Raw genomic sequence first — 72,089 nt, 5'->3', positions numbered from 1 at the left:
ACTGAGTTCGTAAGACCTCGGCCGGGGCAGTATGCACAGTGGAGAAAGAGTTTTTCACTATCGAACTCGAGTCGAATAAATCTTGACATATGACAGACGATGGGGTTTGACGAGTTGTCCATGACCTCCGTCCTGTAGGGATCCACGATAGTAGGACTGTATCACATGTTAACTGCACCTAGAGGTTCATCATTCCATTCTGCTGGGTAGCTACTACATGCTGCTAGGTGTCACTGGTGGATGGTGGGACTCATAGGGATTATCTTGATGATCGATAAACCCTAATGAGTTGAGTTGGAATCGTTCCAACCCATTGAAAGGAGTTTTCAATGATATAGTGATAGAGATCACAATATATCTCACTACCAGTCAGAATAGAACCTATGGGGTCACACACACTAGAAGTATTGACCGATCCGATGGTTGAAATCGTGATTAGGAATCACAAGAAATCAATTTGATTGATAAGAAGTTGAAGAAGGAAAAAGGAATTAATTAATTGGACTTGAAACAAGAATCCTACTTCGGGTAGGATACCTAGAGTTCTAATTGGATTAGGACTGGGATTCCTACTTGGAATAGGATTCCTCAATCCTAATGAGATTAGGAGTTTTGAATTAAAAATTGGATTCCTACTTGGAGTAGGATTCCTAGAAATCCTAATTGGATTAGGACTTCGGATTCAAGTAGAGTCCTAATTGGATTAGGACTAAAATTAAACAAATCCTAATTGGATTAGGATTCCTTAAGTCTAAATTAATTATTAATCTAATGAATCAACATGACTCCTAATTGGATTAGGATTGAAGAGTTCAATTGAGTCATGGTTCATTCAAGTCCTAATTGGATTAGGACTAGTATAGATTGAACCCAAATTTGGCCAATCCTAATTAGATTAGGATTAAACCATGAGAGAGGCACCTAATCCTCTTTGGAAGAGGATTAGGTTAACCAAGTAAGAGGGGCATCAGCCCCTCTCATCTTGGATGGTGCGGATTGAAGGAGAGAGAGGGGCCGGCGCACCCCCCTTTCTTTCTTTGGAAAACCATCTAGGGCTCCTACTTTGGAGGAGCCCTTGATGGCTATAAGAAGCACCATGAGGCCGGCGCCCTAGGTATTGGAGCCCTCTTCCCTTGTGCCGTGGCCACCCTCTTCCTCCCTCTTAGTTGCAGCCGCAAGCAAGAAAGAAGGAACCTCCAAGTGTTGGCGGCCTCCTCCTCTTCCTTTTCTTCATCCTGCGCAAGCAACAGAAAGAAGGCTGTGCAGGGGTTCATCTACTTCCTCTTCTTCATCCTTCTTCTTCCTCTTCTCAAGCACTTTCAAGAGTTGAAAGAAAGAGAAGAGATCAGCCATCAAAGGAGTCTTTGCAAGGGAGCTAGCACCCCGGGAAGACAAGAAAGCTTTGATCGGTTCTCTACTTCGTGTGGATACCCGTAGAGGCCGGACGTTTGAACGGCTTCAAGCGAACCCTCTCCCTAAAACCACGAATTCAGATTCGCGGTGATCATCTACCCGCGCAAGGTGAAGATTTGATCTTCCTATTGTTTTTAAAAGTTTTAATTCTTACCTAATTACGAAAGGTCTCGAAACAACGTTCATGCGATGAACGTCGAACTCGTGCATGCCGATTCCGCTGCCATCTGAAAAATTTTTGAAATATCAGCGGCATGGGCGGGTTCCCAACAGTGGTATCAGAGCCTAGGCTTCGTAGATTAAGGTAAGAATTAAATATCTAAAGGCATATTAGATCTGAAAATTAAATGATCATGCATGCTGAAAAATTCTACATGCAGATTTTTTCAGGGGTGCTGATTTTTTACATGCTGATTTTTATGTGATAAAAAGATGATTCTAATTGCATTGTTAATGGGATTACAAAGTTTAGAATCATGATTAGCATGATCAGCGACCTATGTCATGATAAAATCAGTTAGTTTTCAGATCTGAAATTATAATTGTAGCATACGGTGATGATCATAGGATTCAACCCCTTTTTGGTATCAAATGTAATGACCTGCAATGTGATCTGCGATGTCATGTAATTTTTCAGATGCTTGCATGCATCTTATTTGATGTTTTGAGAGGCCTGCGTGCCTCCTAAAAGGAGATGTAAATTATTTTTATTTTTATTTTACATCTGGTTGTATTTCTGTGATGTGATGTACATCAACGATCAAGTTGAAGCAAAGGCATGAGATGAAAGGTGATCTAAGCGGTTGATGGCGATGGGATCAAGAGTTGATCAAGGATCGAATCAAGAAAGCTTGGAATCAATTCAAGAGTTGAAGACCACTTGATCGATTGATGTGCATGTGCTTGTAATATGACCTAATTAGAATCCATGATCATCACCTAGTTAAAGTTTAGCTTTAATTATTGCCGCGATTATAACTGCCTGCAATACGCCGTTTGCATGTGATGTGAATGAGAGTCGGGTAGATAGGTCTACATGTGATGTAGCAAACCCAATTGAGACCTAAATCAAAACCTCCTCAATCAAGTCGAGAGTGAACCGACATGAGCAAGTCATATCAGATTAATTGATCTAATTGGTGTCTAGGAAAGCATGAAAGGTGGTTACTTAATTAGGACCTTACTCTCTGAGTAAGGGGAGCCTCCCACCTGCTTACCTGGCCAATTGTTCGATTACCTCTTATGAAGGGCTCAAGTTGCAAACACTAAGACCTGATTAACCAATATTAAGTCAATAGGTCTTCCACTGTAGTAGAGCTGCTAAGGCCTTTCTGATGTTGACTTGTCTCGGCTGGATACAGTGGTCAAGTTGCATTGGGGGGTTGGACCTCTCTATAGACATGAGATGTTGTAGGGTAAAGGTGGGGTTGGGCACCAATAACTGTTAGGTGAGGACCCAATGACGACTTTATTCCTACGGTTATACAGTGGGTCTGACTTAACTAAGAAATGGGACCAATAACTGTTAGGTGAGGTCTTCATGGCTTAGAGACCAAGTTACACTGCACCATGCTTGAGAAGCATTGTACAAGAGTTGTACACTCATCCATCTATGTGTCACCAATAACTGTTAGGTGAGGTGGCATGTAAATCGGTGGGACCGCAGTACCCACTAGAAACCCTAGTCGTGTGGGATTTCCGTTTTCCTACCAGGGGAGTGTGAGGAATTCGAGAAAATAGTGGGAGTCACATTTGTTCTAAAAGACCTTAGGACAGATTAGGATCAAGTACAAAAGTCTAACTAGAATCTTTACTCTCTGCAGATACAATGTCGGCTTCAAACCCTTTGACCCGTATTCTTGAGACCAACCGACTGACCGGAACCAATTACAAGGACTGGCTTAGAAATCTCAAAATAGTTTTGGACTGTGAGAAGATAGGCTATATACTTGATTCAGATATCCCCACATTACCAGCACGTCCCACTGATGTTCAGCGTGAGATGCATAAAAAGTGGTTGGACGATGACATTAGAGTAAAATGCTATATGATGGCATCTATGTCTAATGAACTCCAATGCCAGCATGAAAATATAAAGACTGCTAGGGACATACTGGCACACCTACAAGAGTTGTATGGTGAGCAAAGTCGCACAGCTCGTTTTGAAGTGTCCAAGAGGCTTTTCAAAGCGAAGATGCGCGAGGGGCAGTCTGTCCATGATCACGGTCTGACCATGATCAAGGACCTAGAGGAGCTTGAGAAGCTCGGTATGGACATGCACAAGGAATTGCAAGTGGATTTGATCCTACAGTCACTTCCTGATTCATTTGGTCAGTTTATAGTAAACTACCACATGAATAAGATTGAATGCACTAAGACTGAACTAATCAACATGTTGGTAACTGCTGAGGGAGCCTTGAAAGGTTCAAGGGGCAATGTCCTCGCTGCTGAGTTGACTTCTGGTTCCAAGAGAAAGTCTACTTGGAAGAAAAGGAAGCCTACAAAGAAGCAGAAGAAAGACAAGAAGCCAAAGAAGGAAGTTCAAAAGAAAAAGGCTAACGACAAAGGAAAATGTTTCCACTGCAATGTCGAAGGCCACTGGAAGAGAAACTGTCCTTCATACCTCGAGAGCCTAAAGAACAAGAAAGGTGACACACCTTCAGAAGGTATAGACTTGCTCATTATTGAAACTAATCTAACGGTTTCTTCTACTTCTAGTTGGGTTATAGATTCTGGTTCTAGTGCTCATTTGTGCACTACCATGCAGGGTCTAAAGAAAAGTAGAAGGCTGGCGGAAGGTGCGGTAACCCTTCGGGTTGGCAACGGGGCAAAAGTTGCTGCTGTGGCTGTGGGCACCTACCATCTGCGACTACCGTCTGGATTTAGTTTAATACTTAGAGACTGCTATTATGTACCTGTTGCTAGCAGAAATTTGATTTCTGTTTCATGTCTAGCACAGGAAGGTCATGTTTTTACATTTGACAAAGACTGCTGTTCTATTTATTTGAGAAATAAAATAGTAGCACGTGGTTTTATGATTGACAGTCTCTATCATTTACATATGGATGTATCTGTAAATGTTACCGAGCAAGATGTGAGTGCCAAAGGATCCAAAAGATCCAGGGATGAGATAAACCAAAGATATTTGTGGCACCTCAGACTTGGCCATATTGGAGAAGATAGAATGAACAAAATGGATAAAGATGGGTTCTTAGGCTCATTGACTTCCGAGTCATATCCAGTTTGCGAGTCCTGTCTTCAAGGAAAAATGGCTAGACTGCCCTTTGTAGGACATGGGGAGAGGACCACTGAAATACTTACCCTAGTACATACAGATGTATGTGGCCCATTCGATGTGCTAGCCAGGGGACGTTATTCTTACTTCATTACCTTTACCGATGATTATTCACGGTATGGGTATGTGTATCTTATGAGACACAAGTCTGAATCCTTTGAAAAGTTCAAAGAGTTCAAAAATGAAGTAGAAAAACAAACTGGAAAACCTCTTAAGGCTCTTCGATCAGATCGAGGAGGAGAATACCTTAGTGGAGAATTCCGGGACTATCTCAAAGAAAATGGCATAGTCTCACAATGGACACCTCCGGGTACACCTCAACTCAACGGGGTGTCAGAGAGGAGAAATCGGACCCTATTGGATATGGTCAGGTCCATGATGAGCTTCACTGATTTACCTATGTTCCTTTGGGGAGATGCCTTACTCACAGCGATTTATTTATTGAATAGAGTTCCCTCTAAATCCGTTCCTACCACACCGTATGAGATATGGCATGGTAAGAAACCAAGTCTGGGTCATCTCAAGATTTGGGGATGTCCGGCCCACGTCAAACGACTACAGGCGAACAAGTTAGAGGCTAGGACCATAAGTGCTCGTTTTATAGGATATCCTAAAGAGTCATTAGGATACAATTTTTACGTCTCAGAGGATCACAATGTGTTTGTGAGCCGTCATGCCATCTTCTTGGAAAATCAGTTTATCCTTGATAGAGGCAGTGGGAGGAAAATTGAGCTTGAAGAGAAAGTCTCTGAAAAGCAACGAGTCATGGATCCTATAGAACCTATTCATAAGGAGCCAGTACACGATGTCCCTCAACCACCTCGTAGATCTAGTAGAGTCTCCCATCCTCCCGATAGATACTTAGGTATACTTGAAGAGGATACTGAGGAAATGTTCCTAGTGGGAGATAGGGATCACATACAGGATCCCAAAACATACAACGAGGCGATATCTGATATCGATTCCGAGAAATGGCTGGAAGCTATGAAGTCAGAGATAGACTCCATGCATTCCAACCAAGTCTGGACCTTAGTAGATCCACCAGAAGGTATTGTACCTATTGGATGCAAATGGATCTACAAAAGGAAGATAGGTTCGGATGGAAAGGTAGAGACCTATAAGGCAAGGCTTGTGGCGAAAGGGTATAGTCAGCGCGAAGGCATTGACTATCAGGAGACCTTTTCACCTGTAGCCATGCTAAAATCCATCCGAACATTGCTTGCCATTGCAGCATTTCATGATTATGAAATCTGGCAGATGGATGTGAAAACTGCTTTCCTGAATGGATATCTTGATGAAGATATCTATATGGAACAGCCTTTGGGTTTCACTTCCAGTGATGGAGATCACAAGGTCTGCAAGCTGCAAAGATCCATCTATGGACTAAAGCAAGCCTCTCGGAGTTGGAACACTCGTTTCGATGATGCAATCAAAACGTTTGATTTCATCAAAAACGAGGAGGAACCATGTGTTTATAAAAAGGTTAGTGGGAGTGCTGTCGTTTTTCTCGTACTGTACGTAGATGACATTCTCCTGATTGGGAATGATATTCCCATGCTAACCTCGGTCAAGGTCTGGTTGTCAAAAGAATTCTCCATGAAAGACCTTGGGGAAGCATCCTATATTTTGGGAATAAAGGTCTATAGAGATAGATCTAAAAGGATGCTTGGCCTGTCACAGAAAATGTACATAGAGGAGGTGCTGAAGAGGTTCAGCATGGAAAACTCCAAGAGGGGTCTCTTACCCCTAAGGCATGGAATTCATCTCTCCAAGAAGATGTGCCCCAACACATCTGAGGAGATTCAACGCATGAGCAAGATTCCTTATGCATCGGCAATAGGAAGCCTCATGTATGCCATGCTATGTACACGACCTGATATAGCTCTTGCTGTGAGTGTCACAAGCAGATATCAGTCGAATCCAGGTGAAGAACACTGGACAGCTGTGAAGAATATTCTTAAGTACTTGAGAAGAACTAAAGATTTATTCTTGGTTTTTGGAGGATCATCAGAGTTAAAGGTAGAAGGGTACACAGATTCAGACTTCATGACTGATGTCGATGACAGGAAGTCAACATCTGGATACGTGTTCTTGTGCAATGGTGGTACGGTGAATTGGAAGAGTTCTAAACAACCGATCATTGCTGATTCTACTATGGAAGCCGAATACATCGCCGCCTCTGAAGCTGCTAAGGAAGGCTTCTGGTTCAAGAAATTCATTGCAGAGCTGGATGTGATGACATCAGATGCCATAACACTCTACTGCGATAACAATGGCGCCATAGCCCTTGCTAAGGAGCCAAGGTCTCATCAGAAGTCTAAGCATATAGAGCGGCGCTTTCACCTCATACGCGACTATGTGGAGAAGAAATATGTAGAGGTGCAGAGAGTAGACTCCGCGGATAACGTGGCAGACCCTTTCACTAAGCAGCTGAGTCAGCAAAAGACTGAAGCCCACCTTGAGAAGATGGGCCTAAGATATATGACCAATTGGCTTTAGTGCAAGTGGGAGATTGTTAGATGTATGCCCTAGAAGCCAATTTGGCTGACACATTGTTGATTCTAGGGACATAATTTTGTACTTGACTATTTATTATTGAATAAATAAAAGGCATCTTTTTCATTCATATTGTTTATGTGTCTATGAATCGTCCAAGAAATTAATAAGATGATGATACATATTCTCAAGAGTTGAGAATTTGAGCCATGTATCATTGGTGATTAATTTCTAAATGCTCCTGATCAAAGGATCATCACGAGGACGGTGATCGATCCGATCAGTGCACAGATCACTCTCCTTCTGGATGGACGAGACTTGAGTCCACAGTGTAGGGACACTGAAGTGATAGTGCAGGTGCTTGTTAGAGAACAAGGGTACTGAGCGTGACCAATACAAGAAGTCACTTGGATGTCTATCCACTCGTCAGTGACTTGCTTGATGTTGCAGTAGTGTGACTGGTCCTTTGACCTGCGGTGCTTCGGCTACTCACAGTGAGGTTATTGTAGTTTGACTGCACACATACATGGTCTCTAGCCATATGGGTCCATGCAGTGTAGATTGGCTGCAGTAAGTTCACTGTAGGAGTAGGGTATGCACCTATATGGAATCTATCGACCTTGATAGATAAGGAGAGATCCTATGTGATTTATAAGACTGAGTTCGTAAGACCTCGGCCGGGGCAGTATGCACAGTGGAGAAAGAGTTTTTCACTATCGAACTCGAGTCGAATAAATCTTGACATATGACAGACGATGGGGTTTGACGAGTTGTCCATGACCTCCGTCCTGTAGGGATCCACGATAGTAGGACTGTATCACATGTTAACTGCACCTAGAGGTTCATCATTCCATTCTGCTGGGTAGCTACTACATGCTGCTAGGTGTCACTGGTGGATGGTGGGACTCATAGGGATTATCTTGATGATCGATAAACCCTAATGAGTTGAGTTGGAATCGTTCCAACCCATTGAAAGGAGTTTTCAATGATATAGTGATAGAGATCACAATATATCTCACTACCAGTCAGAATAGAACCTATGGGGTCACACACACTAGAAGTATTGACCGATCCGATGGTTGAAATCGTGATTAGGAATCACAAGAAATCAATTTGATTGATAAGAAGTTGAAGAAGGAAAAAGGAATTAATTAATTGGACTTGAAACAAGAATCCTACTTCGGGTAGGATACCTAGAGTTCTAATTGGATTAGGACTGGGATTCCTACTTGGAATAGGATTCCTCAATCCTAATGAGATTAGGAGTTTTGAATTAAAAATTGGATTCCTACTTGGAGTAGGATTCCTAGAAATCCTAATTGGATTAGGACTTCGGATTCAAGTAGAGTCCTAATTGGATTAGGACTAAAATTAAACAAATCCTAATTGGATTAGGATTCCTTAAGTCTAAATTAATTATTAATCTAATGAATCAACATGACTCCTAATTGGATTAGGATTGAAGAGTTCAATTGAGTCATGGTTCATTCAAGTCCTAATTGGATTAGGACTAGTATAGATTGAACCCAAATTTGGCCAATCCTAATTAGATTAGGATTAAACTATGAGAGAGGCACCTAATCCTCTTTGGAAGAGGATTAGGTTAACCAAGTAAGAGGGGCATCAGCCCCTCTCATCTTGGATGGTGCGGATTGAAGGAGAGAGAGGGGCCGGCGCACCCCCCTTTCTTTCTTTGGAAAACCATCTAGGGCTCCTACTTTGGAGGAGCCCTTGATGGCTATAAGAAGCACCATGAGGCCGGCGCCCTAGGTATTGGAGCCCTCTTCCCTTGTGCCGTGGCCACCCTCTTCCTCCCTCTTAGTTGCAGCCGCAAGCAAGAAAGAAGGAACCTCCAAGTGTTGGCGGCCTCCTCCTCTTCCTTTTCTTCATCCTGCGCAAGCAACAGAAAGAAGGCTGTGCAGGGGTTCATCTACTTCCTCTTCTTCATCCTTCTTCTTCCTCTTCTCAAGCACTTTCAAGAGTTGAAAGAAAGAGAAGAGATCAGCCATCAAAGGAGTCTTTGCAAGGGAGCTAGCACCCCGGAAAGACAAGAAAGCTTTGATCGGTTCTCTACTTCGTGTGGATACCCGTAGAGGCCGGACGTTTGAACGGCTTCAAGCGAACCCTCTCCCTAAAACCACGAATTCAGATTCGCGGTGATCATCTACCCGCGCAAGGTGAAGATTTGATCTTCCTATTGTTTTTAAAAGTTTTAATTCTTACCTAATTACGAAAGGTCTCGAAACAACGTTCATGCGATGAACGTCGAACTCGTGCATGCCGATTCCGCTGCCATCTGAAAAATTTTTGAAATATCAGCGGCATGGGCGGGTTCCCAACACTTCTTAGATCTATCTCTATAGATCTTCATCCTTAAGATGTAGGATGCTTCTCCCAAATCCTTCATGGAGAATTGTGATGACAGCCAAAGTTTCACATTTTGTAATGCAGGAATGTCATTCCCAATTAAGAGAATGTCATCCACATACAACACAAGAAATGTGATCACTGAACCGTTAACCCACTTGTAGACACAAGGTTCTTCTTCGTTCTTAACGAAGCCATATGTTTTGATAGTTTTATCGAAACGTATGTTCCAACTTCGAGAAGCTTGCTTAAGTCCATAAATGGACTTTTGTAGCTTGCATACTTTGGACTCGTCTATGGATGTGAAACCCTCAGGTTGTATCATATACACCTCTTCTTCCAGCTCTCCAATTAGAAAAGCTGTTTTCACATCCATTTGCCAGATTTCATAATCCATATATGCTGCTATAGCTAGCATGATCCGAATAGATTTTAGCATTGCCACAGGGGAAAAAGTCTCGTCATAATCGATACCATAACGTTGACGATACCCCTTGGCAACCAGACGGGCTTTATAGGTTTCCACCTTTCCGTCTGCGCCTCTCTTTCTTTTGAAGATCCATTTGCACCCTATGGGTTTTATCCCTTCGGGTGGATCAACTAGTGTCCATACACTATTGATTTCCATGGATTCCATTTCGGATCTCATGGCGTTAAGCCATAACTCAGAGTCGGACCTTTGCATAGCATCCATATAGGTAATCGGATCCTCATTGTTCTCATCAAGCTCAATAGGATCTGCATCTTGGACCAAGAAACCGTAGTATCTGTCCACTTGACGCGGTACTCTACCTGATCGTCTTAATGGTGCTTCTACATTGGGCTCCGGGTTTGATCTAATCGAATCCGGTTCTGTGGGTTCAGTAGTTTGTGTTAAATCTTCCATCTGCTGAGCTTCATTAAGTTCAACCTTAGAGGCAACAATTCCTTCACTAAGGAATTCTTTTTCCAAAAAGGTTGCCTTAAGTCCTACGAACACCTTTTGTTCATTAGGAAGGTAGAAGTAATAACCCCTAGTTTCCTTGGGGTACCCTACAAAATAACACTTATCGGACCTAGGACCAAGTTTGTCAATTTGAGAACGTTTAACATAAGCCGGACATCCCCAAACCCTAAGGTATGAAAGTGTCGGCTTACGCCCAGTCCATATCTCATATGGAGTCTTCTCAACAGACTTACTTGGAACCTTATTTAGTATTATACACGCAGACTCTAAAGCATAACCCCAAAAAGATACAGGCAGACTAGTAAACCCCATCATGGATCGAACCATGTCTAACAGAGTTCGATTCCTCCTTTCGGATACACCATTGTGCTGAGGTGTTCCTGGAGGGGTCCATTGTGAGAGAATCCCATTCTCCTCTAGATAAGTCAAGAAATCACCAGAAAGGTATTCTCCTCCTCGGTCTGACCGAAGGATCTTAATACTCTTTCCAGTCTGTTTTTCTACTTCATTACGAAATTGTTTGAACATTTCAAATGATTCCGACTTGTGCTTCATCAGATAGACATACCCATACCTGGATAGGTCATCTGTGAAGGTTATGAAGTAGGCATAACCACCTTTGGCACTTACGTTCATAGGTCCACATACATCAGTATGTATGAGGCCAAGAACATCGCTGGCTCGTTCACCCTTTCCAGAAAAAGGTGACTTGGTCATCTTACCCAGAAGACAGGATTCACAAGTTGGCAATGATTCACAATCATTGATTTCTAAAATGCCCTGTTGGGCTAACCTGTTTATCCTGTTTTTATTTATGTGACCTAACCGGCAATGCCACAAATAGGCTTCATTGACATTATCTAACTTAGGGCGTTTATTAGAGGTGTACATTACATTCACAGGCAGTGATAGAGTATAAATGCCATATTTCAATTGTCCACGAAAAATTTTAATACCATTCAAAATGATATCACAAAAATTTTCTTTTATTGATAAACAATAACCATTTTTGGCCAAAAGGCCTACAGAGATGACATTCATTAAAAATGTTGGACAATAATGACAATCATCTAATATGACTACTCTAGATTCAAAAACAAGCTGAATGACTCCTAAAGCTAGGACTGGAACTGATCTTCCATCTCCAACGTTCAGGAATCTCTCGTCATTCTTGAATCTTCTACTAACTTGAAGTCCCTGCAACGAATTGCAAATATTAATTGGACTTCCGGTATCCAATACCCAAGTGGTAGAATCATAAATTGAAAAATTACAAGGTATTAACATATAATTACCTTGTGCAGCAACTGTTTGCTGCTTTTTCTTCTTAGGCCTGTTTGGATCAAGGGACGCTATGTAAGCCGGACAGTTCCGCTTCCAATGACCCATCTTCTTACAGAAGAAGCACTCTGCCTTGCTCTTATCGGCTTTATGCTTCTTAGTCTGGCTGGGCTTAGAGACCCCAGCACGAGCTTTCTGCACCTTCTTCTTCTTTCCTTTCTTAAAGAAAGAAAGTCCTGCAGAAGTCCCACCTACCACATTCACCGACTCCTTTTTGAGTTGGTGATCCTTCTCATAGGTCTGCAGTAAACCTAGCAAACCATGATAGGATACTTCAGGTTTAGTCATTCTATAATGACTAAGGAAGGTCAGGTAGGACTTGGGAAGTGAGTTTAAAATGGCGTCCTTGCCCAATTGCTCGTGCAAAGGAAAGCCAAGTTTACTTAGGCGATCGATTTGTTCGACCATGTACAATACATGATCGGTGACCGATGCTCCTTCCCTCATGCGGGCATTGAATATAGCGCAGGAGGTATTATGTCGTTCAACATCATCAGGTGTGCCGAAAGACTCCTTCAACATTTGAAGGATTTCCACTGGCTGCGCTTCCTCGAATTTACGACTAAACTCATCATTCATCGAGGCCCTCATGATGCAACGCACTGTAGTGCGATCGTTGAGCCACTTCTGATAAGCGTCTCTGATTGCACGTGGTGCATTGGCTGCAGGTTCCTCAGGTGCAGGATCCGATATCACATACAGGATCCGCTCATGCTCTAATACTATTTTCATCTTTCGATACCAGCTATCGAAGTTAGGTCCATTAAGCTTATCATTGTCTAATAGTGTTCGGAGGGACAATGAGTTAGCCATATCTGAAAAATAAAGGAAAAACCCAACTAATCAGTATATGATTTATTTAATCCTAAAGACTTGGACTTTAGTCTAAAGTTTTCTCCCACTATTTTAATCGAATTAATAGCCTCTACCTTTAATTCGAGGAATTACTTTAATTTCCTATGGGTACTAGAATCCGCATAGACTGCATACGGGCCCGAGGAAGGCTCGGCCAACCCATGTGCATCTAAGGGTAGGTACATTACCAATTATTTCTCTAAACAATTTCTAGCAATCAATTTTGCCCCAAGTGGTAATCAGTAGGTGGAGGCCTCCACTGAAAATCCTGGTTAGGTCCAACCATTAATGAACTAACTCGATGATACTACCTAATGTATGATCAGGCCCGAGGAAGGCTCGGCCAACCTAATCACAATTAGATAGCTCAAAAAGCTATCATATAATGAAGGATAATTTCAGTATTTAGAGGAACACCAGACGGAAGCGTCCTGCATGTTCAACTGTAATATTGGACCTATTATCATTCACCTTAATGGGAGGCTATGATCTAGTTATCTATATAACTTTATCATTTTAAGGACCTAATAATTTAGAGGATTTTAAATGATATGTAACACTGACCGATAATTCTAAATCCTCCCACTGACTTCACCAAATCATATAGAGGACTAGCTCTTATTGGTCTATTAGACACCTAAATCAGTCACACTGATTTTTCTTAATGGCATGGGTGAGTGCCAAGTATCAAGGTACCTTAATCAAAACTTGATCGACCAAATTGGCCAGGTAAGAGAGATCATGGGAGGGTTACGCCATTAACCTCTTTCCTAGACACCAACTATGTTGGCCAGGTAAGAGGTAGCCCCAATTAAAAACCATGATCAAATGCCGACTTACCTTAGACACCAATTGGTTTATCAAGTTGATTTAGGTTATCCTTGGGAACTCGGGCTCGACCACTAAGCCACAATCAGATCCAATTGAAATGTTTGGATATGATAAACTACAACTATTGAGTTTGATCATTTTATAAACCTTGATTTAGTCTAGTTCAACTATTGATTAGATTAAATCATGTTTCTTAAGTTAGTCCATTTCAATTTGATTTCATGATTAGGTCTAACCTAGTCAACTAATCTGATTGTGCTAACCCATCCCCAAATCCCATGTTCAAATTTAAATTTTAATTCGAATTTCAAATTTTGAATTTTAAATCTTTATTTGAAATTCAAATTTTAAATTTTAAATTCAACATTTAATTCTTTATTAAATGCATTATGATCATGGATTCAAGGTGTCAATTTATTCCAAATATAAACAATTTATATTTAAATTTTGTGGTCATAATAAATTTAAAACTGAAATTTCATAAACATCAATTATGCATAATTTCACAAAAATAAACTATTTATTTTATGATACAAATTAATCTCAATTTTGTGCTAGGACAACCTTTTCACTATAAGGGGTTAACCTTATAGCAGGACAACCTTATAATTCAGCACAAGATTGATATTTTATCAATAAATCTAGATCTAATCTAAATTTAAAAATTAAATCATGCATAATTCTAGATATTATAGGCCAATTCCATCGGCCAACCTGGCTCTGATACTAGTTGAAGGGAAAATTTCCCGAGTTGTCCGATAAAATCGAACGCCAGGCATGAAAAATTAGTTTTAAAATTTTTTTTATTTTATTTATAATAATTATAAATATTAAATTTAAATTTTATATAAAATTACCTCAAGCCTGTAGCGGAAGTTGGTCGAGGTAATTTGAATCTGGATCTGGATTTGGATCCCTGAAGGTAGCTCTGCAAGGCCTGGATCTGCAAGCCCTCTACTTCGCACGCACGTCAAGCTTCGCAAGAAGGTTGGATGATGTCTTTACTCGTGCAAAACAATCTTTTGCAAAAGGGACCCTTGGAAGAAAAGAAATCCAGAAAAAGGACCTTCCTTTTCTCTTTCTTTCTTTCTTCGGTTTCTTTTCTCCCGTTTCTTCACAGCACGCCTAAGCCACAGACGCCCGTCTCTTGATCCTGATCACAGAGGGAATAGAAGGGAGGAGAGGACATCGGATCTGGGCCGAGCTCCAAACCACCAGAGAGAAAGGACTCCTTCCTCTCTCTTCTTCTTCTTCTCCACAGAATCAAAAACTCCTTCTGTCTGACTATTTTCTTCTCAAGAAAATTCTCATCCTCTCGTCTTCAAGATGATACGGTGGCCTCAAATAGGCCAACGCTAAGAGGAGTTAAGAGGCGCTATTGACCAAGCATTAAAGAATTCATTTATGGATGAATTTCATAACGCTTGTTTCAAAACAAACGGTGGGAAAAAACTAATGAATCGATGAAAACGTGCCAGATTTCAAAGATCTAAATGAACCGGAATGTAGCCGGTTCAAAACCGAACATTCCGGTCCAGACGGCAAGCCGAACGGAGTCCGGATGGTGGCACGTCGTGGCGTTGAACCAAGGACGGAGAAGACTCTGTTTTTGCTCCCAGGCTTCCTTTCCATCGCGGCTCACAAGCATCTCTTAAGGGTCCATGAGTAAGGGTCCATGGGTCCACAGGAGGTATTTAAATGGGATTTAAAAACCAAGTCAGCCGTTAACCATTGAAATGGTTTTAGCCAAATAGGAAATGGGTTAGCCCATTTTGTAATAAAGCAAGCCTAGGTTCTAATCCAAATTGACAGCCGATTTAAATGATTTTGACTCGGAAAAAATTCCACATGAGTCCGACTCATGGGGAATTCAATTGGGTCCAGTTTCGGCTCGATCCAAGTCCGACTTAGATCAGAACAAATACGAAATTAAATCCCACTTAAATCATGATCGAGCCCAATTACACTAATTTAGACCCAATCAAATCCAATCTCAACAATTGAGTCCTGATCAAGTTCCATTACATTAATTGAAACTTGATTGACCCGAAATACAGACTTAATTAGTTGTTCATCCATGAAATTTAGCATGTACCTCATGTTCAGTGCTAGCTGAACATAGACAGAACCAAATTCCAAATGACCCACAATTTAATTCTTAATTAAATTGGGTCAAGACCTTCTTACTTAGTTTGACTAATGTGCGTGACTCCGATAGGTTCGAACACTAAGCCGGTAGTACATGGACTACTCCATGCACTAATCGAGGTGACCATCTAGCAATGATACCCGACGTCCGGATAGGTCGAATATGCAAAGCAACATTCAAGAACCTAGACGTATGGTTGTTGCATAATTCATCCCTATGACCATCGATGCTCAAGATGACCTCAGAGTGGACTGTCGAACTCTGGGTCCGGTCATCCATAGTGTATTTCAATTAATCAAATCAAGTGACCATCACTTGGTTTACCCTGGCCAAGGTTTTACTGAATTGAAATACAGCGAGACATCAACTCCTATAATCTAGAGCGGTTAATCCCATCTTGACTCGTACACAGACTTCGCGAGTACTTGACTGCACCCAGCATCCTTCCGATCCCTGAATTAGAAATTCAGGTCATCCAGTGCCTAAGTACAGTGAGTTGCTTGCAAGTCACCGTGACAGTCTCAGGTCTAAGGGGTACTTATGCCCATACGCTTTGCGAGCTAACTCCCGACAGTAGAGTGCTACGCAGGTGAGTCACTGTTCAGTGATGATGTACTCCTACATCTCACCTGTATGCCATACAGTGTCTCCACACTTCTTGGTTTAAGAGGACAACCAACTAAATGACACACAACGACCTATACTTGACATAGCTATTGTCCAATTGACAGCTCATCATTTGGTCGCGAACTGGTTTAAGGACTAAATGATAAAACCTCTTTTATCCACTAAATTAGTCCTAAGGACTTCATCACAATACACATGAGTTCAATTTGAAGATGTAACACTTGTGATGAATAGAAAATTGCCAGAATAAATTTTTATTCATTTTAATAAAATATATACATAATCCAATTTCTTACAATTAAAAATTGGCTTTGGGACACAATTCCCAACAATGAATGGGTTCGATAGGATCCGTGACTCGTTGCTTTTTAGAGACTTTCTCTTCAAGCTCAATTTTCCTCCCACTGCCCCTATCAAGGATAAACTGGTTTTCCCAGAAGATGGCATGACGGCTCACAAACACATTGTGATCCTCTGAGACGTAAAAATTGTATCCTAATGACTCTTTAGGATATCCTATAAAATGAGCACTTATGGTCCTAGCCTCTAGCTTGTCCGCCTGTAGTCTTTTGACGTGGGCCGGACATCCCCAAATCTTGAGATGACCAAGACTTGGTTTCTTACCATGCCATATCTCATACGGTGTGGTAGGAACGGATTTAGAGGGAACTCTATTTAGTAAATATACTGCGGTAAGTAAGGCATCCCCCAAAGAAACATAGGTAAATCAGTGAAGCTCATCATGGACCGGACCATATCCAATAGAGTCCGATTTCTTCTCTCTGACACCCCGTTGAGTTGAGGTGTACCCGAAGGAGTCCATTGTGAGACTATGCCATTGTCCTTGAGATAGTCCCGGAATTCTCCACTAAGGTATTCTCCTCCTCGATCTGATCGAAGAGCCTTAAGAGGTTTTCTAGTTTGTTTTTCTACTTCATTTCTGAACTCTTTAAACTTTTCAAAAGATTCAGACTTGTGTCTCATAAGATACACATACCCATATCGTGAATAATCATCGGTAAAGGTAATGAAGTATGAATAACATCCCCTGGCTAGCACATCAAATGGGCTACATACATCTGTATGTACTAGGGTAAGTATTTCAGTGGTCCTCTCCCCATGTCCTACAAAGGGCAATCTAGCTATTTTTTCTTGAAGACAGGACTCGCAAACTGGATATGACTCGGAAGTCAATGAGCCGAGAAGCCCATCTTTATCCATTTTGTTCATTCTGTCCTCTCCAATATGGCCAAGCCTGAGGTGCCACAAATATTTTTGGTTTATCTCATCCCTGGATCTTTTGGATCCTTTGGCACTCACTTCTTGCTCAGACACATTTACAGATACATCCATATGTAAATGATGAGACTGTCAATCATAAAACCACGTGCGACTATTTTATTTCTGAAATAAATAGAACAGCAGTCTTTGTCAAAAGTAAAAACATGACCTTTCTATGCTAGACATGAAACAGAAATCAAATTTCTGCTAGCAGCAGGTACATAATAGCAGTCTCTAAGTAATAAACTAAAACCAGATGGTAGTCGCAGATAGTAGGTGCCCACAGCCACAGCAGCAACTTTTGCCCCGTTGCCAACCCGAAGGATTACCGCACCTTCCGCCAGCCTTCTACTTTCCTTTAGACCCTGCATGGTAGTGCACAAATGAGCACTAGAACCAGAATCTATAACCCAACTAGAAGTAAAAGAAACCGTTAGATTAGTTTCAATTATGAGCAAGTCTATACCTTCTGAAGGTGTGTCACCTTTCTTGTTCTTCAGGCTCTCGAGGTATGAAGGACAGTTTCTCTTACAGTGGCCGTCGACATTGCAGTGGAAACATTTTCCTTTGTCATTAGCCTTTTTCTTTTGAACTTTCTTCTTTGGCTTCTTGTCTTTCTTCTGCTTCTTAGCAGGCTTCTTTTTCTTCCAAGTAGACTTTCTCTTGTAACCAGAAGTCAACTCAGCAGCAAGGACATTGCCCCTTGAACCTTTCAAGGCTCCCTCAGCAGTTACCAACATATTTATCAGTTCAGTCTTAGTGCATTCAATCTTATTCATGTGGTAGTTTACTATAAACTGACCAAATGAATCAGAAAGGGATTGAAGGATCAGATCTACTTGCAATTCCTTGTGCATGTTCATACCGAGCTTCTCAAGCTCCTCTAGGTCCTTGATCATAGTCAGACCGTGATCATGGATAAACTGCCCCTCGCGCATCTTTGCTTTTGAAGAGCCTCTTGGATACTTCAAAACGAGCTGTGCGACTCTGCTCACCATACAACTCTTGCAGGTGTGCCAGTATGTCCCTAGCAGTCTTTATATTCTCATGCTGGCATTGGGGTTCATAGAACATGGATGCCATCATATAGCACTTAACTCTAATGTCATCATCCATCCACTTTTGATGCATCTCACGCTGAACATCAGTAGCACGTGTTGGTAGTGTGGGAATATCTGAATCGAGTATGTAGCCTATTTTCTCACAGTTCAAAACAATTTTGAGGTTTCTAAGCCAGTCCTTGTAATTGGTTCCGGTCAGTCGGTTGGTCTCAAGAATACGGGTCAAAGGGTTTGAGGCTGACATTATGATCTGCAGAGAGTAAAGATTCTAGTTAGACTTTTGTACTTGATCCTTAATCTGTTTTAAGGTCTTTTAGAACAAATGTACCTCCCACTATTTTCTCGAATCCCTTACACTCCTCTGGTAAGAAAACGGAAATCCTACGCGACTAGGATTTCTAGTAGGTACTGCGGTCTCACCAATCTACATGGCACCTCACCTAACAGTTATTGGTGACACATAGATGGATGAGTGTGCAACTCTTGTACAATGCTTCTCAAGCATGTTGCAGTGCAACTTGGTCTCTAAGCCATGAAGACCTCACCTAACAGTTATTGGTCCCATTTCTTAGTTAAGTCAGACCCACCATATAACCGTAGAAATAAAGTCGTCATTGGGTCCTCACCTAACAATTATTGGTGCCCAACCCCACCTTTACCCTACAACATCTCATGTCTATAGAGAGGTCCAGCCCCCCGATGCAACTTGCCCACTGTATCCAGCCGAGACAAATCAACATCAGAAAGACCTTAGCAGCTCTACTACAGTGGAAGACCTATTGACTTAATATTGGTTAATCAGGTCTTAGTGTTTGCAACTTGAGCTCTTCATAAGAGGTAATCGAACAATTGGCCAGGTAAGTAGGTGGGAGGCTTTCCTTACTCAGAGAGTAAGGTCCTAATTAAGTAACCACCTTTCATGCTTTCCTAGACACCAATTAGATCAATTAATCTAATATGACTTGCTCATGTTGGTTTACTCTCGACTTGATTGAGGAGGTTTTAATTTAGGTCTCAATTGGGTTTGTTACATCACATGTAAACCTATCTACCCCACTCTCATTCACATCACATTCAAACGGCACATCACAGGCAGTTATAATCGCAGCATCAAGTAAAACCAAATTTTAAATAGGTGATGATTATGGATTCTAATTAGATCGTATTACAAGCACATGCACGTCAATCGATCAATTGGTCTTCAACTCTTGAATTGGTTCCAAGCCTCCTTGATTCGATCCTTGATCAACTCTTGATCCCATCACCATCAACCGCTTAGATCGCCGTTCATCTCATGCCTTGTCTTCAACTTGATCGTTGACGTACATCACATCACAGAAATACAACCAGATGTAAAATAAAAATAATAATAAATTACATCCCCTTTTAGGAGGCATGCAGGCCTCTCAAAACATCAAATAAGATGCATGCAAGCATCTGAAAAATTACATGACATTACAGATCACATCGCAGGTCATTACATTTGATACCAAAAGGATTTGAATCCTATGATCATCACCACATGCAGCAATTATAATTTTCAGATCTGAAATCTAATTGATTATCTCATGACATAGGTTGCTGATCATGCTAATCATAATTCTAAACTTTGTAATCCCATTAACAATGCGATTAGAATCATCTTTTTATTACATAAAAATCAGCATGCAAAAATCAGCACCCTAGAAAAAATCTGCATGCAGAAAATTTTCAGCATGCATAACCATTTAAATTTTAGATCTAATAAGCCTATTAATAATTAATCTTTACCTTAATCTACGATGCCCAGGCTCTGATACCACTATTAGAAACCCGTCCATGCCGCAGAAAAATTTCAAAAATTTCAGATGCAGCGGAAGAGGCATGCGCGGGATCAACCGTTCATCGCATGAACGTTGTTTAAAACCGTTCGTAGATTGATAAGAATTAAAAACTTTTAAATTATTAGGAAGATCAGATCTTCACCTTGTGCGGGTAGATGATCACCGCAAACTGATGATCGTGGTTTAGGATGAAGGTTCGCTTGAAGCCGTTCACGTGTCCAGCCTCTATGGGTATCCACACGAAGCAAAAACCGATCCAAGCTTCTTTGTCTCCCCGGGGTGCTAGCTCCCTTGCAGAGACTTTTTTTAATGGCTGATGTCCTCCCTTTGAATCAACCTTTGATTGTGCTTGGGAGGATGAAGAGAGGAAGAGGAACAAAGCCCTTGCAGCCTTCTTTCTTTTCCCTGCGTTGGAAGAAGGAAGGGAAGAGGATGAGGCCGCCAACACCTTGGACTCTTTTTCCCTTACTTGCAGCTGAAGACCAAGAGGAGGAAGGGGCCACGGCACAAGGAGGAGGAAAGGAGGAATTAGCTCTAGGGTTTGGCCTTTTGGTCCTTATAAGGTCATATGAAGTTCCTACCTTTTACGAGCTTCATTATATTCCTTTTAAGAACTAAGAGGAGGGGCGCACGCCCCTCTTCTTTTCTCTTGGATTTCGGCCAAGCCCTCTTCCTAACCCCTCATCACGCACGCCCCCACTTGATCTAATCAAGTGGGGCATGGGTCCTAACTCTAGGTGATTCAATCCTCTTCCAAAGAGGATTGGGTGCATTTGTTTCCCTTCAAATCCTAATCCAATTAGGATTCGTTTGAATCATGACTTAATTGAACCATTCAATCCCAATCAAATAAGGAGTCATCATAATTCATTAGATTAATAATTAATTAGGACTTAAGAAATCCTAATCCAATTAGGACTTATTTAATTTTAGTCCTAATCCAATTAGGACTCTAATTTGAATTCGAAGTCCTAATCCGATTAGGACTCTAGGAATTCTATTCTAAGTAGAAATCCAAATTTAATTCAAAACTCCTAATCCAATTAGGATTGTAGGAATCCTACTCCAAGTAGGAATCCTAGTCCTACTCCAAATAGGATTCCCAGTCCAAGTAGGAATCCCAGTTCAAGTAGGATTCTTAGTCCTAATCTAATTAGGACTCTAGAAATCCTACTCCAAGTAGGACTCTTATGTTAAGTCCAATTAATTAATTCCCTTTGTTCCTTCTTCAACTTATTATCAATCGAATTGATTACTTGTGATTCCTAATCACGATTCAACCATCGGATCGGTCAATGCCTCTAGTGTGTGTGACCCCATAGGTTCTATTCTGACTGGTAGATAGATATATTGTGATCTCTATCACAATATCATTGAAAACTCCTTTCAATGGTTCGGAACGATTTCAACTCTACTCATTAGGATTTATCGATCATCGAGATAATCCCTGTGAGTCCCACCATCCACCATTGACACCTAGCAGTATGTAGTAACTACCTAGCAGAATAGAATGATGAACCTTTAGGTGCAGTTATCATGTGATACAGTCCTTCTATCGTGGATCCCTATAAGACGGAGGTCATGGATAACTCGTCAAACCCCTTCGTCTGTCATATGTCAAGATTTATTCAACTTAAGTTCGAGAGCGGAGAACTCTTTCTCCACTATGCAATCTGCCCCGGCCGAGGTCTTACAAACTCAGTCTTATAAATCACATAGGATCTCTCCTTATCTATCAAGGTCGATAGATTCCTTATAGGTGCATACCCTACTCCTACAGTGAACCTACTGCAGCCAATCTACACTGCATGGATCCATATGGCTAGAGACCATGTATATGTGCAGTCAAACTACAATAACCTCACTGTGAGTAGCCGAAGCATCGCAGGTCGAAGGACCAGTCACACTACTGCAATATCAAGCAAGTCACTGACGAGTGGATAGACATCCAAGTGACTTCTTGTCTTGGTCACGCTCAGTACCCTTGTTCTTAACAAGTACCTGCACTATTACTTCAGTGTCGCCACACTGTGGACTCGAGTCTCGTCCATCCATTTGGAAAGCAATGTGTGCACTGATCGGATCGATCACCGTCCTTGTGATGATCCATTGATCAGAAGCATTCAGAAATTAATCACCAATGATGCATGGCTCAAATTCTTAACTCTTAAGAATACGCATCATCATCTTATTAATTCTTGGACGATTCATAGACACATAAACAATATGAATAAAAAGATGTCTTTTATTTATTCAATAATAAATATTCAAGTACAAAATTATGTCCCTAGAATTAAAAATGTGTCAGCCAGATTGGCTTCTAGGGCATACATCTAACACCTCAGTGTAAAGGAGTTTGACCATCATTACTTGAAGATGGGTATACGATACTGTACTGATTGGCTTTAGGTCAAGTGGAAGTTGTTGGGAATTATGTCCTAAATCCAATCAATTGTTGATTGTAATTGTATTTGAATCAAAAAATATGGTATTTATTCATCACCAGAACATCTTCACAAACTCCGATGTGATGAAGTCCTTAGGACTACTTTGTGTAATGAAATATGATTTTGTCACATAGGTCCTTAAATGTTCATAACCGTATGATATATTATTAATAGAACGATAGTATTATCGGGCGTAGGTCATTGTGTATCATATTTGTTGGTTGTCTTCCAAACCAAAGAGTATAGAAATACTAGTATGGTATACAGGTGAATGGTGTACATTCACTGAACGTGACCAATTGACGGACTCTCTCATGTCAAGAGTTGTTCCGAGTAGATATGGGTATATGTATCCTTTAAACTTGAGATTGCAACCGGTGGCTTACAAGCAACTCACTGTACTTTGGTGCCGGACTACCTGGATTTCTAATCCAGCGACGAAAGGTTTCTGAGTCCAGTCAAGTACTTGTGGTAGTCAGTTGCAGATCAATATGGGATTGACCTCCCTTAGAAATAAGGATGAATGCCTTGTGTTTTCAATTAAGTAGTACCCTGGCCAGAGAAAGTCAAATCTCTATCACTTGACTTATTGAATTGAAACATATTTTCGGATGGATCGTTTTAGGGTAGACAGACTCTGAACCCACCCTGGGCATTTTGTGGTCAAGAGGATGAATTATGCGGTAACCATAGTCCATAGGTTCTAGAATGTTGCTTTGCATCTATTCGGCCTATCCGGTCGTCGGGTCTCATTGTTAGATGGTTACTTCGATTAATGTAGAAAGTGTTCTTGTACTACCGGCTTAGGTTCGAACCTGTGAGGTCACACGCTTAGAAGTTTCTGAATTGATCAAATGGCTGATTGACGATTGAGAATCGTCTAGAGGTAAAATAGTCGATGTGATTGACTGATTGTCCTAAGCAATTGTTGCTTGAAGAAGTTAATTGGTGATTGGATCATTGATTAAACTCAATATGATTGAGTAATAGAGATTGGGCTTGACCAAATTCAAATATGATTTGAAATAGGTAAAACCGTAATTGACACCAAAATTGGTTTGATCAAAATATCTAATTTGCCCCCAACTAAATCAGATTTTGTTTGAGTCAAATTGGATTAAAATTAATTATGATCCTAATATGACTAGGACTTCCTTCCCTATGTGGGACCCACATACTGTATGTGGGACCCACGTCCTGCCTAGGTGGGACCCACATACTGTATGTGGGACCCACGTCCTGCTTAGGTGGGACCCACATCCCGATTGCCCTCCAGGCCACCTCACCCCTTTGCATGTGTGACACGTGGCGGAGCAGGACACCTCTTTTGCTTGCATGCGTGATACGTGGTGGAGCAGGATACCTCTTTTGCTTGCATGCGTGACATGTGGCGGGCCTGGACACCTCACACTCCTCCTGATATCATCCATGACCTCATCTGCCTCATGAGATCATCCATGACATCATCCTCCAGGCTACCTCACCCCTTTGCATGCGTGACACGTGGCGGAGCAGATCACCTTTTTTTCTTGCATGTGTGACATGTGTCCTGGCAGGACACCTCATAGGGACACCTCACCTTCTTCTTGGCCTATAAATAGGCTACCCCTCTTTCTTCTTCTTGACATCAAGAGCACCAGAGAAAGAGAGTGAGAGGAGAGAGTAGCTCTGAAGGTGAAAGCCCAAGAAGAAGTTCTTGAGCTGTGAAGGTCCATCTTCTTCCTTCTTCTCCCTTTCAGCCAACCTTCTGCCTCCCTGCAAGCTAGCACTCCCCGGAAAGCTGATCATTCCGGAACTTAGCGTGGACGAGTCATCGACGCCGGATGCTTGTGCGGCTGCAAAGCATCCTTGAAGGAACCTCCTTCTAAAGGTAAGAGATCTGATCTCTTTTATGGTTGAGATATGACCTCAATCTTCAACTTCTTGTGATTTATGCATATTTATTTGAATCACACAATCCTCGGGATTTGAGGGCTTTGTGATATTTGGTGTCAAAGCAAAGGATTAGTGGAGACTATTCGATTTCCAGGAACTCTCACGCGTGATCGTGTGACGAAGCGTGGCTCTCCACCCGGGGGCTCATATGATGAGTGCTTTGATAGGCACGCGCGGGTGTCACCCTATGTATTGGGACTGAGCCTGCTCCTCATGTGATGTGCAGTTGAAGACTGTCTTCGACTGGTACCAGAGTCAAAATATCTAAAAATATCGAGCATGTTTTGGGTTAAAATGTTTAACCCGTTCTTTCCGCATAAATTTTTTGAAATTCATGCTTAGCCCTCTACACGCACACCATCAGTAATCACATATCTAAGTGGATTATTCCATATAGTCGGCCACGTAATCACCGGTTAATGCCAACAGAGATTTTTGATGAGAAAGTAGCTGAAATCAACGAGGAAGGATGATATTAAAATAGTGGTGAAATAATATGGATCAAATTTGAGATTGTTTATTAGAAACCTGATCTAAACTTGGAGTACTAAAAGCATAATTTATCCAAAAAATAATTGACATGCTTGAATCGAAAATATTCTAGGCATTTCCACAAAAGCAAGATTGCCCTCTTGTGAAGTTGATTGGCCAAGATGCTCCCAGGATACAATAGATCCTAGCATTGTTGAAATAGCCTTCGAGTACAACATGAGCACATGAAGGTAGAAGCTTGATGAAGGGCTTGACCATCTTCATATAAAAAAAGATACAATAAAGGGCTATCTATGGTGGAGAAGGGAGTCGAAGAAATGATTTTAATTCTACACAGAGAAGTGAAAGAGAGGGTCGAAAGAGATTAAAAAATTTCTTAAAGGAGTTAGAGATATTAGTTCTCAGTGAGACCTATTAACCTGTTACCCGCTTTAGGAATAAAAAAATACTTTCATAATTTTAATTAATTTTTAATTTAAATAAATATAATTTTGGCTAATTATGTTAGCTAGATCGCTATATCAAAAATATTCATACAAAAATAGTGTTTTGTGAGGGCATGCATGTAAATATCAATTTGGAGGGCATTCGTACAAATTTCAATATTTAGAAGGATATTTGTGCAAAAATCTGAAGATTTTTTTACGTGTATACTCTCCTAAATATATGAAATTGCATGAATATCTTTCAAAATTGCTATTTACATATATACCCTTATAAATATTTCTTTTTGCATGTTTACCCATTAATGGTATTTTCGTCATTTCAATTTACTGCTAACTTTTTAACGGCGTTAGATGGCATGGGTACGTACACAAAAAAAAACAGAAGAATATACATATAAAATAAGTATTTGATGAGGCTATACATGCAAATATTAATTTTTGGAGGATATTCACGCAAATTCCAATATTTAGGTGGGTATGTGTTCAAAAAAGCCTACTCAAATATTAATGATGGGAGATTTACATATAGGGTCGGTTTATGGAGAGTTTTCTACATGATGGAAGTTTTTCTCAGCAATTATTAAAAATTATTGCTTAATATATAATAAAAATTTGGCTGTTATTGATTATAATTTATTATATTAATTTATTATTTGCTGCAAAAAGAAGAAAAATAATTGCACCCATTGCAAATACACCGGCAATGTGCTAGTACTATTTAAAATATGAGTAAACTATTAAAACATGTATAAGTTGTTCAACATAATATTTATATAATATATAATGTTCAAGTTGGAATGGTCAAGGATACTTACCTCCTAGTATTAAGACCAAAAATAACTAAGCGATATTGATTTGCGAATTGGAAGTGCAAGTGTATTGTATGTGCTGAATTTTTCTTTTTTCTCAAGCATATTATTGTATCGAAAAATATTAAGGGTTTGTTATATTCAAAAATGAGGTAAGGGAGCGGGTAGCATCGATGGCAGACTGGTCCGACGCAGGGCCGGCCCGAGCCCTAGGCGACCGAGGAGGTCGTCTAAGATTTTGGGCTAATGGAAGGCCTCCAGGAGGCTGACCAAAAGAAAGCAAAGGCCCCATATAAAATGGGAGCTGGCTACGAGTCTTCCCCCTTGATGGAAGGGAGGTGAAGAGTTTCCTAGCCTGCAGAGGGGCAATTTGGGAAGTTGGGGACAGTAGTTTTGTCTCCGGTGGAGAGAAAGAGAGAGGAGGGATTTGGTTGGCTTGATACACGCGCCTGAAGCCACTCTTATCCTTCATCCCTTCTCTTGGTTTTGGTCTTGGTTTTCCTTCCCTCACATTACTCCTGATTCAGCTGGGCCATCAGGAAGAAAGATAGGGGGATTGGAGATGGACTTTTTGGAGGATAGAGAAAGAGGGGGTGGGGTGGGGGTGGTTAAATGAAGTGAATTTTCCATAATGCCCCTATTTTAGGGGTGGCAATCGAGCCGGATTGGGTCATAAAAGGGTCGGATCATATGCAGGTCGGACCAGAAAATCATAAACCTGAACCTGTTTATTAAACAGGTCAGAAATTACAATCTGAACCTAATCTGTTTATTAAACAGGTAACCCGACCCGACTCGTTTAACCTATTTAATAAACAGGTAACCTGTTTACCCAACCCGACCCGACCTGTTTAACCTATTTGCCCAACCTGACCCGTTTAACCTGTTTAAACCTATTTAACCTGCCCAACCCAACCTGTTTAACCTGCCCAACCCGACCTGTTTAGACCTGTTTAGATCCGTTTAACCTGTATAGACCTGTTTAACCCGTATAGACCTGTTTAACCTGTTTAACCCATTTAACCTGTTTAGACCTGTTTAACCTGCCTAATAGTTAAACGGGTTAAACGGTTTAAAAGAATCAGACATTTAAAACCCGTATCCGACCCAATTAATAAACATGTTAAACAGGTCGACCTGTTTACGACCCGAACCTGTTTAGGCCAAACCCAAACCTCTTTATGGCGGATCGAACACGGGTCGGGTTGGCGGGTCGGGTCATATTTGCCACCCCTACCCTACTTTCTCTCACAGAGAGGTTCCTCCTTGGACAAATTCTTTTCTTTACCTTGACCATGAAGTGCCATGGGATAACCTTTTCCTACTTTGCTCTTGCTTGACATGGTAAACAGTAGTGCGAAGTATTATCTCAGTTATTTAATCAGTTTTGTAGGCTATTTTCTAAGCATAATTACTTTTCTGTACTTTCATTCAAAAATTATATTAAATTGAAAAAAAAATTTATCTGCTTTTGTTGCATACATATATTTTTGTTAAAATAATGTACTTGATAACTATCTGTTTTCATTTTTTTTAAATATTTTATATTTATTAAAAAAATTTATTATTAAAAAAGGGTCTTATTTACTGAATTTATCTTAGCCTCTAAATGTATTGGGCCGCCTTGATCCGACGGCTACCCGCGTGATGCGGGATTAATTATTTCCTATATTATATGTACTATATAATTATGTACGTTATCAATGACAATCAATCGTTTTTTGCAGGAGACGCATCGATATGCATGTTTGATAAATAGAATTCATAGAAATTATTGTCTGTACCATGTTTTCCTATATTCTTTGCATCAGCGGAGATCATGCTTGATCAACGGGCCCACAGGAACCAGCGGGACAGCGTGCACACGTGGTGGTCGCACTGTAGGCAATAATTTCTCATCCCCGTCCGTCCTCGAAAATGTTTATATTTTATTCTCCTCATTCCATACGTTGAACTCGGAAGAGCTCTTCTCTATAAATCAGATAAATTATCGTGTCCTCTTGAACTTATCTTCTTCCAATACCTTTTTCGTCCCTAAAACCCTTTTCCTATCTCCCTCGACGCCTTCATCCATTGCTCCGGATCCACCCAAAGCTGCCTCGTTATGATACATTTTTATCCAATTCCTTTGACTAATTGAAAAATTATCATTGTTGGTGGCACTCAGTTGGAGATTTCTCTGGAATTTTGGTTGGTTTTCGCGGAGGTCTTGTAGGAGTCTCGGAATCAATTTTTTGAGCTGCAAATTTCTGTTGTTTTCCATTACAGTTGCTCTCCAATCGTTCAAAGGTGACGCCATTTTCTGTGATTCCCTTTTTTAATATATGAATTTAGTTTCGGTTTTACCTTTGAGGGATTTTTTTTCTCTTTATTTATATTGTGTTTCTGGAATTAGATCGTACAGTTGTCCAAATAGGCTTTCTCGGAGAATGGCCTCCTTCCAGTCATGGAAGTGCTCGTGGTCTTCGGTAGCGGCCGTGGCTTCTCTGGTGCTATTGGTGTCACTGGTGCACATGTTCTTGACGCCTCTGTTTCCTTCTTCGCTCGATTACTTTGGTGCTCCACGGAATTCCTGTTTGCCAGTCAACAGGTCGGTCGGTGGGAGCAGTGAGCGTCTGGCCGATAATTCACAGTTGAATCCTGTCTTTGATCCTCAGCTTCTCCCTGACTCTCATGGAGCAGTTACATACCGGGCCGCACCATGGAAGCCTGAGATTGGAAGGTGGCTTTCTAGTTGTGATTCAATTACTACAGCAATTGATGTCGTTGAGGTATGTGTAATTGGTAGAATATTCTACAGTTAATATGCCAATACCTATGTCCTTAGCTTTCAGTTATATTACAGATTCTATATTCTCTACAATCCGAATGTTGTCAAAGTTTCTTTTTCTTATTTAAAGGTTTGAAATTTAGGCAAGAGCTAGGACTCTTCTTTATTGCTCGTCTTATTGTAACAGCTTAATGTGCTTAAGGCTTTATTGGTTTGGACAGAGCATAGGAGGCAAGAGTTGCGAATATGACTGTAATGGTCAAGGAATATGTAATCGAGAACTGGGGCAATGCAGGTGCTTTCATGGATTTGATGGTCAGTAAAGTTTCTGCAATTTTAATTTTATGTCTCATTTATATCTATGGAATATAAGGTCTCTGATGATGTTGTCATTAGATTGAATTGAAACAATAGCTACCACTTGGACGAGTTTAGCAGGTGTTCCCCATCTGCTACACTGTTTACTTTCTTCTGATTTGGCAGGATATACTCAAAATTGAGATATTTGAAATAAAATGCCGTTTTGACCAAAAAAAAAAAAAGAAAAGAAAAAAGCTACCACTTTGCAGAAATTATTATTACTCTTGCTTGCTTCATGAATGCCTTTACCTGAATGAATCTTCTCCCCATGGCCCCTTTCTGCAGAATCTCATGTTCAGTTACCATTAGTTATAACCTTTATGTAGACATATGATTTATTGTGATAGTCTTAAAAGTGGGTTTAATTGAACTGGAAGAAGAAGGGATACCAGGATACTAGTTTAGTGTGGATTAGTCCACTTAACTTTTCCAGGATATACTGTCATTGATGAAAATATGCAGAAGAAAGCTAGTGTCATATCAGTAGTGGTAGCTATATGGACGGAACCTGAACAGATGCATGAAACCACCACACCCGAGTCTGTGTGCTGTATAAATTCTTCTTTCCATAGGAAATGTTCTTGATACAAAAAAATAAATGTAGTGAAGCTTGCTTTTATGGATCTTGATGAAGTTCAAAATTAAGGTGAAAGGCCATGGCTATTCTATAATATTCTTCATGTACAACATCTTGCAAAACCAAGGAAACAATTTAACATCTGGCATTGGAGTTATGTCTTAGGTCTCTAGGTCATCAACTAATAATAACAGTTTAAGCTTGGCACGTGTTCTACCGCAAGTGTTGTCCTGCAGATATTGGCTATAATGAAACTTTTCAAGGGAAAATTATATGGTGAATTATCAAAAAAAAAAAAGTTGTGCATTAGAGGGATAACAAGCGCAGAAGCTGAAAAATTGGTTCAGTAAAAGAACAGTAAGAGGATAAAGAATAATTAAGGGGGTGCATCGACCTAGATATGTCATCATGTACTCTTGTTTTCAGGTCAGGAACCATTTATTTCCAACAACAAGACAAGTATCACTATTAAGTTCTAGATGGCCAATTAGTTACATGCTATATATGAGTCCTATTTGCGTGTCTTAAAATTCAATATCAGCTTTCAAAACCTAAGGAGCAGCTAATATCAATCCGTGCATTGAATTCATTACTAAATCTATTTTTTACTCATTCTCCAGCTTGAGCATGGATAATGAAGCACTAAAACTTGGACAAACACTTGTTAAGATGTTTCCTCAAAGGCTTTAGTGAAGATATTAGCCAACTGACTTTTGACAGAAATTTTCATATTATAACATGACTGCCTTCACATATGGGTTCAAGTGGCTATGGATGTTGCCTCTATTGAGAACACAACTTTTGCTTTCTTTTTTGTAGGGCCAAACCTTTGCTCTTTCAGGCAGATGAGGACTTTTTGTGCTTCTCTCAGAAGTAAACCCTAAAATCCAAGTCTTTGCTTCTCTCAAAACATTAACCATGTCTATTTTCTGGTTATTTTAGGCGATCTTTTTTTCATTTTCTTCTTTGTTTAGTAGTGTTGTTTTCTATCAAATACAGGTCAGCTTGTATTTATCAATTCAGGGTTTTAGTTAGTTGTTTATGATTATTTTATTTTCTTTCATAAGAATGATAATAGAGTCAGGAAAGGTGGCTAGGGCTATTAAAAGGCTATGTAGGCTGCTGGAGGGGGAAAAAAAAGAGTACATAGAATCTCTTTCAGTTAAATTACAGTGGCTGTAGGCCTTTTTTCCTCCCTTCATCTTCTTCTGTTCTACTATTTCCTCGTCTATTTTATTTCCTTCTACCCTATGATCACACTCTCTGTGCTACAGATCTGTTAAACCAGCAGTTCATCAATGATAATCAGATATGAGTTTAGATCTGTTACAGTTTATAACAGCTGTCACAAGTAGCTTCAAAAGTCACAGAATTTATGTAAAAATCCAGTTATGAGTCAATTTTATTTATTATTATCTTTATGTCACCCCAAATTTTGAATGGAATTACAGCACTTCTTCAGTATCATAACACAAAAGCAGTGATGTGTTGTTGCGTGGCAATGCATGGCCAATGATGTCAGAGGAAATATAGGAGACTAGGCATATTGTTCATCTCCTTATGCCCATGGACTTTTCTCTGACTTAAGTACTGGAAGTGTTAGTGGTTACAAAGTTGAGGAACTCTCAAAATAGAAAAGTAGAGTAAGTAATGCACAAGAAGTTGGTGAAAGGGCGAGCTTCAAAAGAGGGCGTGACACCGCGACTAAAAGATTCTTGCTATTAAGGTCTAAAATGTGTAAGAGATCTAGGAGATGAAGTGACTTGCTCCTCTTTGCAAACTCGTGTTGCCAAATTCCCTAGGTGAAGCCAAGCAGTGGACCCTTTGTATGGCCTAGGCGGGTGTCCTGGCACCTAGGTGGCCAAGTAGGGGGAAAAGCCTGCTAAGCTTTTGTCATGCATGCTTTTAATCATATATATAGATAAGCATGTACATATATCATACATGCACTCTTCTTTCACCATTTATGACATTACAAAACCTATTTTTTATGCCAAAAAGTTTCAAAGATCAATATCCCCAGGCAGCACGCAACAACATTACTGCCACTAAAGTAGCTAGCAAGCTAGAGGCCATGGATAGGCAGCCAGTACCTAGTAAGAAATGGAAGGAAGAGGAGGGCAAGGAAGTAGCATTCTACAAGCAAGGCCAACACCTATCAAGTAGAAGGAAGAAAAGGAGGAGATAAGTATAACAAAAGCTAACACGTACAACAAAAGGGAAAACATAGAAGACCAGGGATGAATAGTCAGATGAATAAATAGTTCTAGAGGAAAAGAGGGGTGGGGGAAGAAGTCGAAGATTGGTCTAAAGAAGAAAAGAGAGAGAGAGAGAGAGAGAGAGAGAGAGAGAGAGAGAGAGAGAGAGAGAGAGAGGCATATATGGCACTAGAGGAGAGGGGGCTCATGTGGCCGGAGTAGAGGGCACTAAAGGAGAGTACACGTATTCCACCCTTGTTATCGTGTAGCTGAAGGAGAGGGGGCTCGAAAGCCCCCTCTCTCTCCCTCCCTCCCTCCCTCCCTCTCTTCCTCCCTCTCCCTCACCCTCCTTCCCTTTATCTCTCTTTTCAACGACATTGGGGCTCCACTCATGTTTTCTTGTAGCTGGAGAAGAGGGGGTTTTCGAGCTCCCTCTCTCCCTCACTCGGCCTCTCTCCCTCCCTCTCTCTTTTTCCCTCTTTCATTCTCCCTCTCCCTCTTCCTTGTTGGTTTTGACAATGCAAATACGGGCCTGGAATGGAATGGTATGGTACAATATTGTGCTGTACTGCCGGGCAACCAATATGGGTCTGGATACTGGCATAGCATACTTTGCATGTATGTATATATTATATATAATGTTATATACACAGACTTATATATCTATATATCTATATTCCTATATATATTATATACATACACACACAAACATATATATATGCATATAGGGGTGGCCCAATAGATGTGGGGGCCTAAGGCGAACTTACTAAGAGAGGCCTTTTTTTAAAAAATAATAATAATAATAAAATTTAATAAGTGCAAAATACACGACTGGGCCTATCTTGCCGACCTGAATAGTAACTATTGATCTTCCACAACTATCTAGCTTAGTCAGCACCGAGATTGGGCTCAATTTCAGCGGCAACAGTATCCAACTAGAAATTTTAAACATGTCTCAAGGATTTCGGACGACGATTCACCCTCACTCCCTCAATTGTCTTGTCGAGCAGTCGAGGTAGCCGTTGGCTCTGCCTCAAGCCCTCTACACTCTACCTCTACGGAGTACGGACTACTGTAGCTAGGTTGTCGGGCGTGGGCCTTTTTTTGGGCCGGGGCCTTAGGCGACCGCCTATCTCGCCTAACGGTCGGGCCGGTTCTGTATATATATATATATACACACTATATGTATGTACGTATGTATACATACATGTGTATATGTACATATATATATATGTATATACACACACACATATGTATGTATGTATGTGTGGATATAATGTATATATAATACTTATATAAGTTAGTGTATAATCAACTATTGAATTTAATTAACAGCTTGTCTTTCAGCATTGGTCAACTAAAGAATGATGAAAGGAACAGCCAAGTGCAGAACTGAGCTTCAAAGCTTGATACAGGATCTAATCAGTTTCAGCTCGATTTAAGGTTATCAAGCTGGTTGAAGTATGCTCATGTCTAGCTTTGTTCAAAACTAAGTTATGCTTCATCACACCACAAATGACCTGAGCAAAATTATACAGCTGAGGCTCAAAAACAATTTCCAGCCAAGCTAGATGAGACCTAGCCTCAACCATGCTTGGCTTGATCACACCCCTATGCTCTTGTTTATTTTTGTCTTGGGTATTGAACTCTAGGGCTACCCATCATGTTACGTGGATAGCTTCCATCTTTGCTACTTGTTCTGTGATGTGTTCTCGCTCGGTCCACTTTCCTACAGATTCTTAAGTACCTATCTGTGGACATGGACAGATGGACCCATTGCACTTTCAGATTATAGTAACTGACAAGCACTCTCCCATGCTTCACATATCTTGTCTATTTTTGAGTGTACAGTTAGTCAGCTTGCTGATTCTAGTAACTATTTCCTAGCATTATTTCAAGTTCTTATAATCCAGGATCTAAACAAATATGGCCTCCAGCAATACAGATTGAATGTGTAGACTAGCTATCTTAAAGGTTTCCATTTACATTTGCTTACTATGACCTAGAGTGATTTTTTTTTCATAAGCTATTCTTAAAAATTTGATTCCTTTCTTCGACAATCTTTCTACCTCAAAGGAGAATTGTATTGATGCACCTGGAGGGGCAAGACATGCTTTTTTTAATTATATTCAAATTAAGATTTAATTTGTTTTTAAATGTGAAAAAACTCATTATCAAAATGCTCCATAAGGTTCAACTAGTGGATGTGGAAGAAGATCTTTTTCAACAGAAGGCAAAAGAAAAGGATGTTATTGTATATCAATTTGATAATGATGAAGGTAATGATGATGATGATCATGTTTCTTTCGTTGTTCTATAGTCCCTTATGTACTTTTCTTTTTCTTTGGTTAAATGAAGGTACTTTATTGATTTATATGTAGCATTTAACCATATTAAATAATTAAAAGTGGTGTTTATTTCTTGTACATGAATATATGAGCTCATGGCTGTTGGAAGTGAGCTTCTTATGCTCTTATATAATGATTTTCTACTCATTATTCATTCAAAGTACAACTCTATTATGGTTATTACTTTTCATATTGTTTTGCCTTTTCTTTAATATTTAAAACAGATCATAAAGAATCTTACAAGATTTGATCCAATCCCCTTTATGATTTATGATATGATCCCAATCTTGATGATATTGCTCCTTAATGTTTGACTAATTTCCCTTTTTGAGAAAATTTATATAACTTCCTATTTCTTAATCAGCCTCAATTCTCAAGCAAAAAGGGGTGTGATTGCCAAGGACTGCGGAACCATCCCGAACCGTCCGGTTCGGGGCATACCAAGCCGTGCTAGTGACGAAGCAAGATGGTTCTGGGTTCGACATTCAAAATGAGAAACTGGCGGGAGAAGGGGAGGGACAAGGAAAGAGAGGAAAAGAGAGAGGGGGAGGAAGGGGCAGGGAGAGGGAGGGAGGGCCGGAGCAGGGGCTCCACCTTCTATTTTTTTCGAAACAGGAGTACGTCGGGGGCCCTTTTTTATTTTGAAAATTTTAAGTGAAGTTGGAGGGCCAGAGCAGGGGCTCCGCCCTCTATTTTTTTTTGAAATAAGGGTCCATTGACGTACTCCTGTTTCGAATGAAATAGAGGTTCAAATGGCGGAGCCCCTACTCCGAGCCTCTGCAGCCCTCCGGAGCCCGTTCTCTCTCCCTCCCTTCTTCCCTCTCCCTCCGCCCCCTCCGGTCTCTCTCTCTCTCTTTTACTTTCTCTCTCATTCTCCCTCTTCCTCTCCCTCTCTATTGTGTCGGTACGGCCCCGTCACGGGGGCATACCAAACCATGTTGCCAACCGACTGGTACGGCTTCGATACTGGCACGATGGACCTTGATTGCTGCCAATTTAAATACTATTTATTTTCAGATTTCCTTGGGTAAGTTCAATTTGTACTTACGATTTTGTTATTTTACTAGTGATCAGTATATTTTAAATTAATTGTAACATTGCAGTGAAATAAGACTTTCTATAGTCACCTGTATTGAGATAATCAACCGTTGATGAAGTGCTAATGTAATGGCTTTATAGGGGAAGGATGTACCAAGAAGTTGCAGCTGGACTGCAATCATCCAGGAACTCCAGAAAAACCATTTGGATGGTGGATTGTTTCCATATGTTCAGCATATTGTGACACAACTAGAGCAATGTGCTTTTGTGGAGCAGGAACTAAGTATCCAAATCGTCCTGTGGCAGAGTCATGTGGCTTTAAAATAAAGTAAGAAAGTTGATATTTATATCATGTCCAGTATTTTCTGATGTAGTTATCATGATATTTAGTATTTACTATGATATTTCTCTATAAAAGTTTTTATCTGAAACGTTCATATATTTCAGCTTACCATCTGAACCTGGGGGTCCTAGGATCACAGATTGGACAAAGGCTGATTTTGAGAATATATTTACTACTAACAGTAGCAGACAGGGATGGTGTAATGTTGACCCAAAGGATGCCTATGCTTCCAAAGTGAACTTTAAAGAGGAATGTGACTGTAAATATGATGGTCTTGGGGGACGATTCTGTGAGATACCAACAATGTGCAGTTGTCCCAACCAGTGCTCTGGGCATGGACATTGCCGTGGTGGATTTTGTCAGGTATATGACTGGAATTTCTGTTGGATTTTGAGCAGTTTGCACTTTACAATCATGAAAATTGAGAACAGATGATAGTTGCATCTTTCCTATATTCTTTTGTATCCAATCTTTCATTTAGTGGTGTACTCTTTGTTTTATTCTTTACATGATTCTCAATCATGGCATGCAAAAACTAATTCATAACATTGCTATTTTAGTGATGTATAAATTGGTCATTGCTCTCATCATAATACTTTTGACTTTAAAAACATGCTTTTGCAGTGTGACAATGGGTATTATGGGATAGATTGCAGTATCCCATCTGCCTTATCACCCATACAAGAGTGGCCTACATGGCTTCGACCATCTAAAGTTGATGTACCTGACAAGGCACCAATAGGTAGTGACCTTATAAATGTTAGCGCTGTTGTTAAAAAGAAAAGGCCACTTATTTATGTTTATGATCTGCCACCAGAGTTCAACAGTCACCTTCTGGAGGTAATCCTCGGCATTCATATTATATCTCTTGTTTGTGACATGAAGTTCCAGATAATTTATATTACACCTTTGTTTTTGGCAGGGGCGGCATTGGAAGTTTGAATGTGTAAACAGAATATACACTGATGAGAACAGAACATTGTGGACTGAGCAATTGTATGGCTCACAGGTACTAGTTAACAATATTTAATTATTATTAGATCAAAAGAGTCTTTGCTAAATTGCTATTTCCATTGTGTAGATGGCACTTTATGAGAGCATACTGGCTAGTCCATACCGAACAATGAATGGTGAAGAAGCAGACTATTTCTATGTTCCTGTTCTTGATTCCTGTATAATAGCTCGAGCGGATGATGCACCACATTTGAGTGTGCAGGTATAAAAGTTATAGCCATTATTTCTGCAATGCTCCTTGACAATTTTTTATTGTGAACCACCATGTTTAACTGCTGTCGTTGGAAGAATCTAAAGAAGCTGATATTAAAACATGGAAACTTACTAAATAATTCTGATTTCAGAAACATTCACGTCTGAGGAGCTCCCTAACTTTGGAATTCTATAAGAAGGCTTATGATCATATAGTTGAGCAGTATCCATATTGGAACCGCTCCTCTGGAAAGGACCATATATGGGTATGTTTTGGAGATGCTACATGATTGCCATCAGAGAAGCTTGGCTTGTGCACATTACTTTTACTAGGAATCTAATGGAATTGCTTCTATCTGAAGGCAGTTATTTTCATGGGATGAAGGTGCTTGCTATGCTCCGAAAGAAATTTGGAATAGCATGATGTTAGTACACTGGGGGAACACGAATTCCAAACATAATCACTCAACAACAGCTTATTGGGCTGACAACTGGGACCCTATCCCTTCCCATAGAAGAGGTGACCACCCCTGCTTTGACCCAGAGAAGGATCTTGTACTTCCAGCATGGAAAAGGCCTGAACCAATTGCAATATGGTTAAAACTGTGGGCCAGGTATTTAATAAGAGGGTTGCCTAACTTGTATGCTTCTAATGGTAATTTCCATCTGAGATTCGAATCAACTGTATGTGCAGGCCACGCAAGGAGCGTAAAACCCTCTTCTATTTCAATGGAAATTTAGGATCTGCCTATGAACATGGGCGACCTGAAAGCACGTGTGTGTCTATATTTGCTCCGAACACAACTGTCACATTTCACATAATTAATTAGTGATGTATCTTGTTCCTTTGTCCAAAATGATTGCAGGTATAGTATGGGTATCAGGCAAAAATTGGCAGAAGAATTTGGTTCTACACCTAACAAGGAGGGCAAGCTTGGGAGACAGCATGCAGCTAATGTAACAGTAACTCCATTACCCTCACCTAAGTATTCTGAGGAATTGGCAAGCTCTTTGTTCTGTGGGGTGCTGCCTGGGGATGGCTGGAGCGGACGCATGGAAGACAGCATTCTGCAAGGGTGCATTCCAGTGATAATCCAGGTACAGATACTCATGTCGCTTCTGCAGTGTCCACTGTGGTTGGTTAGGAAGATGAAGCTTATTTTAGTAGGTCATCTGTTTTACATATTCGCTGACCCATGAAATGTAGGTTTGTGATTATGATGTTAACATTTGGCTCCATTCATACTTACTGTTTTCTTTATCAGAATACGGTTTACGGAACTCATATATAATTAGTCATCTTGATCATTTATATTTCAAATATATAGAACCCTTTGCCTGATTATATTGATATGCTTATTTAATGTTTATATATGTGGTGTGATTGAGAATATTCAGTTAAGCTTTTTTCAAGAAGTATGATTTGTTTGATGTTACATTGATAGCTTGATTGCAGGATGGAATCTTTCTTCCTTATGAAAATGTTCTCAACTATAAAAGCTTTGCAGTGCGAATTCAAGAAGATGATATCCCAAGCTTGATAAAAATTCTTCAGGTAAATATCTCATCTTATTACCAAGTATTGTGGATGCTAATTGTATAGGCCGTCTATATTCTTATGTTATTTCTTGATTTGCACAGGGGATTAATGAAACAGAGATAGAGTTTATGTTGGCCAATGTACGCCAGATCTGGCAGAGGTTCTTATATCGTGATTCTGTTTTGCTTGAGGCTCAGAGACAGAAGAAATTGTTCTCTAAGGAGGATGGCTGGGCAGTTGAGTTCTCAAAACTCAGACAAGATGATGTCTTTTCCACATTCATACAGGTATGACAATTATCTCTTCTGTTTTGCAATATATTATATTGTTGAAGACCCAAATTAGAGTTCCATGTTTACGAACAAGTTAATATCTTAAACCTTTAAATTGTTCAATTTTTTCCAAATGAATGTCATAGAATTTAGTTGAATTTAGATGTTTTCATGCCTGATGTACCAGGCAGTTCGTCATTCTTCTGTGCATTTTACATTGGGATTTTCTAGAACTTTAGGCCCAAATGTAGGCCTTTTAGAGCCAATTAGCTCTTGCCATGAGTGAACTTGCTTTCTTCAAGCAGTAATGATATATTAACATCCTTTGTCATTCTATAATAAAGATAACTGAGTGACATACGATGAAAGTGACTTGATAAAACGTGAATTCGTCATTTGTTTTATCACTTTTTTCTTGCCCACTGCACAATTTGTATATGGGAGAGAGCCACAAAGGGTGGATGGTGCGTTAGGCTGGATGAGAACTACATCACTGACATTCATTAACCTAGGCATGCCTTAAAATTATATATTAGGTATCTCGACAGATGTATATCTATATTCTGCAAAGAAGGCTTTCCTGTCCAGCCAGACTAGTCATGTTTGGCAGTGTCTAGTAAATAGAACCATCCTAGAGACAGTCTCTATAGGTACGGAACTTCAAATTTTTTCTTTGATATGTTCTTTGAACCAAGTTGTACTTATCCTCATACAATATGTGGCTGATGCCTGCATTTGTACCACACGTATGAAATGCTCCTCAAATGTTGCCTTGGCAGCTACTTGGCCACCAGCTTTAATATTTTGCTTCATGTTTAAGTCTTGAAGATGTGGTCAATTTATAAAGTAATACTGAATGTTGGCAACTGACAAGTTAGTACCCTTAACTTACTAATCTTATTTGATATTAATTATAACTATTTTTTAGATATCTATTTTTTTGAATGCGTTGTTTTTGTGCTGCTTTGACCTTTGGGTGCCTAGCATCTAGGCTCTAGACAGCCTTCTGGCAGTTCATCTACTGCCTAAAATCTCATCAACCTTCCTATGACTGCTGATGTTAGAACTCTTCTAAAATGGTGGTCGTTAGTAGTAACCACTCTTTATGTCAATCCTGGACCCAAAGCCAACCCCATACATGACTTGTAGCCCTGAAGTTCATAGACACAACAATTTGTTGTCCAACTGTCTCACCCCAAACCCTACACTTGGATCAGCCATTTGATATGGCCAAACACCTTCTTAGGGCATAAACCTAGAGAATATGCAAGTCCTGATAATTTGAACCAGAACACTTAATAACAAGAGATAAGAGATTAGGATAAACAAAGTATGTCCTTAATTACTGATAATTAGAGTTATCGAAAGTATAGGGTTGATATCAAGGTATGCTGAATCTGCTGAGTTACGCACCGTTCGATGCGACGTTCGCAGCGGAATTCGAACGGGACGTCGTTCATCGCATGAACGCGTCTCGGATCGTAGAATTTAAAAATTTTTCTGGATCCAAATCCAGAAGATTTTTGAATTCATTAGGGAGGGGAGATTAGGATCTGAGGAAGGTTGATTAAGATTCATAAAACTGAAACTAAAATCAGAAGAAATTAATTTGAAGATCTCATCTTCAAAAATTCTGCAGGTGAAGAACACTGCAGCCTGATGATCTATCTAGCTTCCTGTTTGAGCCACACAATTGTCCGGCCTCTACAGGTATCCACACGAGGATCTAATCATCTGAGATAGGGTCTTACCGGAGTGCTAGCTCCTTGCAAAGACCTCTCATGACTATCATATAGATTAAAAAATAAAAATCTGCAACATACCTTCTTAAAGAAGAACCCTTTCTTCTTCAACCTTGCTCGCGATGGAGGAAGAGGAAGGAGGAACCTTGCACGTGGATCTTCCTTGCCTTACTACCATGGAAGAAGAGGAGGATGAAGACCCCTTGCTGCCGTGGAGGAGGAAGAAAGAAGAGGAGGCGTGGAGAGGAAGAGGAGAGAATTAATTCATAACTTCTCCCTTACTATTCTTTCATAGATTGGGTTTAGGGCTCCTTCTAATCTTATTAGGAGTATGGGACTATAACCCACCCTTGGATTAATGCCAAGTGTCCAATCCTTGTGCTCATAGATGCATGACATGTGTCTATTTAATCAATTGATTAATTTTCTAATCACATTAGGATTCTTAATCTCATTAGGAGAATTAATTGATTTGGGAGAATGCATCCTACGACGCCATGTGGACTTTAAAGTCCGCATAGTGTGAACATGATTTAAGTCATATTCATCTTACGACGACATGTGGTCTTTAAAATCTGCACAAACCTTGATTTAATCAAATTGACCCAATCATGAACCCAAATCAATTTGGGTCGAACCCAATTCGTTTTGGCTCATTAAATCAGCCCAATTACAATCCAATTGCAATACAATTGCAATCAATTTCACTTAATTCTTCTTCCATTAACTTACGAACACTTAGTGGGTTAATTCAATCACCAAACATATTGATGATTGATTTTTATTATGATTCCAAATCACAATTATGATAGTCTGACTAATTAAATCCTCTATGTGTGTGACCCCGTAGGTTTTATTCTGACTGGTAGTGAGAAATATTGAGATCTCCATCTCAATATCACTGAAACTCCTTTCAGTGGACTGAAACGATTTTAGTTCTACTCTTAGGGTTCACTGATCACCAAGTGAATGCCTTCGAGTTTCACAATCCACTAGTGACACCTAGCAGTATGTGGTGGCAATCCAGTAGAATGGAATATCTGAACCTCTTGGTGCAGTTAGCGTATGATACAGTCCCTCTATCATGGATTCCGACGTGACGGAGGTTATGGATATTTTGTCAAACCCCATCGTCTGTCATATGTCAAATTTATACGACTTCCATTTCGAGATATGGAAAACTCTTTTTCCAAAATACCTGGCCAGGAATTTATCGAACTCAGTCTCATAAATCACATAGGATCACTCCTAATCTATCAAGGTCGATAGATCCCATCTAGATGCAACCCTATTCCAAAATGAACCTACTGCAGCCAATTCGCACTACAAGGATCCGAATGACTAGGGCCCAAGTGCACATGCTTGTCAAACTACAGCAACCTCACAGTGAATAGCTGAGGCATTGCAGATCAAATGACCAGTCATACAACTGCAGCATAAGTAGTCACTGACGAGTGGATAGACATCCATGTGACTACTATCTTTGGTCACGCTCAGTACCTTGTTCTCTAACAAGTATTTACATAATCACTCCAGTGTCTCTACACTGTGGACTCGAGACTCGTCCATCTGACTAAGTGATCTATGCACTAATCTTAGCGGATCGATCACCGTCCCTCGTGATGGATCTATCGATCAGGAGCATTTAGAAATTAATCCCTAATGACACATGCCTCAAATCAGACATATAGGGTATACTTCTAACAATCTTCCACTTGCACTAAAGCCAATCAGACATATTTAAGTCCCATTTTTTCAAGATGGACTTCTAATTTTTTCTGACTCAGCTGCTTAGTGAATGGGTCCGCCACGTTATCAGTGGAGTCTACTCTCTGCACCTCTACATATTTCTTTTCGAGGTAGTCGCGAATTAGATGAAATCGTCGCTCTATGTGCTTGGACTTCTGGTGAGACCTCGGCTCCTTAGCCAGTGCTATGGCGCCGTTATTGTCGCAGAAAAGGGTTATGGCATCTGATGACATGACTCCTAGCTCTTCGACAAACTTCTTGTACCAGAACGTTTCCTTCGCAGTATCCGATGCAGCAATGTACTCTGCTTCCATGGTAGAATCTACAACAATCGGTTGCTTGGAACTCTTCCAATTTACTGATCCTCCATTGCATAAAAATACATATTCTGATGTAGACTTTCTATCATCGGGGTCAGTCATGAAGTCTGAATCAGTATATCCTTCTACCTTTAACTCTATGCCTCCCCTAAAGACCAAAAACAGATCCTTAGTCCTTCTCAAGTACTTAAGGATATTTTTCACAGCTATCCAGTGCTCCTCGCCTGGATTTGACTGATATCTGCTCGTGACACTCACAGCATGTGCTATATCAGGTCGAGTACATAGCATGGCATATATGAGGCTTCCTATTGCCGATGCATAAGGGATCCTACTCATGTGCTGAATCTCTTCAGATGTTTTGGGGCACATCTTTTTGGAGAGATTTATGCCATGCTTTAGGGGTAACAATCCCCTCTTAGAGTTTTCCATGCTGAACCTCTTCAATATTTTCTCTATGTACATTTTCTGTGATAGGCCAAGCATCCTCTTAGATCTATCTCTATATACCTTAATCTCCAAAATATAAGATGCTTCACCTAGATCTTTAATGGAGAACTTCTTAGACAGCCATAACTTGACCGATGTGAGCATGGGAATATCATTCCTAATTAGGAGTATATCATCCACGTACAATACGAGGAATACTGTAGCCCTCCCACTGACCTTTTTGTACACACATGGTTCCTCTTCGTTCTTGATGAAATTAAACGATTTGATCACATCATCGAAATGAGTGTTCCAACTCCGAGATGCTTGCTTTAATCCATAAATGGATCTTTGCAGCTTGCAGACCTTGTGATCACCATCACTGAAAGTGAAACCCTGAGGCTGTTCCATATAGATATCTTCCTCAAGATATCCATTAAGAAAAGCAGTTTTCACATCTATCTGCCATATCTCATAATCATGATAAGCTGCAATGGCAAGCAACGTTCGAATGGACTTCAGCATGGCTACCGGTGAAAAGGTATCTTGATAGTCAATGCCTTCGCGCTGACTATAACCTTTTACCACCAATCTTGCCTTATAGGTCTCTACCTTGCCATCCGAACCTATTTTCCTTTTGTAGATCCATTTACACCCAATAGGTACTATACCTTCAGGCGGGTCTACTAAGGTCCATACTTGGTTGGAATGCATGGAGTCTATTTTTGACTTCATCGCATTCATCCATTTTTCGGAGTCGATGTCTAACATTGCTTCGTTGTAGGTCTTGGGATCATTACTATGATCTCTTTCTTCCATGAGGAACTCTTCCTCTATTTCCTCTGTAAGCATACCTAAGTATCTTTCAGGAGGATGGGAGATCCTACTGGATCTACGAAGTGGACGAGGTTCTTCATGTATTGGCTCAATGTGAATAGGTTCACTAGGCTCAATTGCTCGTTGCTCTTCAGAGACTTTCTCTTCGAGCTCAATTTTTCTCCCACTGCCCCTATCAAGGATAAATTGTTTTTTCAAAAAGATGGCATGTCGGCTCACAAACACTTTGTGATCTTCTGGGATGTAAAAATTGTATCCTAACGACTCTTTAGGATATCTAATGAAACGAGCACCAATTGTCCTAGACTCCAACTTGTCCGCCTGTTATCGCTTGACTTGGGCTGGACATCCCCAAATCTTGAGATAACCAAGACTTAGTTTCTTACCATGCCATATCTCATACGGTGTGGTAGGAACGGACTTAGAGGGAACTCTATTCAATATATAGATAGCTGTAAGTAGGGCATCTCCCCACAAAAATAAGGGTAAGTCAGTGAAGCTCATCATGGACCTGACCATATCCAATAGGGTCCGATTCCTCCTTTCTGACACTCCGTTGAGTTGAGGTGTTCTAGGAGGTGGCCATTGTGAAACTATATCATTTTGTTTGAGATAATCGCAAAACTCTCCACTAAGGTATTCTCCTCCTCGATCTGATCGAAGAACCTTAATGAGTTTTCCTGTCTGTTTTTCTACTTCAAATATGAATTCTTTGAACCTTTCAAATGCTTCAGATTTATGTCTCATAAGATAGACATAACCATACCGTGAGAAATCATCGGTAAAAGTAATAAAGTAGAAAAATTGACCCCTAACCTGCACATCGAATGGGCCACACACATCAGTGTGTGCTAGGGCAAGTATTTCAGTGGACCTCTCCCCATGTCCTACAAAGGGTAATTTGGCCATTTTTCCTTGAAGGCAGGATTCACAAATCGGATATGACTCAGAAGTCAATGAACTCAAAAGCTCATGTTTCTCCAATTTGTTAATTCTGTCTTCTCCTATATGACCAAGTCTGAGGTGCCATAAATACTTTTGATTTATCTCATCTCTAGATCTTTTTGATCCTATGGTACTCACTGTATGCTCAGATACGTTCACAGATACATTCATATGTAAGTGATAGAGACCGTCAATCATAAAACCACGTCCAAACAGTTTATTTCGTAAATAAATAGAAACGTAGTCTTTATTGAAATTGAATTCATAATGTTCCTATGCTAGACAAGATACAGAAATCAGATTTCTGCTAGCACTAGGTACAAAATAACAATCTCTAAGTATCAAACTAAATTCTGACGGTAAATGCAAAGGGAATGTGCCCACAGCAACAGCAGCAACTCTTGCTTCATTGCCAACCCTTAGGGTTACCGCACATTCCGTAAGCCTTCTACTTTCCTTTAGACCATGCATGGTAGTGCACAAGTGAACACTAGAACCAGAGTCTATAACCCAACTGGAAATAGAAGAAACCGTTAGATTAGTTTCAATAATGAGCATATTAGACATACCTTCAGAAGGCGTGTCATCCTTCTTGCTCTTTATGTTTCCCATGTAGATAGGACAGTTCCTCTTTCAATGGCCGTCTTCATTGCAACGGAAACATTTTCCTTTGGGTTCGGCTTTCTTCTTAGGAACTTCCTTCTTCGGCTTTTTCTCGGTCTTCTGCTTCTTCGCAGGCTTCTTCTTCTTCCCAATAGACTTTCTCTTGGAAGTAGAAGCTAGCTCAGCAGCGAGAACTGTGCCCCTTGAACCTTTCAAGGCTCCCTCAGTTGTCACCAATATATTCAACAATTCAAGTTTGGTGCATTCAATTTTATTCATATGGTAGTTTACAATAAACTGCCCATATGAAGATGGCAACGATTGTAGGATCAAATCCGTTTGCAAATCCTTGTGCATGGTCATGCCAAGCTTCTCTAGCTCCTCAAGATCCTTGATCATGGTCAAACCATGTTCATGGACGGACTGCCCATCATGCATCTTGGCTTTGAAGAGCCGCTTGGACACTTCAAATCTTGCTGCACGACTCTATTCACTATACAACTCTTATAGGTGATCAAGTATGTCCTTAGCAGTCTTCATGCTCTCATGCTGGCATTGCAATTCGTTGGACATGGATGCCAAAATGTAGCACCTAACCTTATTGTCGTCATCCAACCATTTTGCATACGTCTCACGCTGCTCATTGGTTGCACGAGTTGGTAACACCGGAGTTCATGGTCAAGAATATAAGCTATTTTTTCGCAACTCAAGACAATCTTCAAGTTGCGGAGCCAATCTTTATAGTTTGGTCCGGTCAACCTATTGTTATCTAGAATTCGAACTATCGGGTTGGAAGCCATTGACATCTGCAGAGAGTAAAAATTCTAATTAGAAATTTGTATTTGACATTAATTTGTTTTAGGAACTTTTAAAACAAAATTGGATCAAATCCTCCACTATTTCTCGGATCTCTCACACCCCCTGGTAAAGATACGGAAACCTGCGACTTAGGGTTTCGAGTGGGGTGCTGCGGTCCCACCAATTTATATGTCACCTCACCTAACAGTTATTGGAGACACATAGACGATGAGTGTACAACTCTTGTACAATGCTTCGTAAGCATATTGAGCTAACCTGGTCTCCAAGTCATAAGGACCTCACCTAACAGTTATTGGATCCGTTCCTTGGTTAAGTCAGACCCATCGTATATCCCGCGAAAATAAAGCTGTGATTGGGTCCTCACCTAATAGTTATTGGAGCTCAACCCCACCTTTACCCCACAACATCTCATGTTAATAGAGAGGTCCAATCCTCCGATTCAACTAGCCCACTGTATCCAGCCGAGACTAATCAACACCGGAAAGATCTTAGCAACTCTACTACGGTGGAAGACCAATCGACTTAATATTGGGTAATCAGATCTTAGTGATTCCAACTTTGAGCTTTCCATAGGAGGTAATCGATCAATTGGCCAGGTAAGCAGGTGGGAGGCTCCCCTTACTTAGAGAGTAAGGTCCTAATTAAGTAACCACCTTTGAGCTTGCCTAGACACCAATTAGATCAATTAATCAAATATGGCTAGCTCAATGTATCGTTCACTCTCGATTGATTTAGGGAGGTTTTAGGTCTCTTGGGATTTACATCTAATGTAATCATCTACCCCATACCATATGTCATTCGATTTACATCTTATGTAAATGTCACATTGGTTCAGGTTTACATCCTATGTAATTATGAAACCCTTTCATATATTATGTGATTACATCTTGTGTAAATGACATAATTGTTTCAGTTTACATCTTATATAAATGTCCTATTGTTTAAGGATTTTATTTACATCTCATGCAAATAAATTTTTGTTTAACTAATACATACATCTCATGCATACAATATTTTAAACATAACCTTAAACAAGTATGAACATTATGATTACCATATGCATCTCATGTATATTTTCAGATCTGAAATTTTAAACCTATTATGCTATTCTCTGAATTTCAGATCATGCATTACTTGATTTAAAACATTGTAATCTAATTGCAATTCTAAAATAATTTGCAAGATCATAGCAAATAAAAATCTGCATGCTGAAAATTTCAGCAACCTGAAATTTCAGCACGCAGAAAATCCAGCAAACATAATTTCTTTAAAAATCAGATTAAAAATGTGGTAATCAATCCTTAGGTCTTAATCATGCTCCCTAGAACTATGGCTTTGATACCACTGCTGAGTTACGCCCCCGATGTGACGTTTGCAGCGGAATTCGAACGGGACGTCGTTCATCGCATTAACGCGTCTCGGATCGTAGAATTCAAAAATTTTTCTAGATCCAAATCCAGAAGATCTTTGAATTCATTAGGGAGGGGAGATTAGGATCCGAGGAAGGTTGATTAAGATTCATAAAACTGAAACTAAAATCAGAAGAAATTAATTTGAAGATCTCATCTTCAAAAATTCTGCAGGTGAAGAACACCGCAGCCTGATGATCTATCTAGTTTCCTGTTTGAGCCACACAATTGTCCGGCCTCTACAGGTATCCACACGAGGATCTAATCATCTGAGATAGGATTTTACCGGAGTGCTAGCTCCTTGCAAAGACCTCTCATGACTATCATATAGATTAGAAGATAAAAATCTACAACATACCTCCTTAAAGAAGAACCCTTTCTTCTTCAACCTTGCTCGCGATGGAGGAAGAGGAAGGAGGAACCTTGCACGTGGATCTTCCTTGCCTTGCTACCGTGGAAGAAGAGGAGGATGAAGACCCCTTGCTGCCGTGGAGAAGGAGGAAAAAAGAAGAGGAGGCGTGGAGAGGAAGAGGAGAGAATTAATTCATAACTTCTCCCTTGCTATCCTTTTATAGATTGGGTTTAGGGCTGCTCCTAATCTTATTAGGAGTATGGGACTATAACCCACCCTTGGATTAATGCCAAGTGTCCAATCCTTGTGCTCATAGATGCATGACATGTGTCTATTTAATCAATTGATTAATTTCCTAATCACATTAGGATTCCTAATCTCATTAGGAGAATTAATTGATTTGGGAGCATGCATCCTACGACGCCATGTGGACTTTGAAGTCCGCATAGTGTGAACATGACTTAAGTCATATTCATGCTACGACGACATGTGGTCTTTAAAATCCGCACAAACCTTGTTTTAATCAAATTGACCCAATCATGAACCTAAATCAATTTGGGTCGAACCCAATTTGATTTGGCTCATTAAATCAGCCCAATTGCAATCCAATTGCAATCAATTCCACTTAATTCTTCTTCCATTAACTTACGAACACTTAGTGGGTTAATTCAATCACCAATCATATTGATGATTGATTTCTATTATGATTCCAAATCACAATTATGATAGTCTGACTAATTAAATCCTCTATGTGTGTGACCCCGTAGGTTCTATTCTGACTGGTAGTGAGAAATATTGAGATCTCCATCTCAATATCACTGAAACTCCTTTCAGTAGACTGAAACGATTTCAGTTCTACTCTTAGGGTTCACTGATCACCAAGTGAATGCCTTCGAGTCTCACAATCCACTAGTGACACGTAGCAGTATGTGGTGGCAACCCAGCAGAATGGAATATCCGAACCTCTTGGTGCAGTTAGCGTATGATACAGTCCCTCTATCATAGATCCCGACGTGACGGAGGTTATGGATATCTCGTCAAACTCCATCGTCTGTCATATGTCAAATTTATACGACTTCCAGTTCGAGATATGGAAAACTCTTTTTTCAAAATACCTGGCCAGGAATTTATCGAACTCAGTCTCATAAATCACATAGGATCACTTCTAATCTATCAAGGTCGATAGATCCCATCTAGATGCAACCCTATTCTAAAATGAACCTACTGCAGCCAATTCACACTATAAGGACCCGAATGACTAGGGCCCAAGTTCACATGCTCGTCAAACTACAGCAACCTCACAGTGAATAGCTGAGGCATCGCAGGTCAAAGGACCAGTCATATAACTGCAGCATAAATAGTCACTAACGAGTGGATAGACATTCATGTGACTACTATCTTTGGTCACGCTCAGTACCTTGTTCTCTAACAGGTACTTGCATAATTCCTCCAGTGTCTCTACACCGTGGACTCGAGACTTGTCCATCTGACTAAGTGATCTGTGCACTAATTTCAGCGGATCGATCATCGTCCCTCGTGATGGATCCATCGATCAGGAGCATTTAGAAATTAATCCCTAATGAAATATGCCTCAAATTCTTAACTCCTTGAAAATATGTGTCATCATCTGTTAATTTCTTAGACGATTCATGGACACATACAAACATGAATGAAAAATAAATTGCCCAATCTTATTTATTAATAAGTGTCAGATTACAAATTTATGCCCCAGATTACAAATATGCGTTAGCCACATTGGCTTCTAGGGCATACTTATAACAGAATCAGCCCGTATCGGCCGGTTCAGCACGTACCGAACTGGTCTGGTTTCTGACCGATCCGATTCGGCCTTAAAAAATGGTTCCGGCCCCTATCCCATAGGGGCCGAAACCAAGTGGTACCACGTTGGAACCGGTCTGAACTGGTTGATACTAAATGCGTACGGCTAGGAACCAGTGCGAATCGGTTTGCTACAGCGCGTCGGGCAACGTGCGCGAGCTATATTATGCATACCGGTTTGATATCGGTTTGAACTGGTCCGGTAGGCGACCGATACCGGTTCGGCACCAGTTCGAACTGGTCCAGTAGGTGACCGATACAGGTTCGGCATATCTCGGTTGATATACATCCAGTATTCGACATTCACATATATCTGGTATTGGACACTCATATATATCTGGTATTGGACACAAAAATCTAACTAATAATCTGTTGCCAAGAGTTCTGGATCAACCCCATGAAGTAAGGTGTTCCGCCCTTCTAACAAAAAGATGTAATAATAATGTGAGCTAACAACTTAGTAAGGAATCCCACACAGCATCAGCATGAATAAGATAACATCTTTTAGTAAATATGAAACTGCCAAGAAAATAGTAAGACTCATATATCAACTATTTGGTATTTGAACAATTTTTGAACAGATCCAGCATGCATATCCTTCATATATAATAATCCCAGCATGCATATTGAGCTTTATTAGTATAACAACTCAAAAGTATGCAACATATCATCAAAATGACAGTTTTCAATATGCACATGATATATCATCAGATAAGCAGTTCTATTTAGCTACAATTTAGTTAAATTGTTAAACTTTTATTATTATTTTTATTGTTTAATTATTATTATCACTATTATTCTTATTATCTGGTTAGTGTAGGTCACATCCGACTTTTTTGGTATTTGGACTAATTACGGTCATGCTCTAGCCCGTGATTGACAAACCATACTATTACATTCCCGTGGCAAGGCCATACTTAATATCATGACTAATCCAAATATCCTAATTTTAGATTATCCCATTTTTATAAGTTATTTATTTATGGTACATTTATCATAATTAAGCATAATTAATATTATAATGAGTCAAAATAAATAATACTACAATATAGATAAATATGAAATATCCACAATTATATCGGTGATTATGCAATCCTTATAATTGTTTATTTTAATCATTAGTATATGATACATGAACATACAGAATATCCTTAATCATGCAAATAGTCGTGCTCACGGATCTTTACCTCTGACGATAGTAAAATCCAACCCAATGTGTCAATTCGGCCTGCAAAACACCTAATGCACCCGCTAAGCTTAAAGTCAATATTTGGCATAATAAAATCTGGAAACCAACCTCCTCACTAATTAAATAATTATATCCAAACTTTTGAATATTATAAATTCCAAAAATCTAATTCATCAACCTTGTCCTTATTACCATAAATAAATTAAGATATTAATGGACTAGAATTTACTTTAATTAATGGGTCGGGAAAAGTTTCTATGCTGGTCCTCTCTGAATTTGAACTAATGTCCAACTACATAGTTAAATCAACTTCGGATTAGAAAAATAAGGGATAGAATAAAGTTGGGAATGACCCTTAGCTGGGGTCAACTCTAGGGCGAGTATGAGCCGGATTTGGCCCGACCTAAGGGAAGAGATTGAAAGGAAAAGAGAGAGGGGGGGGGGGGATGATTACGAAAGAGAGATAGAGAGCGGGGAGAGCGAGGGCATGAGAAAGGGGCTCGAGCTTGTTTGTTGGTGAAAGAGGGAGAGGGAGAGAGAAATAGACCGAGAGAGGAAGAGGGAGAGAGAAAGCCAAGGTGGTGGGGCTCTTGGCCATTAGACCGCACATTGTTGGCAGCTATGAAAGAGATAAAAGGGAAGGAGAGAGAGAGGAAAAGAGGAAAAGAGAGAGACAAAGGGCAAGGGTGATGGTGGTTCGGGCTCATCGGCTTTCGAAGCAAGGGGTTCTCTCCACTGCAAGCAAGAAATAGGGGATGGAGAGAAGCAGGGAAGCAGGGAAATCAGATAGCTCGACCATCAATGGGTGGTGATGCTTAACAATCGCAATGGCGGTCAATGCAGAGAGGGAGAGAGGAAGAGGAGAGGAGGGGTGGAGAGAGAGAGATGAGCAATGGGGGTAGCGAAGAGATTAAATAGGGGGGAGGTAGTAGCCTCTCCTTCCTCCAGTCAACCGGCAACAAGTCCCAAGGATGGCGGTAGGCACCCCAAGGTTCGGCAGGCACCGCCCTACCACCATCGATGTTCATACGGGGCAGGGCGATGCCCCTATTCACACGCCCTTCCCTTCCTCTATTTTGACCAGATCTGGTCTGGCTGGATCAGTCGCCCACATTGCTGGCTAGATCGAGCTCTCACACTAATTATTTGTTTTAAAGGAACTTGAAATTTAGAACTAGAACCAAAACTTTGATGACAAGATTCTTTGATCAGTGTTATTCTAGTTAGGACAAGCATAGACCGGACAAAGCTGATCAAATCATTGCACCAATGTTGCACTAATTATTAAAGCATAGCTCTTGTGAGACCAGTTATACAGTGCGCATCAAGTGAACAGATTCGATGCAGGAAGATCTAGAAAATGCCGAAGTTGTAATTCATTAATTTATAATGAATATATGCCTCCATCTACACCATTATCTTTCAGTTTTCATTAGTAAGCATTAGTTTAACAAAATAAGCAACAAACACTGTTCGTTTGATGGATGCTAGGACTTCTTTGTACTTGGTTTACATATGCTAACATGTGTCCAATCTTTAAACAACACTGTTGCAACTGTGCTTCTAAATATGGATCATCAAAGAAATATGATGGTTATGATCTTAAAAGAGTATTCTTGGAACAGGTATTGCACTATAAATTGCATAATGATCCCTGGAGGAAACATCTCTCTCAGCAAAAGGAGTCTGGGCTGCCAAAGGTTTGCTCGAGAACTCACTAGGTGCTTTAAAGAATAGATGCTCATTGCAAAAAGGTCATACATTTGTTATCCCAACCAAAAGGCAGGGAAGTGAAGATAATCTTTTTTTTTCATATCACCATGACGCGGAACAATGCTGACTTGGAATATCTCACTCTTACATACAAGATTTTGATGAGTAGCAATGACCAATCTGCTAATGGCTGAAGTCAAAAATCAGCGCTGGTTTTTGCATGTATAAAAATGCTCAACAGAGTAAAAGATATAAAAAGATGAGGAACAGAATAAAAATCTTTCATGTTCAAGTGAACAGAATGACATGTTTTCGGTACCGTAAACTCAAGTGTCGCATGCTTGATTATTGTGGAAGGAACTCGTTGAAGTTCTTTCGTGGAAGGTTGTCCTCTATTTATTTATTTATTGCTTTTTATTTGATGAAGATGATAACCATTTGTCAGAAACCTGGTTGGGACATCTGGATCTCATCTGCTGGAAAATAGTGCAGATTGACATACGCTCGTTGCTGGAAAATGTACCAAATGAGATCTCATCTGGAAGCAAAGCCCTGAGACAACCTCTCCAATAAGCCTTCTCTTACATGTCCATAAGGAAGCAGGTTACCATATAAAAACAAAAATTGCGCCTTTTTAGGATTCCAAAATTCTTGCTTGTGAACTCATGAGGGTTGAGGCCCTACTCAGCAAGTGGAAATGAATGCCTAACAGTCCATTTACCCCTAATAGAAGATATAAAAAAAAATCAAAATTATAAGTTTCTAGTCTAATGGTGTGTCATATATGAGACAAATGTAAGAAAATATAAAATATATAAATAAATCTATCTTATTCTATAAACTTAAGTTTTTTACGATAAATGGTGATTTCAACATGGTATCAAAGTAAAGGTTCTGAGTTCGAATCCTATCTTCGCACTCTTGAACCTCATTACTAAAAATTTTACATATCGGGCTCACCCATTTAAAAAAAATCCGATCCACATGTGAGCGGGAGTGTAAGAAAATATAAAATATATAAATAAATCTATTTAAGTTTTTACGATAAATGGTGATTTCAACATGGTATCAAAGTAGAGGTTCTGAGTTCGAACCTTATCTTCGCACTCTTGAACCTTATTACTAAAAATTTTATATGTTGGGCTCACCTATTTAAAAAAAGTCCGATCCACATGTGAGCAAGAGTATAAAAAAATATAAAATATATAAATAAATCTATTTCATTCTATAATCTTAAGCTTTTGGGATAAGTAGTGATTTCAACAACTACTACTTCTCGAAAAACATATTTCAAAAACTTTCATATTTTTTAGGAATTGAAATTTCTTAACTTTAATTGCTTTTTAATAAAGTATGATGATTTTACTAAAAAATTAGCCATAAGGTATTATTAGATTTTTTATTTTTGTACAAATATATATGATTTTGTCAACATATAATCCATCTAGGATTAAGTACATGCCTTGCATGGGTTCTCATACATATTCAGCTTTTAAACTTTGGCATTCTCATTAAGTTACGAGCTAAATCCAATCAATTACAGTCATAAGCATTATGAATGATCCTTGGTCAATCCAAAAAGATTTGTATTGCAATGTCTCTTAGTCATACAAAGGCTATTAATCGAGTCTACTTTGATAGCATTTATGACAATTTGAGGGCCTTACCTAAGAAGACCAGCTTTAAGGTGTTATTTTAGTTCCTTTGTCCTTTATAAGGATCCAATCTCTCCAATGTACAATGGATGTAAGAGTAAACATGTGCCAACATGGAAACTCACAACTACCTTCTATAAATATATATATACACCCAAGGGCAAATTTGATGTCTCTCGAAACCCAACCAAGTGTCTAGAGGAAAACAAGAATTCTATTTTTCGTGAAAATCCAGCAGATTGGCTTCATTGAGCATGTGGGTGAGTAGATACTACGTGCATCAACTGGGAATGGCACGGCAATTAGCAAAAAGTTGCAACAGTTTCTAGCAAGTAGGATTTTACAAATCCAGGTAAACAATGTGCCATCAATGTCACCTCAATCCAGCACTGATCTGATGTGAACTCCATCTTTCGGCCATGCCTGCAGCAAAGAATATGAGAACTGATTTGTTTTAGTTCACTAAACGCTTCCTTTTTCTTTTTCATTTTGAGGTGGGGGGGGGGGGGGGGGGGGGGGAGAGAGAGAGAGTAAATGCTCTTGCTTGCATAAAATCATTTTGCCACTGGAATCAGTATCAGTAACGAACAAAGTCTCAAGCCTCCTATATTAACATTATATACCAAGTAAAACAGAGCAACATTAACTCGCCATGAGATCACCCCAACCTTGTGAATGTTCTGAAAATGTAAAAGGAGTTCAAGAATGCAACTTCATTCCACCGTGCTGGCAATTACAGATGCTTAAACAACCATGGGACTTCTGGCCAATTCTTCGATGCAAAAGCAACATCATCACTGCCATATAAAATGGCAACCAAGTAGAATCAGTTTGTGGCAATGTATCGAGACACAGGTGCATTTAAAAATACAACTGTTTCAAATTTGCATATAAGAGATGTTCATCTTGAATAATATTAAACTGAGTAGCTAGATGGAGCTATATGTTTGTTGATCCAAGCACCAATGTAATTTGGCATGAGGACAAAGAATACAGAGGATGTGGAATGCAGTTCTATGGGCGTTTCAGGTTACAGCAACTTAAATATAGGTTCAGAAGTGTCTGGGTAGTCTAAGCTCTCTTGTTTACAATATATAGTCTCCACAAAGTTTACCAGCTTTTTATTGGATACAGAATGACAACATTAATGGAACCTAGCCCCTCATTACATAATATATAAAAATCCTTCATGATTAATATCTGTTATCAATATTCTATATTTTGTTCTATTATGCGCTCAACCTTTAGTCTTTTTATTAGATTCAGTTGAAATGAGGCAAGCTCAAAACCTTGGATGGAACTAAATAAAGCATCCTTACATTGACACAAGCAATGAAGCCATGCATGTCAGGTCATTTGAACACAATGATGTAATATACAAGAATATTTTGGAGATTACAACTGGACTACAATAAACTCGTGTTAATCAAAGTTGTAGTATTGGCCAAGATTTGTTAGTTGAATTGCCCATACGGTTGTTCTCAAAATTAAGTTTATTAAAAATTAACTAAGGAAGCTGAATATAAATGACATTCTGATGTTTTTTATTTACATAAAGTCCAGGCAGAGAATTAAAGATGAAAATGGAAATGCTGGAAGGGAAAGAAAGACCACTATAGAGGACGTCAATGCAAGACTACAAATTGAGCCATTGAATTGGTCTTTCAGATTTTGGCTACGTAGTAATAGATCAATATCACACAAAATTGATATTAGTGAAGAGTAGAAGAAGTTGAACTAGTGATATGAATATCTGCTGGCACCATACTTCTGAGTTCATGCATTGGGGAGAGCTTGCAGGTTCACATTCAGAAGGTGATATCCTTGCCTTGTTTCTCCAAAAAGGGGAAAAAAAAGAAAAGAGAAAGAAGAAAAAAAATCAGGTAAGAAAGAGGGAAAAAATGGAGTATGTCTTAACATGTACTAGTCAAATCTATACAAGTATCACGATCCTTGTTGCAGTAAAAGGAAGTTAATCCCTTGAGATATTTGTAATGAAGCAAGAAAGTAGTTTAAAGGCAAATAGCAAGAAAATAAAGTAGACGTATTAAGTGATGCTCTCTTATAATCAAACTTTTAATATCTTATAATCTGAGGGGCCAAGTTATTTTCATGATGAACTAATATTATGAAGGACTCAAACCTGATCCTTTCACTTCTCTTCTCTATACAATGAGAAAGGCTTTGAAGCCAGCCATCCATCTGAATACTGACACTGTTAATAAAATATGAAGAAAGACCAAAATGCCCTCTATATTCTAGAGGGTAATTTATTCTTCAGCCAGAGCCAAAAGATAGAAAGACGAGAGAAAATAAAATAAAAAGAGAAGGGAAAAGAGAAAGCCAAGTTTTTTTGTATCCGAAGCTATTGTATCCTTTCTTGGGGGCATTTTACCAAACACTTCACGCGCATGCATTGCAAACAACGATGTTAAAGCCAATAATTGCCTCTAAAGTTCTAAATAGGATGCAACAGATTTTTGCTATCATAAGCATTTTCATTATTCTAGTAGAAGATGAATCTAGATGGCATAGATCATAAGCTATTGAAAACATGCGTTCCTTTGGAGTGAATAGAGGAAGGATGTTTCATCAAGTGGGTTTGGTTCTTCACTTATAGAACCTGACAAATATTAAATTATTGATCCTTAGATCAATAAAAACTCCTGTGATGAAAGAGCCTGATGGTATCAAATTGCAGCTCTAGCAGTTTTAGAAACAATGTCATCATAATAAGAGTCATTGTTTTGGAACAATCACCCACTGCAAGCATTCCACAACATCCAAGCACTGGAGCAAATGAACCCCCGATGCATCATATATGTATCCTTCTCCAAAAGAAAAGTCGGTATAGTAGAAACAAGAGGCGAAACTGAGAGGAGTATTGAAATAGAGTATTGGTATGGTAGAAAGTGAGAAGGAAATTCACCAGAAGATGTCAACTTTGGGGGACATTGATGTCTTCCAAATCCACTTGAAATCGGGCTGTCCTTCACTTCTATGATCCATTAGGAAGCTGTAAATTTCTTTAACAGTTATCTTTGATTTCTTGTTAGCTCCGCAACATAAATGATTAGGCCAGAAGCCTTTAGGAGGGAAGTATGATATTAGGAAGCTGTAAATGATTAGACCATCACTCAACTATGATATTAACCCAGCATGAGACTAGATTATAAGACATGTGAAATAACAAAAGTCTAATAATTATGGAAAAGCATATGATAAAGAGTTCTAGGGTCTGAATATTATACCTCCATATGCTCCTTTCACCAACAGCTTAGCCAGCCATTCTGGCTATGCTCAGTTCCCTACCTAAGTAAGGTTGGCTTACCGAGACTTTTCCCCGGCGCTTATGTCTCGGCCTTTTCCCCGGTATTACCCTTATGTCTCGGCCTATTACCTCTATCATGAGATAGAGGTAGTGGTATCAGAGCCAAGTTGGCATTCTCAGTTCATTAGCCCCGAACCCAAGAGGGAGGCTACTGGTAGTACCTCGGGTCGGTAATCTGAAGGCAACTATCTATAGTAAGGGTAATAGGCCGAGACATAAGCGCCGGAGAAAAGTCTCGGTAAGCCAACCTTACTTAGGTAGGGAACTGAGCATAGCCAGAATGGCTGGCTAAGCTGTTGGTGGAAGGAGCATATGGAGGTATAATATTCAGACCCTAGAACTCTTTATCATATGCTTTTCCATAATTATTAGACTTTAGTTATTTCACATGTCTTATAATCTAGTCTCATGCTGGGTTAATATCATAGTTGAGTGATGGTCCGTAGGAAGGCCATTTGTACCCGTTGATGCCGGGATGGCGAGTTAGGGTGTTTAGGCCGCATCCGTGAGGGACTTATAGACCAAAACTCAGATATGGTATGAAACTTAGCAAGATTGATAAGATTTAGAAGACAAAGTCCTGTGATAGGATAAATAATTCAAAGTCTAATGATTATAGAAGAAAGCATAAGATAAAGAGATCTAAGATCAATAATATTATAATCCATATCTCCTATCTGCCATTCTGCTAAAATTATGGAAACCCCTTCCATACATAAACAAGATAATCATCTTGTGAAAAATGCTCAGCTAATTGAATATCCAAAATCAATGGATGATATTAATAATTGGACAATTCCAAAAGTATCACCTAATGAAATTTATCATATAGGTATGTGGGATTTTAGTTCAAAAATGATAATAAAAACGATTGAACAAACGTTCCAGACAGATGGAACACCTCAAACCCTTAAATTATTAAGGAAAGAGGATATTGAAAAATACAAGAAAAAGTACCAATTCCTACATATAGGAATGATTCAAGTAGCTTTTAAACCGTTAACCTTATTAGGAAATAATACTAGTTTAATGTCAACTATCAGAGATGGAAGATGTAATTTATTTAAAGAATCTTTGGCGGCAGTAGTAGAAACTAGTCTGTGCCATGGACCAGTATACTTTAACTGTGTCCCCAACCTTAGTCTATCTTTGACAGATCAAAATCTTTATGAAGCTCTAAAATTAAATATACTGACATCTGGTTATAATTTTATTCCAGGGTCTGAAGTGATAGCAATAAGCTATAGACTTCATTTTAAAGTATTAAACACCTTAGCACCCAAAAGTATAATAGATACTCAAAAGGGCCATACGACTCTAGTCTATACAAACCTACAAACAACTAGGATAGCCACAAATAGGTTAATCTCATGGAATGAAATAAACTTTCCAGAATCCTGGTCATTGGAAGAAGTAATTCCAACTCAACCAGTGATAAATGAAAATATAGACCAAATCATACAAATGACAGATGGGTCGGTAGAGATCATGTTTGATAACTCCAAGAGAAAAGTAAAACTTCCTGAGATAGGAAGATCAATGTCAAGTAGAAGTTTTGATGGATATACAAGACCTTCAACTTCTAAAACAAAAATTGATGAAACAAATGTAGTAGAAGAAATAAATATAAGTAAGAATAGTATTCCTTATGGAATCTATAAGAGTAAGGAATCTCCTACTCGATCAGAAATGAGTTTTCATATTTAATGGATTACACCCAAGGAAGTTATATGAGAAGAAAACTCAATGAAGAGTTTCAGTCAGAAAGAAATAAACTATTTAGAGTATGGTATTTGGGAAAATTTTCTCCATTAGAATTAGTATATTACAAAAATAAATATTATGAGGAATTGGAATACTATCAAAAGATAGAATATTTTACCCCTTGGTTTTTAAAATTTTATGCAAATGAGAAAAACCAAGAAATTGCGGTTCTCCAGAAAACATGGACAACTATACAGGATGAAATAATAAATTCACCTTTTCCTCCGCAACAAATGTTAAAACTTCAATCAACTGAAGCAATGGCTTATTCCAACTTAAGTAAGATGGAACATTCACATGTCACAATAAGAGAATTAAATACTCTTATTAGAGCACAAAATTATACAAATGCATATTTACATTGCATAGGAACAGAATTATTGCAGCTAGAGAAAAAATTAAATGAAATACAAAAGAATATGGAAAGAGACATCCAGATTCTAAAAAAATTAAAGGAAAACCCTGAGAAAAATAAGGAACCAATGACTCCGGTTATTCAGCCTCCACCAGAAGTAAAAAACTTTAAATTACAAAAACCAAATGCAGAATTTATCAAAGTCCTTGAAGAAAGACTAAAAGGATTTCACATAGGAGTAGTCAATAGAAATTCTAGGACTAACCCTGATAGCGAACAGACAAATGAAAGTAGTTCGGAAGACTTATGCAATATGATTGAACAAAATCTTCAAATAAATTCAGATGAAGAATTATCAGAAGAAAATATTCTAGACTTAGAAAAATTTGAAGAATAAATGAATGAATTAAATGTTAATCCTATTAAGTATGAGCCTAGACCACTAGAAAAATATTACTATAAAAGGCCTTCTCCATTAGATGTACTACATGAAGAAAGAGAACCATATCAGAATTCTTATTCTGGAAAACACATCTATGAATGGAACATAGATGGAATGTCTGATAAACAAATCTTAGATGTAATACATAGAATAATGATGTATTCAACAATCTGCCAGCAAAATGGAAACACTGATCATGAAATTGTTAAATTTATAATAGCAGGGTTTATAGGTCAGTTAAAAGGATGGTGGCAGGGATATTTAAATGAAAACCAAAAGAATGAAATTTTGGGACATATAAAAACTATAAAAGTAGAGCCAGATAGGCCAACTAGCAGTGGCACTCCAGGAATAGACACTGAACAAGATGCAGTATATACACTGTGTGTTACCATAATCCAACACTTTGTAGGACTAGAATTAAAAGATGGAGATTTAATGAGAACTCTATTACTTAACCTAAAATGTCCAACTTTAACACATTTTAGATGGTATAAAGATACCTTTATGACTAGAGTATTCCAAGTAGGTGATCCTAATACTGAATTATGGAAATCTAAATTTATAGATGGATTACCATATTTATTTGCTGCAAGAGTCAAAAAGACTTTAAGAGATAGACAAGGTGGAATAAACATCAACTATGACCACTACACTTATGGACAGATCATAGGAGTATGTGTTCAAGAAGGTTTAAATATATGCAATGATCTAAAGCTTAAAAAACAAATTAAGAAACAATCACAAACAGAAAAACACCAATTAGGTGATTTCTGTCACCAGTTTGCATATGACATGCAAGAAAAACCAGAAGGATCTAAGAAAAAGAAAAGAAAGTACAAAAAATATGTACATAAAACACCTCGTAAAGAGTATAAAGCATATAAACAAAGAAGGTACTTTAAGAAAAAGCAACAACAGCAAGAAAAACAGGCTGTTAAGAAAAAGAAGAAAAAAAGGATTATTAAAGAAGATCCTAAATGTTATAGGTGTGGTAGATTTGGACATTATGCTAATCGATGTTCAATGAGAAGGAAAATTGATTCCTTAGAAGTAGATGAAAATCTGAAAAATCAGTTAATGAAACTCATGATAAATTCATCTTCAGAAGAAGATAGTAACTATTCAAGTTCATCGGAAGATGAGATCAATGAAGTTATATCTTCATCAGCAGAAGAACAAATAAAATCAGGAAAAGAATGTCAATGTAATATAGTTCAATATAACAAAGATTATTGGAAATCTTTGGTGGGAATGAAATCATTAAATGTACTGACAAATAGTCAGGAGGAAATATTAAAGATCATAGATCAGGTTACTGATCATAATGTTAAAAGACAGCTACTAGAATTTTTAATAGAAAAGAACCCAAATAACAGGGAATCATCAAAGTTGATATTACCCAATAAAGGATATCAATTTCAGGAAGTAATGAATAGATTTAATCATTCTAGAATAAAAGAAAAACCTGCTTCCTTACAAGACTTGAAATATGAGATAAACCAATTAAAAATAGAAATATCTATGTTAAAACATGAAAATAAGGAATTCAATGTTAGAATATCTAGCCTAGAAAATGCAAGAAAAGAGACTCAGGTATCTTTTCCAGAAACTCAGGAACCAAATGATCTTTCTGAATACTTAAACATATTGAATCAAATAACATACCAAAAATGGTATATAAAGATAAACTTAGTAATCAATAAGGATTTTGTATTAGAAAATGCTAAGGCATTAATAGATAGTGGTGCAGATATGAACTGCATCCAAGAAGGACTTATCCCAACAACTTATTTTCAAAAAACAGTACAGACACTCACTGCAGCTGGAGGAAATAAGTTATCAATTAAATATAAAATACCAAAAGCACACATTTGCAATCAAGATGTTTGTATTGAAACATCTTTTATTTTAATAAAAAACTTAACACAAGATATCATTCTAGGAACTCCTTTCCTTAATGATATCATGCCAATCATTAAAATAGATAACACTGGAATCTATGCAGAAAACCAAGGAAAGAAGCTAATATTTCCATTTATAACAGACCCGCACACTAAAATGATAAATGAAATCAAGGACATCCTTATGAAAAAGGAAAATCAATTAAACTTTCTAAAGGAGGAAGTGGACCTTTATAATATAGAAGAAAAATTGAAAGATCCTTATGTGGAGTGATCGATTAAAACCCCGTTTGATTTTGATGAGCTCAAAGCATTGGAGTATATCTTGTGATTACTAATGAATTCAATTGAGTGTTTCAGTGAAAATCTTGTCCAAGTGTCTCTAGACTTGGTTCATAGCATTTTGGATAAGTTAAGAAGTCTGCATGAACCAATGTCTGAGATACGAGTCGACTCCCGAGTTTCACGAGTCGACTCCAAGCGTATCAAGGTCACTGGCACGAGCTCGAGTCGACTCCTGATCAGTACGAGTCGACTCCGACTGAAAACAGACAGAAGGACAGAAGAGCAGTTTTTCAGGTCTGAGATTCGAGTCGACTCCAGTGGAACGCGAGTCGACTCCCAGCGGTACACACAGAAAAAGTCAGAGAGCGTTTTATGGACTCTGAGATTCGAGTCGACTCCAGTGGAACGCGAGTCGACTCCCAGCGGTACATAAAGAAAAAGTCAGAGAGCGTTTTATGGACTCTGAGATTCGAGTCGACTCCCGCAGTACGCGAGTCGACTCCGAGACTGTGCGACCATCGACAGACAGAAGACCATGTTACTGCCTCTGAGATTCGAGTCGACTCCCAGACAGCTCGAGTCGACTCCAAGACAAGCTTCACGACAAAAGGCAGAAGACCAACTTTCGAAAACTGAGAGCCGAGTCGACTCCAAGGAAGTTCGAGTCGACTCCAAGACTGGATGAGCCAAAAGACAGAGAATCGAGAGTTCGGGCTCTGAGATTCGAGTCGACTCCCAGGACAGTCGAGTCGACTCGAGTGGACAAAATTCAAATTTGGATCCACGGACTACGGAGGATGAGCCGACTCCAAAATTGCCAGGTCAGCGCCAGAAGTTGGCGAGTCGACTCCGGGTCAAGACGAGTCGACTCCCAGTCAAGACGGCAACTTTAATTCAAACTGGGAACAGTTGCCGAGTCGACTCCGGAAAAGCTCGAGTCGACTCCTGCTACAGCCGAGTCGACTCCTGATCGCGCGAGTCGACTCCAACCCACCAACGGTCACATTGTCAGGCTGCGCGGAGTGTGCAGAACGGCCAGAAAAAGCAGAGTAATGGCTAGTTTCCGTGGGGGTTGGCTTAAATAGCCACAGAAGACTGTAGCAAGGTAGAGAACACACATTCCACTCCTAGCATTCAAGTCTTCAAGCTCTCTAAGTGCTCTTCAACGAGAAAAAGGGAAGATCTGCATTTACTGCTCCACCAACATCTTCCCAGCATTCAAAGCTTCCTCCTCCTGCTTTCAAGTCGATCACTCTTTCAAGAGGAGACCGAAGTTCCAGAAGCCACACCTCTTCACCATCTTAAAAGCGTTTGAGGGCTTCTAACTCCTTTACGATTATATTGTTTTAAATCTGCTTTTTAAGAAGCTATTTTCTGTTTTCTTCTATCTCGTGTATTTACTTGATTCAATCGGGGGATTGAATCAAGGGGATTAAGGTTGGTTGGTGAGCCGGTTTAAAACCAACGAGTGTAAGGGTTTGATTGTGAGCCCGGAAAAACAATCGGGGTTGGTTCTAGTCGGTGAGCCTGGGAAAACCGACCGAGTTCGTTGTGAGCTCGTAAAACAACAAGTTCGGTTGTGAGCTTGCAAAACAACCGGCTGTAATCCAAGGGGGTTATAGTGAAATTCCCAAGTGAGACTTGGGGAGTGGACGTAGGAGCAAGGGTTAGCTCCGAACCACTATAAAACTTTGTGTTTGTAGTGCATTGTCTCTCATCTTCTTCCCCACACATTACTCACAGCACTTAGCTTCAATTAAATAACTGGCTATAGTATTTAGTTAATCATCCACAAAGTTTTAATTAGCTAAGTTAATTTAAAAACCCAATTCACCCCCTCCTCTTGGGTTGTCTATCTGGGCAACAAGTGGTATCAGAGCCAAAAACTCTTCCACTCAAGAGTTAAAAGATCAAAATGACAACCCCATTTGGATCTTCTCACATTGAGGGTCAGTCCACCCAAAGACCTCCTTTCTTCAATGGATCCGACTACTCATACTGGAAGGCTAGGACGAGAATATTCATCCAAGCCCAAGACTATGAGATGTGGACCATTGTAGTGAATGGCCCATACATCCCATCCACATATGTAGAGGGTGTTAAGGTACCCAAACTAGAAACGGATTGGGATGAACATGACATGAGGAAGGCACAACTAAACTCTAAAGCAATGAATGTGTTTTATTGTGCCTTAGACCGTAATGAATTCAATAGAGTTTCAACTTGTAATTCTGCAAAAGAAATTTGGAACAGACTTGAAGTGACCCATGAGGGCACGAATCAAGTCAAGAAATCCAAAATAAACATCTTGGTTCATAAATATGAACTATTTAAAATGGATTCAAATGAAACAATCACAAGCATGTTCACTAGGTTTATTGATATTGTCAATGGCCTAAAAAGCCTTGGCAAGAACTATACTAACAGTGAACTTGTCAGGAAAATCCTTCGGTGTCTACCAAGGTCGTGGGAAGCCAAGGTGACGGCGATCCAAGAAGCTAAAGACTTGAACAAGCTTCAACTTGAAGAGCTCCTTGGATCCCTGATGACGCATGAGCTTACCATGAAACAACACAACGAGGAAGAGTCCTCCCATAAGAAAAAGGTAATAGCTTTAAAATCTACTTCTTCTAACAAGGACCTGTCTTGCAGCAGCAGCAGTGAAGAGGAAGAAGATGAGGAAGATGGTGGTGAGGCACTTCTTGTGCGCAAGTTCAAGAAGTTTATCAACCACAAGAAGACGTATCATCAAAGGAGAGGTCCCTCAAATTCCTACCGCAGAGACAAAGGTAAGGAAAGGGAAAATGAGGGGATTGGGTGTTACGAGTGCAAGAAGCCGGGACACATAAGAGCAGAGTGCCCCTTACTGAAGAAGGGGAGTAAGTACAAGAAGAAGAAGGCACTTGTCACCACCCTATCGGACTCCGACGCATCATCTTCATCATCGGATGAAGAACAAGAAGAGAAGGCCAATTTCTGTTTCATGGCCAACGAAAATGAGGTAATTTTCGATACGCATTTTGATTTTACATTTGATGAACTTTATGATGCGTTCAATGAATTAATGATTGAGTATAAGAATATAAATGTTAAAAACAGAGAACTAAAAGTAACTAACCAAAGTTATATTCATAAGCATGATTCATTAATTAAGGATAAAGATAATCTCACCAAAGAAAATCTAGAACTTAAGACAAGCAACCAACTCCTAATTAAGAAGACTAACACCTTAACGAAAGATATTGAGAAACTAACAAAGGAATTTTCAGATCTCAAAAACCATAAACAAGTCTTAAACAAGGATCTAACTAAAGAGCTAAATGATCTAAAAACCGAAAATCAGACATTAACTAAAGAACTAAACAAATACAAACCCTTAGTTGAAAAATTCACATATAGTTCTAAAAAGTTAAACATGATACTTAATAATCAACGAGCCGTATTTAATAAAGCGGGTTTAGGGTATAAACCAAGGAATAAGCAAAAACTTCTTAGTAACTTCTTTGTTAAAGCTGGGGAAACTAAAATTAAGAAAATAACTTGCTTTTGTTGTGGAATAGTAGGACATAAAGCAAATGCATGTAATTTTAGGAAAAGTAAAACTAAAAGAAAAAATAAAAGGGTATGGGTTCCAAAAGGAACCAACTTGACTAACCATGAAGGACCCAAGAAAACTTGGGTACCTAAGATGACATGATTTGCTTGTGTAGGAGTGTCTTGCAGCCAAGGTCAACAAAAAACTGCTGGTATTTGGATAGTGGCTGTTCAAGGCACATGACGGGTGATAAAGATCAATTTTTCACCCTTGAAGCTAAGAAGGGAGGTGCTGTGACTTTTGGAGACAACAACCAAGGTCACATCATTGGTATTGGTAAAGTTCAAATCACCCCTTCTACCTTTATAGATAATGTTAGATATGTTGATGGTCTTAAGCATAACTTGTTAAGCATTAGTCAATTATGTGATAAAGGATATGATGTTATGTTTCAACCATCACTATGTATTATAACAAATCCTAATGATAATAGTTTAGTTTTTAAAGGGATGAGACGTGGAAATGTATATGTGGTAGATCTAGAAGACCTTACAAAACATAACCAATGTTTAGTTGTTAATGAAACTAAAGAAAATGATGCTAGTTGGTTATGGCACCGTAAGTTAGGTCATGCAAGCATGGACACAATAACTAAACTAGTTAAAAGAGACTCCGTGATAGGTTTGCCAAAATTAAAATTTGAAAAGAACAAAATATGTGAAGCATGTCAATTTGGCAAACAATCTAGAAACTCTTTTAAATCCATAAAATGTGTCTCTACTTCTAGGCCTCTAGAATTACTACACATGGACCTATTTGGTCCAACTAGAACAACAAACCTAGGTGGAAATAAATATGGTCTAGTTATAGAAGATGATTACTCTAGGTACACATGGGTCATGTTTCTAGCGCATAAGGATCAAGCATTTTTTATGTTTAAGAAGTTCCATAAGGAAGTAACAAATGCTAGAGAGTCCTCAGTTATAGCTATTAGAAGTGACCATGGTACCGAATTCGAAAATCAATTATTTGATGAATTTTGTAGTAAAAAGGGGATAACCCATAATTTCTCAGCACCTAGGACACCACAACAAAATGGAGTTGTGGAAAGGAAAAATAGAACCCTAGAGGAAATGGCTAGAACGATGTTATGTGAAAGTAACCTCCCTAAGTACTTTTGGGGAGAAGCCATTAATACTTCTTGCCATGTATTAAATAGAGTTCTATTAAGACCCATCATAAAGAAAACACCATATGAACTGTGGAAAACAGAAAACCAAAGGTTAACTATTTTCATGTTTTCGGATGTAGGTGTTTTGTACATAATAATGGGAAAGATAATCTAGGGAAATTTGATCCAAAATCTGATGAAGGAATATTCCTAGGTTATTCTACAACTAGTAAAGCCTATAGAATCTTTAATAAAAGAACCCTAGTTATAGAAGAATCTATACATGTTGTTTTTGATGACTCTAGTGACATCTTATCTAGTAAGAAGGTTAATTTTGATGATGATATTGAAATACTTGAAGAAAAGATAGATGAGATGGGATTACAAGATGATAATCAAAAGTTGATTGGAGGAGAATCATCAAACCAAGAGCCTATAGTGGATCATGGGCTAACTAAAGCTTGGAGGTATGCTCATGGGCATCCTAAGGAACTAATTCTAGATGATCCATCCCAACCCGTTAGGACTAGAGCATCCCTTAGAAATTTGAATAATCATCTAGCTTTTGTTTCACACTTTGAGCCCAAACATATAGAAGAAGCCGAAAATGATGTAAATTGGATAAATGCAATGCAAGAAGAACTAAACCAATTTACTAGAAACAAAGTGTGGGATCTAGTAGAGAGACCTTCTGAATATCCAATTATAGGTACAAAATGGATATATAAAAATAAGCTAGATGAAAATGGAATTGTTATAAGGAATAAGGCTAGACTAGTAGCAAAGGGTTATAATCAAGAAGAAGGTATAGACTTTGATGAAACCTTTGCTCCCGTAGCTAGACTTGAGGCTATTAGACTATTATTAGCATATGCATGCTCTAAGGACTTCAAGCTATATCAAATGGATGTAAAAAGTGCTTTTCTAAATGGGTTTATTAATGAGGAGGTATATGTGGAACAACCTCCTGGTTTTGAAAATCATCAATACCCCAATCATGTGTATAAACTGAACAAAGCACTTTATGGACTAAAACAAGCACCTAGAGCATGGTATGAGAGACTTAGTAAATTTCTATTAGAACATGAATTCTCTAAGGAAAATGTAGATACAACATTATTTCTGAAAAAGAAAAATAAGGATATGTTATTAGTACAGATTTATGTTGATGATATCATTTTCGGTGCTACTAACAATCGCCTCTGCGAGGAATTTGCTGATTTGATGCAGAGTGAGTTTGAGATGAGCATGATGGGAGAGCTGAACTACTTCCTCGGGCTTCAAATCAAACAATCTGAAGGAGGCATCTTCATCAATCAAGCCAAATATATCAAGGAGATGCTCAAGAAGTTTGATATGGAGGGAAACAAGTCAATCAGCACCCCCATGAGCTCATCATGTAAGTTAGACCAAGATGAATCAGGTAAATCTGTAGATCAAAAACTTTATAGAGGTATGATAGGTTCTTTACTGTATCTTACTGCAAGTAGGCCTGATATTATGTTTAGTGTGTGCATGTGTGCTAGATATCAGGCTAATCCTAAAGAATCACACCTAGCTGCAGTTAAGAGAATCTTTAAATACTTAATAGGAACTAAGAACATAGGGCTGTGGTACTCTAAAGAATCTAGCCTAAACTTAATAGGGTACACAGATTCAGACTTCGCTGGATGTAAGCTTGATAGAAAAAGTACCAGCGGGTCTTGTCAATTTCTAGGAAAAAACCTAATCTCATGGTTTAGCAAGAAACAAAACTCGGTTGCATTATCCACTGCAGAAGCTGAATATGTTGCAGCCGGGAGTTGTTGTGCTCAAATCTTGTGGATTAAACAACAATTAGAAGATTATGGCATTAAACAAGATAAAATCTCCATTAATTGTGATAATACAAGTGCCATAAACCTAACTAAAAATCCAATTCAACACTCAAGAACTAAACACATTGAGATAAGACATTACTTCATAAGAGATCATGTATTGAATGGTGATGTGACTCTCCAATTTGTTTGTACTGATAATCAATTAGCAGATATTTTCACAAAACCCCTAAGTGAAGAGAGGTTCAGTGTACTTAGGAGGGGATTAGGAGTGATTGACCCATCCTAGTAGGAGTTTTCACTAGATTAATTGATTTTGATGGTTAAAATGAGGTTAAAATAGAGTTTCTATTCAATGATCATCAAATCAGATCCCAACTAGGTGATTTTCCCTCATTTGGCACGGTTATAGCATGATTTTTAAGTGCGTGCCAAGGTTAGAGACGACTCGAGTAAGTTTCAGAGCCGGCTCCTAAGGGGGAGTCGACTCGCGCATTTGGGGGAGTCGACTCGCAAAGTTGGCAGCTGAGGGGGAGTCGACTCGCACATTGTCGGGAGTCGACTCGAAGTCTACAGGCGCATAAGGAGAGTCGACTCGCGCATTTTCTGGAGTCGACTCGAGGTCGAGTCGACTCGCGACTCAGGGGAGTCGACTCGCAGTCGGGATCCGACTTTTTAACCCTAGGTTTGTCGTTTCGCAAACACTTTTTCTCAAGCCGCCACTGTTCACAAAGCCCTAGAGCCGACTCCTAGGTCATCCTCGATCGTCTCCAAGCCCTTTTCCCGTCGATTCTTCGCCGGACATTGAGTTTCCGTCCGTTCCTAGGTCTTTTCAGGTCAGTCCCGAGCTTCCTCTATCGATCCTTCTTCGTTCTCTAGGTTTTCATTTCGTTTAGGTCAAGATGCCTCGCAAGGGAGTTGTTAGAAAGAGGTCCCGTCCCGTGGCCGGTCCCGAGCGGCGCTCCAAGGCGCGGCACGATCCCGCGAGGCAACCTCCTCCGGATCGTTCCCCGCCTAGGGTGGTTCATGTTAGGCCGTTGGCCGGGAAGGCCGTCACCTCCGGGAGGTATGTCACTTTCGACTATCTCTCCCGGGAAGGATTCACCATAGGCGATAGGCTTAGAGCCCAGAGTCTAGAGTACTTCCTCACCTTGGACCTTCCCACCTATCCTGGCCTAGTTCAAGAGTTCTACAGTACCGTCCATCGGGGAGATGGAGGTATTGAGGGCACGGTATTAGGTGTCCCATTGCGTGTCACAGAGGACCTCATTGCCCATATCCTCCACCTTCCATTAGTAGGGGTGGCTCCTGCACATCCTGAGGATAGATTTGAGGCCCTTACGATCGTCTTAGGGCATCCACCTCAGTCTTCCCTAGATGAAGTATCTGCTAGCTCACTTCCTATTGAAGTGAGAATCCTTTTGAGCATTTTGTCCAGGTCCATCTTCCCTAAGACAGGGAGATTTGATTTTGTGAATGAGAGGGACCTAGCTATTATGTCTTACATTCTTCAGGACACCCCGGTCAACTTCCCCAAGCTCATTTATAGGTATATGTGTGAGCCCCTGGATAGACCTAGGCTCTCCCTCCCATACGGAATGATATTCACTCTTCTCTTTAGGCAGTACGAAATTTCCATTCCTGAGAAGGAACCCTCTCGTGCCTTGCGATGGACTGATCGCTTGGGTACGGGGACCATGCACAGGATGGAATTTCGGAAGAGAGAAGGGATCTGGGTTAGGAAGTCCACTCTCACCGCTCAGACCACCAGACCATCACCCAGTCCTGAGCCAGATTCTGACTACCCAGAGTTCCCAGACCATCCAGACCTTCCATCCACTCCTCCTGCTCCTACCACCTCTGCCGGACCTTCCTCCTCAGCTCCACCATCTATGGAGGTCCGTATTGATCCAGAGCAGCTCCGGGAGCTGCGGCAGGAGATCGTCCGAGATTTGAGGGACGAGCTGCTCCGGGAGCTCCGAGGTTCCGTGCCAGCTCCCACTCCTGCACCCACTCCATCCTCAGCATTGGTCCCATCCTTGACAGCCGTGACAGACATGACGGCTGAGGTGCGGCAGGAGATCTACAACATTAGGACCCTGGTGCAGGCCCAGTTCCACAGCATGAGCGAGGTCACGAGCACCACGAGGAGGATGCGGGATGACATCCGCCGTGACATGCACACCACCACCGAGGGGGCCGAGCGCTTGTCGAATGTGCTCATCGACAAGCTGGACGCACTTCAGACCTCGGTGACTGGGCTTCAGACGTCGGTGACTGAGCTCTCCACTACACATAGCAGAGCCACCACGTCTATTATCACGCAGCTGGGCCATGTTACAGAGGCAGTCGCCCTCCTCATGGAGCAGAGCCGATTGAGAGGAGGAGTCACATCCTCGAGAGGAGGAGCTACATCCTCCAGAGGAGGAGATGTATCCTCGAGAGGGGGAGCCACATCCTCCAGAGGAGGAGATGTATCCTCGAGAGGGGGAGCCACATCCTCGAGGAGGTCATAGATGATTTTGAGTTGTGTTTTGTCTTCTTTTGTATTGTTCTTGCTTTACCTATTGTATGCTCAAATGTATTCACCTTCATATCAATACAATGAGTAGACATCT

At 39.6% G+C, this 72,089-nt stretch overlaps 1 protein-coding gene across 6 annotated transcripts; it reads left to right on the top strand.

Moving 5' to 3' along the window:
• Window positions 1-24,563: 24,563 nt before the first annotated feature.
• LOC103698530 (exostosin family protein) lies at window positions 24,564-53,595 on the top strand. Of its 6 annotated transcripts, XR_015973390.2 has the most exons (17): window positions 24,564-24,802; window positions 28,342-28,903; window positions 29,010-29,385; window positions 29,606-29,699; window positions 31,141-31,194; window positions 36,047-36,233; window positions 36,353-36,611; window positions 36,873-37,088; window positions 37,171-37,257; window positions 37,330-37,464; window positions 37,607-37,720; window positions 37,821-38,068; window positions 38,149-38,229; window positions 38,321-38,552; window positions 38,900-39,009; window positions 39,096-39,281; window positions 53,125-53,595. XR_015973390.2 is itself a non-coding variant. In XM_039118847.3 (16 exons), the coding sequence occupies exons 2-16, from the start codon at window positions 29,044-29,046 to the stop codon at window positions 53,218-53,220; spliced, it is 2,430 nt and encodes an 809-aa protein (XP_038974775.1). In that variant the 5' UTR covers window positions 28,563-28,903; window positions 29,019-29,043; the 3' UTR covers window positions 53,221-53,595. The 6 variants fall into 6 exon arrangements, 4 of the variants coding, with proteins under 4 accessions (XP_038974775.1, XP_038974774.1, XP_088567318.1 ...); XR_015973391.2 differs by lacking the exon at window positions 31,141-31,194 and having other exon boundaries at window positions 24,565-24,802; XM_039118847.3 differs by lacking the exon at window positions 24,564-24,802 and having other exon boundaries at window positions 28,563-28,903; window positions 29,019-29,385; window positions 38,911-39,009.
• The last annotated feature ends 18,494 nt before the right edge of the window (window positions 53,596-72,089 follow it).

Source organism: Phoenix dactylifera, chromosome 15 (assembly GCF_051530095.1).
Source record: "Phoenix dactylifera cultivar Ajwa chromosome 15, Ajwa_hap1_PhDact_Kaust_v1.1, whole genome shotgun sequence".
Lineage (NCBI taxonomy): Eukaryota > Viridiplantae > Streptophyta > Magnoliopsida > Arecales > Arecaceae > Phoenix > Phoenix dactylifera.
This window is presented reverse-complemented; position numbering and strand designations above follow the sequence as displayed.

Coding starts and splice junctions, on each gene's coding strand:
- LOC103698530 (XM_039118847.3), top strand. CDS start 29,044: ATGGCCTCCTTCCAGTCATGGAAGTGCTCGTGGTCTTCGGTAGCGGCC. Junction 37,721..37,820: donor CTGGAAAGGACCATATATGG/GTATGTTTTGGA, acceptor ATCTGAAGGCAG/TTATTTTCATGGGATGAAGG. Junction 38,069..38,148: donor TGGTTAAAACTGTGGGCCAG/GTATTTAATAAG, acceptor CTGTATGTGCAG/GCCACGCAAGGAGCGTAAAA.